Genomic DNA, 71005 nt, shown 5'->3' on the forward strand with positions numbered 1-71005 from the left:
CCTGAGCTGGAGTCCGAAGCTTAACCATCTGAGCCCCCCAGGCGCCCCCTGGTGGGTTTTTATGTAGAATGTCTCTCAGTGTGGGTGTATCGGATGCTTAATCATAATTAGACTCAAGATGCATAGTTTGGCCGGAACCACAGACATGTTGTGTCCTCCTTGGTGCATGGTTTCAGGAAGCACACAATGCTTTTTCTTTCTCCCTCTATGGGGACCTGGAGATCTCATGTTCAGACGTTTCTGGGGAGACCAAGGGAGGGGTGCCCTGAGGAAGAGCCAGCTAAGACTGCTTGGGCAAGGGCTTTTTTGGGCAGAGGGTGTGTGGGCTGCGATGGGCTGGGGCTGGAGAGGATTCAGTGCTTCCCCGGGTGTGAGGAGGGACATATTCTGGTTCAGGTCTCACATTCTCCTCTCGGTTTCTCTGGGTCGGTTCTTCTCACTTTCCAGCTTGCTTGCAGTGAGTTTCTGCCACTGTGAGGGCCTCAGGAAGGCTCAGAAGGTTAGAGGAAGGTCAGATCAGGGAGAGACAGGTGGCTGTCCTAATACAGAAGCATCAGCAGGTGGCTGGGGCTCCAGCGGCAGTGGGGGCACATCTTCTTCGGTTGGTATTGTCCAGACTTGGAAGAAACCCGCTCTGGCCCCATGAGCCCCTCCGCCTGCTGCCTATCTCTTTCCCCTTCCCAGTGAGTGTATATGCACAGCCCCCACTTCCTCATTCACTCATCTAGCACTGACTGAGCATCTCATTTTGGGCTACTCCTAAACCTATGACCAGACACTCAGATGACTAATGTAAGATTCCACTCTTACCTGCAGCAGAGACTTGAAGAAACAATATCACAGACAGGGGAACCCGAATGGTACATGAAAAAACACAAGGATGTTCATCAGTAATGAGGGGCTAGAAGCCCCTACAAGAAGCCATTTCATGCTCATTACCCAAGGTGGATGAAAAAGTCTGGCAACAACAAGATTTTTTGAGGATACGGGACAAAGAAATCCTTATCCACTGCTGGCGAGAGAGCAAATCGGCAAAATCGCTTTGGAGAACAACCTGACAATATCTAGAAAGGCTGAAAAATCCACTATTCGATGATTTAGTAATTCTTAGCTTTATACCCTGCAGAGATATAGGACATAGAGATGTGTCCCGTGGGCAGTGTAGAGTATATGTTTCTATGTGACCACATGGCAAGTTGTGATCATGAATGTACATCAGCACGGGGCGCCCGGGTGGCTCCTCCTCAAGTGAGGTAGGTTTTGGGTACAAAAAAAAGCAGTTTTTGCAAATCTCAGCTCTAAGCAAAATTCCTTTGATGATTCACATGTCTACCTGCAGGACTCATCAGAATTTTCTAAGCCACAGGTCGTAGCAGCAAGGGAAATAGGAGCAATATGGAGTCAGACATGCTAAGTTTCCCCTGGTTCCAACCTCACCTGCCTCCCTGCTGGCAACCTTGCAATGGCTCCTCCTACTAACAGGTCACCTGTACTGAGGGCTCACCATGTGAGTGATTCTGTGTGTATGGCTGTATCTGATTCTCCAAGGTGGCTACTGTTATTCCTATTCTCTAGAAGAAGACCTTGAGGCACAAGAAGGTCAAATGGCTCAGGCCTATTTGCTTCCAAAGCCCATTCCTATAACACATCGCAGCATAGAGTTAGCATGGCTTACACGCGTGAAGACTTTCTAGTCCCACTCATACCAATATGAAGACTAGTGAAGACTCAGAGAGGCAAAGTCACCTGTCCAAGTCACACAGTGGGTCTGGCTATCTCCAGACTCCTGCGTTTTCTTTCTGCTCCCACCTCTTCTACCTCTCTTCCTACTCACCTGGCAGGTGAGCTATGATGTCAGGCACTAAGCCCAGGGAGGTCCATATACTTCTGTCTTCTTTGATCTAAAGGTATCTGGTAAGTGGTGAGCTGGGGTGCATGGAGAATGGGGTCTGGGGCTTTGAGTGATGGGGAGGTAGGTCTGCGGTCCCCCAGGAAGGAGCTTTGGTGCTCATATCCCGTTGCCCTGGGCTGAGCCCCTGAGTGCCTTGTTAGGGACCAGACGCCGAATAATTGTCTGCCCTATAGAGGCCTCTTGGGGAAAACGAGTAACACTCTTCGTTTCTTTCTGTTTTCTTTTCCTCCACCTCTGTAGAGGCCCTGATCTCTGAGGCATTTTTTCCTGGGGAGAACTTTCTTCCAGGGCCCTAGAAGTGGCAGGATTCCCTTGACACCCTTGCGTCCTTGTGACAAATCCATGGTGCTCTTCTTCTGCTCAAAATCTTACCATGGTTCGTGTCTTTAGGCAGGACCTCCACACATTTTCCGACACAGCATTTTATAGGAAAAAGCTTGTGGGCATATATTCACGCTTATTTATAAATTAAGTACCTCTACTACAGAGAGAACACACAGTATTTTATAAACCACATCTTATAAATATTAATTTACAAAAAACGAGAATAAAATAAATCTTATTTAAGTAGATTTATAATTATGGGAGCTTCATAGTATTCTTAGCTTACACTTCAAGGCACATATCATGGTTAATATTAGTGCATACAAATCTGTATATATGATAGTCTTCTTGATGTTTTCAATTTTTTTTTTGCCAGGAGGCTGCCTTCTCTCCCTACTATTGCATTTATCAATTGCTTTAAAACAATTTTTTTAAAGTTTATTTATTTTTGAGAGATGGAGAGAGACAGAGTGTGAGAGGAGGAGGGACACAGAGAGAGGGAGACATAGAATCCAAAGCAGACTCCAGGCTCTGAGCTGTCAGCACAGAGCCCGACGTGGGGCTCGAACCCACAGACCATGAGATCATGACGTGAGCCAAAAGTCAGATGCTTAACTGACTGAGCCGCACAGGCACCCCTATCAATTGCTTTGTAACATGTAACCCCCAAATTAGTGGATTAAAACAGCAACATCAATAAGAACATTTATTTTGCTTATAAAGATTTTTTTTTTTAGATTGAATATTTTTCTTCCCCAGCTTTATTGAATCAAAATTGAGTATATATTTGGGGCATACAATGTGACAATTTGGTATGTGTATACCTTGTGAAATGATTGCCACAGTCGAGTTAACACATCCATAATCTCTTGCAGTTACCAAAGTTCTCTGTGTGATGAGAACACTTAAAACCCACCCTCTTAGCAAATTTCAAGTGTATGATACAGAGGTATTAGCTCTAGTCACCATACTGGGCATTAGATCCTTGGAACTTACTCATCTTATAACTGAAAGTTTGTACCTTTTGACCAACACCTCCCCATTCCTCTCCCTTCCAATCCCGGAAACCACCATTCTGCTCTGTTTCTGTAAGTTTGATTTTTTTCCCCTCCCAGATGCTGCATATAAGTGAAATCACTCAATGTTGGTCTTTCCCTGCCTGGCTTATTCCACTTAGCATAATGTCCTCCAGATTTGTTTATATTGTCACAAACAGCATTATTTCCCTCTTATCTATACCTATAAATCTTCATCTGTGTATCACATTTCTTTATCCACTTACGTGTTGATGGACACTTAGGTTGTTTCCGTATCTTAGCGATTGTGGATAACACTGCAATGAACTTCAGCACTCAGTTATCCCTTTGAAATACAAGACAATATCCCTGAGGAACACGGATGCAAAAGTCCTCAACAAAATATTAGCAAACCAAATTCAATAGCACATTAAAAGAACCATACATCACGATCGAGTAGGATTTATCTCTGAAATGGAAGGAAGGTTCAACGTATATCAGTCAGTAAATGTGATGTGGTGTTGTAGACTCTGGGTTTAGAGTTCTTTCTTGTCTAACCAGAGAGTGGGGATGTGGGACTAAAATGCGAGAGATGGTTGATGTCCGGGAGAAGACAAGAGCCCTAAATAAGGGTCCTTGCTCCATATTTATTAAAATCAGAAGACTTACAAATGTGATGGACAGAGATAATGAATCTGTGAACATTAACTCATGGGCTTGAGGGAAAGGGAGTTTTAAGATAGATGGTGTTAGGGGTTTAGGTCAATATAAAACAAAATCCTGGCGCTGGGCAGATGGATGTTAATGGCAGAACTGAGACACTCTGTCTGTTTATCTTGGCTAGCCTAGGGGATATGACAGAAAAAGCACAGCTCTGGGCAACTTCACCTCCTCTGCAGTCTATAGCCCTATTTACCTGTTTGTCTAATTTGGTTCTTCCTTCTGTGAAAACAGCTTTCTGCTATTGTACTAAACTGAGGGGCATTTACACCCTGAATACCTAATCTTGTTTACCTCATCTACCTTTGTTTTATATTGGGGCCTTTGCCACACCCAGCTATACTGAGCCCTTGACCCTGCCCTCTCTATACTGGGGCCTTGACCCCACCCTCTCTATACCTATTTACCTAATCTTGTTTACCCAAACTTGGACGTGAGCATCCTATGGCTTTGTAATTCTTTTTGCCTTGTTAACCCATCAGTGCAGGCTCAGGGAATTCCTAAGCTTATTCCCCACAATGCGGAACATTAACAGAGTGAAAGGTAAAAATCATATATGATCACATCATTGGATACTGAAGAAGCAACTGACAATACTTGACATCCTTTTGTGATAGAAACTTTCAACAAACTGGATATTGATGGAATGTACCTCCACATAATAAAGGCCACATATGACAAGCCTAGAGCTAACATCATACTCAACAGTGAAGGGTTGAAATCTTTTTCTCTAAGATCAAGAACAAGACAAGGATGTCCACTCTCACCTTTCTTATTCAAGATAGTACTTAGAAGTCCTAGCCAGAGCAATTAGGCAAGAAAAAGTATAAAGGGCATCCAGTTAGAAAGGAAGAAGTAAAATTGTGTTTGTTTGCTTATGAATTTTAAATTGAGAGGGGCTTGGCAAGGCCAGCTCCGCTCTCGCTTTGGAGAGCCCTCCAGCTGAGGGCTGGTATCACTGAAGATGGTGTATTCTGGTTGTTGGCTGGACTTCAGCTGGGGCTGGCTTGCAACGCCTATGGGTGGTGCCTCCGTGTCACCCCTTGGCTTCCTTACAAAGCACGAAGCTGGGATCCAAGAGTGAGCATTGTAACAGGACCAGGTGCAAACTGTATGACCTTTAAGATTCAGTTTTGGAAGTCACATAGGGCCACTCTGCCATAGTCCCAGTGTCCCCCAGATTTAAGGGGAGGGTGTATATGCCCCAGTTTTGATGGAAGAATATCAACATCACATGTAAGAACAGTATGTGGGATGGCAGATATTACTGTGGTCATCCTTGGGAAATGCAATCTACCAATGTCACTGACTACTATATTTTCCTCTCCCATTTTACCCAGTGAGGGATCCTAGCCTCAGTCACTTTCTTAGGCATGGTGCTTAGATTGTTGAAATTTATTTGGTTCTGTGGATTCATTTCAAGAAACATTCTTTAAGCCACTTGTCCAATACATGGAGGGTGGTTTAGCGAAATCTGGGTAAGTCAAGCCATTTGTTCACCTTACCACGTTTGCAACCCTCCTATAAGACAAATCAAGACAAATATAGACTTAAAAATGTATATAATTATCTGTAAAAATATGTCTTTTTCTCTGTGAAAAACAGGCGGGGTGCCTGAGTGAACTCAGTTGGTTCAGTATCCAAGTCTTAATCTCAGCTCAGGTCATGATCTCACAGTTTATGCGATTGAGCCCCATGTCAGCACAGAGCCTATTTGGGATTCTCCCTCTCCCTCTCTCTCTGCCTCTCCCCCTTCTCTCTTTGTCTTTCAAAATAAATAAATAAACTTTAAGAAAAAAGAACAGGAGGAAATGATTTCTGGAGGAAAATTTCTCTCTTGACATCATTTTGTTACCATCAGGATACTGGTTATTTAACCCTTAGCTGGATACTTTAAACATCAATGGACTTTCCAATTAGGTTAAAAAGCAAAAATATAAATGACTTCCACTGGAATATTTTTTAACCCAAGAATGAATCTTTATTACCAAAGTAATTTTTTTTTGTTTTTTCAATTATTTTGAAATAGTTATAGATGCACAGGAAGTTTCAAAAATAGTACATAGAGGGGCGCCTGGGTGGCTTAGTTGGTTGAGCGTCTGACTTTCGCTTGGGTCGTGATCTCGCGGTCCGTGGGTTCGGGCCCCGCGTCGGGCTCTGTGCTGACTGCCATCTCGGAGCCTGGAGCCTGTTTCGGCCTGTGACTCCCTCTCTCTCTGACCCTCCCCTGCTCACGCTGTCTCTCTCTCTCTCTCCTAAAAATAAATAAGACATTAAAAAAAAATTAAAAAAAAAATAGTACATAGAATTCTGCAAACCTCCCACTCAGTTTCACCCAGTAGTTACCTTGTATATAAGTATAGTACAAAATCAAAACCAAGGAATTCACACAAGTACAATGTGTCTTTATAGTTGTATGTGGTGCGTGGGTGACTCAGTTGGTTACCCATCTGACTTTGGTTCAGGTTATGATCCATCGGTTTGTGAGTTCAAGACCCACACTGGGCTCTGTGCTGACAGCTCAGAGCCTGGAGCCTGCTTTGGATTCTGTGTCTCCCTCTCTGCCCCTCCCCTGCTTGCACTCTCTCCCTCCCTCAAAAATAAATACACATTAAAAATTTAAAAAAAAAAAAGATCACAGGTGTGGATAAAATTGTCATTTTGAGAGTGTCCTAGAAATGGAATCACACAATATGTAACCTTTTGTGATTGGCTTTTTGCACTCAGCATAATGCCCTGGAGATCCGTCCAAGTTGTATGTATCATGGTGCTTTGTTCCTTTTTTTTTTTTTAATTACTGGGTATGTCATGGGATGAATTGTGCTCCCCACTCCAAATTCATATGTTGGTGTACTAACCTCTAGTACCTCACAATACGACCTTATTTTGAGATAAGTTCTTTACAGAGATAAGCAAGCTTAAAACGAGTTCTTCGGGGTGGGTTTTAATCCCATATGACTCATGTTCTTATCAGAAGAGGACAGTTGGACACAGAGATAAACACAGAGAAAAGATGATGTGAAGACATGAGAAGGTACCTATAAACCAAGGAGGGAGACCTGGGACAGACCTTTCCCTCATGGCCCTTGGAAGGAGCCGACCCTGCCAGCATTTTGATCTCAGACTTCTGGCCTCCAGAGCTGTGAGAAAATACATTTCTGATGTTTAAACCACCCAGTCTGAGGTACTTTGTTCAGTTAGCCCTAGACAACTAATACAGGGCAGGGTGCCATCATATGGTTGTCCTGGTGTTTGTTCAAGCATTCCCATGTTGAAGGATATTTGGGTCATTTCCAGTTTTTGGCTATTACAAATAATAGCTGCTGTGAATATTTGTGTATAGTTGGGGTTTTTTGGGGGGTTTGTTTTATTTTGTTTTATTTTTGTGGGCTGCACTGTCATTTTTTTATAAATGCTAAAGCCAACAATTAGCAAAATTGATAGAACATTTCACTTGCTAGTCATATCTTTAAACATTTATTGATTTCAGTTTTGTGGTTTTATCTTTGTGCTTTGGAGCAAAGCCCTGCTTTTCTCTTTTCTTATTTTGTTTTCATTCCTAGGTCTCAGTTATGTTCGGAAGTTCCTGGAATGCTGCAGAGTGACGGTGGGCAGTGCCCAGCTTTGAAGCTTGAGGAAAGAAATAAGGGCCTTGTTAGACCCTTAGGTTAGGTGAAATATGCCTCTGGAAGCCTTGGGAATGATCCACTTGATTTTGAAACACTAGCGTCCCCTAGCACTTGGTTTGGATTACACATCATGGAAGAGGGTATCACCGTGAATGGGAATGAGGAATGAATTCCTCCACAGCATCTATATTTATATCTTCTTGATGAATTGACCCTTTTATCATTATGATGTGTCCTTTTTGTAAATATATATTTTATTGTCAAGTTAGCTAACATACAGTGTATATGGTGTGCTCTTGGCTTCAGGGGTACATTCCCGTGATTCATGACTTAAATAAAACACCCAGTGCACATCCCAGCAAGTGCCCTCCTCAATGCCCATCACCCATTTTCCCCGTCCCCCACCCCCTTCCATCTTCGGTTTGTTTTCTGTATTTAAAAGTCTCCTATGGTTTACCTCCCTTTTTGTTTGTAACTGTATATATATTTTTCTTTCCCTTCCCCCATGGTCTTCTGTTAGGTTTCTCAACTTCCATATATGAATGAAATCATATGGTATCTGTCTTTCCCTGCCTGACTTATTTCATTTAGCATAATGCCCTCCGGTTCCATCCATGTTGTTATAAATGGCAAGATTTCATTCTTTTTCATTGCTGAGTAGTATTCCATCGTGTGTGTGTGTGTGTGTGTGTGTGTGTGTGTGTACCACATCTTCTTTATCCATTCATCAGTTAATGGACATTTGGGCTCTTTCCAAAAATTGGCTCTTGTTGATAGTGCTGCTATAAACATTGGGGTACATGTGCCCCTGAAATGTCCTTCTTTATCCTTGAGAAGTTTTGTTTTCAAGTCTGTTTTTCTCTGGTATTGATATAGACACTCCAACTTTCTTGTGAATAGTATTTTCATAATTTGCTTTCCATACTTTTATAAGAAATTTATAGCCAAGGAAACTTGAATGGCCAATAAATATGAAAAGATGCTCGCTCTCTCTAGAAATCAAGGAGATTGAAGGTACACCAACCAAGACATAGAATTTTCCTCCAAGAAACTGACAGAATTTTAAAGTTTAATAATTCAAAATGTTTGCTGACATAGTTGGGGAAATAACCACTCTCCTGTGTGGGTGATATTCTTTGCATGGTAATTTGGCAATATCTGTTAAAACAAAAATGTGTGTACTTTATGATGAAGCAACTCATCTTTTAGACGTAACAGTTGAGTGTGACAAGATGGGGAGGGAGTGAGAGACCCAGTTCTTCTGACAAGGTCAGCAGTGTAGGTGAAGGTGGAGGAAGAGCCCAAACCAGGCCTGCCATCATTTTCCCCACTGAACTTGCTTAAAGCCTCTCATGCTAACGTTCATGAAAGTCTAAGAAATAAAACTAATCAGCCTCACAAAACCTTACCCTTTTCTATATTCCCTTTGCTGTATGAACTATAATGGAATATTTCCTAATTTTTTAATGTTTAGTTATTTTTGAGAGAGAGAGAGAGAGAGAGAGAGAGTGTGTGTGTGTGTGTGTGTGTGTGTCAAGGAGAAAGACAGGGAGACACAGAATTGGAAGCAGGCTCCAGGCTCTGAGCTGTCAGCACAGAGCCTGACATGGGTCTTGAACTCATGAACCATGAGATCATGACCTGAGCTGAAGTCAGACACTTAACTGACTGAGCCACCCAAGTGCCTCTCCAATGGAATACTTTAAAAGTATCTCAGATTTGGGGAGAAATATATACACATCCAGTCTGTCTTTTGTAACTTCAGGGAAGTTTTAGCAGTTCTGGGAGGAGCAGGGGTAGAAATCAAATAGAACAGCAATAAAGACTCAAGATCCTGGCTGGCTTGTTCTTGCCAGCTTCAAAAACTGCATAAAACATGCCCTCCCTGCCCCACTCACCTGCCCAGTCCTTAGGGCAGCAAAACCATGATAAGGGGCTCCATTCATGTCTCCTGACCTTCATTTCACCTATGACCTCAGAATGACCAGCTCAAGGATGACTGGGGCCAGTAGGAGACCAGAGAATTCTCACCATCATACTATATTTTCTTGCCTTGATTTTTAAAATTTCCTTTCTAGTCTTCAGGAGCCGGGAGTCTAGTCTTGGGCAGCCTTGGTTAGAATCCCAGCTCCCTAAAGATAGAGAACAAACTGAGAGTTGCTGGAAGGGTTGTGGGTGGGGGCATGGGGTAAATGGGTATGGGTCATGAAGCAAGACACTTGGGATGAGCACTGGATGTTATACATAGGGGATGAATCACTGGAAACTACTCCTGAAATTATTATTGTACTATATGCTAACTAACTTGGATGTAAATTTAAAAAAAAAAAAAGAATCCTAGCTCTCCAACTTCCTAGCTGGGTGATCTTGGATATGTTACTTAAACTCCCGTGTTTCAGTTTCTTCATCTATGAATAAGATAATAGTATGGACTCACAGGGTTGTTGAGGGTATATGCTGTGACAATAGAAACCCTGTTGGTTTTATAAATAAAAGTTTATCACTCACATAAATTCCAGTATAGGTCATCTCTAATGCCATACGGTACTACCCTGATACTATGCTGTAGTCAAGTTGTGATATTATATTGCAATATTGTGTACTACAAGTAGTACAGTATTCTACAGGTATCATCCCTGATACCTATAGTGACTGGCCTAAGAAAGTTCTGAAAATGAAACTTGAGCTTACATGTGGACTTGATGACATAGTTAAAATATTTAAAAGCCTTCACTCAATAACTCATTTCCTCGACACACACAATACCTCCACACACATAGATTGACACCCTTCATTCAAAATGCTTAGGATAATGTGTCAACTCAGCCTTGGTATGCATAAGAACAGCTCTGATTCTTAATCCAAAGATACATTGTACATATCTCTGCAAAAACAAAGAATAGGGATGTGTCATTCCTCTGGAAATCTTTAATTGAGTAATCTGAAGTCTGTACCCAATGACGATGACAACAAAAGTTAATGTCAGCATCCAATCTTAGAGAGTCTTGATATTCAGGTTAAGAGTAGGCTTCACCATCTTACAACTCTGCTTCCTAATAATTGAGATAGTTAAAGTAACACATTCTTGGACTGTCCAACCAGGGTCATCTTGAGTGACAGTCTGCCACTTCTGTAAAATCTAAAAATATGACTCAAACAAAGATACTGCTGAGAACCAACACAGGCAGGGACTTTCAAAACATCACTGGCAGAGCACTAGCTCCTACATCTCCTTTCTTACTTGGATTTCAGAGATGGGATCCCAGACCCATCACTCATTCTGCAGAAATGTATAAGAATAGGGTGTAAGCCAGGACACTAACAAGTGACCAAAATATCCACAAGCTGTTAGATTAACATTATTTTAGTAAAATTTTCCTTCTATTTTTTTTTAAATTTTTAATGTTTTATTTATTTCTAGGAGAGAGAGAGAGACAGCATGAGCAGGGGAGGGCCAGAGAGAGAGGGAGTGAGAGACTCTGAAACCAGCTCCAGGCTCTGAGCTGGCAGTCAGCACAGAGCCCGACGCGGGGCTCGAACCCACGGACCGCGAGATCATGACCTGAGCGAAAGTCAGACGCTCAACCGACTAAGCCACCCAGGCGCCCCTTCCTTCTATTTAAGACTGAAAAAAAAAAAAAAAAACAACCCAACCAAACAACTTCTCCTCTTATTTAAGCGATTAGGTTCACTGTTTTTGTTTTCTATAAATCCCCAAGAAAAAGTAAGTCTGGGAGGAGAAAGAGAGTTGGATATAGTACACCTTGCACCACATGAATTGCAAATGAAAGATAGGCCTCAGTTGTAAGGGAGGGTCCCAGAAACAACCCAGAAGCCTCCATGAGGTCATCTCTTTGACCTAAAGCCAGTTCTGCCAAGGACCTTGGCCAAAGCCATTCGGACCTCTCGGTTTCGCAGGCTATAGATGAGGGGGTTGAGTGTGGGGATGACAAGGCTATAGAAGAGGGAGACCACATTGTCCTGCTGTGGGGCGTGGTAGGAGCCTGGAACCATGTACATGAACATGGCTGCCCCATAAAAGAGCCCCACCACAGTGATGTGAGAGGAGCAGGTGGTGAAGGCCTTGTGTCGGGCCTCTGCTGAGTGCATGCAGAGAACGGCCCTCAACACATGGCTGTAGGAGGTGGCAATGAGTGACAAGGGCAGCAGCAAGATCAGCACTCCTGAGATGGACAGCGACAGCTCATAAGCAGAGGTGTCTGCACAAGAGAGCTTGAGCAGAGCGGGTAGCTCACAGAAGAAGTGATCCACAGTGTGTGAGGCACAGTAGGGGAAGTGCAGGGTGATGGAGGTCTGGATGGAGGCCACAAGCACACCTGACAACCAGGAGGTGCCCATCATGAGCAGGCAGACCTGACGTCTCATGAGTACAGGATAATGCAGGGGGTGGCACACGGCAACATAGCGGTCATAAGACATGAGGGAGAGCAGGACACCCTCAGAGACACCCATCAGCATCAGGAAGAACATCTGAGCTGCACACCCCCCAAAGGTGATGGAACCCTCTCCCTGCAGGAAGTTGGCTGCCATCTTGGGGATAGTGACCAGTGGAAAGCCAACATCCAATAGGGAGAGTTGACTGAGCAGGAAGTACATGGGCGTGTGGAGCCTGGCGTCTGTGCGAATCAGGAAGAGCAGGATGGCATTGCCCAGAAGGCCTATCGTGAATATGACAACCACAAGGGAGAATAGGACCAGATGTGGCCCTGAGCGGCTGAAGAGCCCCATGAGAGTGAAGTCTGAGGTCACTGACTGATTTGATTTCCCCATCCTCCAGGAGGCTTCACCTATCTGAGGAAGAACAGGAAGGAGTCTTCTTTTTTTTTTTTTAATGTGTGTTTTTTTTCTAGGAGAGAGAGAGAGACAGCGTGAGCAGGGGAGGGTCAGAGAGAGAGGGAGACACAGACTCTGAAATAGGCTCCAGGCTCTGAGCTGTCAGCACAGAGCCCAACGCGGGGCTCGAACCCACGAACCGCGAGATCATGACCTGAGCGAAAGTCGGACGCTTAACCGACTAAGCCACCCAGGCGCCCCTAACAGGAAGGAGTCTTAGTAGGTAGTAGTTTTTTCTTACATGCCAAGTAGAATTGTTTGGTAGTGGTTGCTTTGGAGTCTCAAGAAGGATGATGAGCACACTCAGTCTCAGTAAGAAAAAAATCACTGATTCATTATATCTGCTTTAGTCAGGAGATAAGCAAAGTCTTGCCTTTACCCTCCAGGCAAGCACTGTCCACCAGTACTTTCAGTTAAACTCTCTACCCCCAAGCTGGGGAGTACAAGTCAGTCCCAGTGCAATATTGGAATATGCTTATCCCAGATGCCCTAGAGCCAAAGCAGAGGTTGTATTCCAAAAAGATTAGATATCAAGTAAGGAGACCTTGCCAAAGATAATAGGAGAGGATGAGTCTGGAGAAGGAATATAGTGTGTTTGGATTGTTTGGCATGTAGTTAAAAGAATACACTCTGGGCTAGAGCAAGATTTGAATGCCAACTCAGCTGTGTCCTAGCTTTAGACAAGTTATTTAACCTTTCTAGGAGTCAGTTTCCCCATATGCTTATGGAGATAAATAATACCTTCTTCATAGGAGTAGCTATGAGTGTTAAATGAGAGTGAATTAAAGAGCTTAGCACAATGACAACCATACGGTAATTTCTTGATTTAAGTTCACAACTATTATTTATATTGTAAAGGAAATGTAAACATTAAAAAAGTTCAGCTATATTCGGATAATGTATGCCTGGTGCTTAGCTCAGTGTCTGGGATATAGTAATACTATTCAATAAATATTAGCTCTTTTGTTGATGTTACTCAACATTATAATTCTTATCCAGTTGCATGGCAAAAACCAATCGAGTTTATTCTTAGTCATGATCTCTTGAAATGACAATTTCCCAGTTCTTACCCTAACTCAGTGATTCTCAACCAGAGGTAATTTGGCCCTCTTTCCTGTCCAGGGGACATTGGTAATGTCTGGAGATATTTTTGATTGTCATGACAAAGAGTGCTAATGGATCTAGTGGGTAGAGGTTAGAGACGCTACTGAATATCCTATAATGCACAGGATGACCCCTACCACAAAGAACTGTCTGGACCCAAATTTCAAGAGTGCCAAGGTTGAGAAACCCTTCAACTGATATCCATCAACTCTTCTCTGACTTGGAGCTGAGCCTCTGGGAGATCTCTTGAGTCCATTGTCTTGGTCTTCCAGCAGAGATGAGCTTCATGTCCCATGCATGCCTAGAGATTAATCTGTGAAGTTGAATTTCCAGATACATTTTAAAGGAAATATTAATAAGACTAGTCCCAACTGAAATCCCTGGAGAATTTTAATGTTTCCATGACTCTGTATAGAGAGGAGTTTGTTCTTTAATCATTATTCCTTGGGGGCAAATTCATACCCAACCAGTCCCTCTGGACCTTGCCAAAGGATTTCCAAGTAGACAGTGTACTTAGTTCTTCTCATTTCACCCATATCTCCCCCTCAACCCATCCAACAAAGGGAAGAAAAGTAAACTGATTCCTATTAAGCATTTACTATGTACCAGGCACTCTGCCAAGGTCAGAGAAAGACTGATGGGTTTCATGTGAGGATTTCTCAACATTGGCACTATTGACATTTTGGGCCTGATAATTTTGGATATGTTACAGGCTGGGTTTTTTTTTTTTTTTTTAGTTATTTTGCTGGTAGGTATTATCATCTGCCTTGTATACATGAAGAAGCAGAGATTCAAAGAGGTGCAATAGCTGAGTATATTGGGTTGAATAACGTCCCCATGGAACCTCAGAATATGTCCCTATTTAGAAAAGGGGTCTTTGCAGATATAATTATTAAGGATCTTGAGACTAAATCATCCCGGATTTAGGGTATCCTTTGGAGAGGACACAGGGAAGGTGGCCGTGTGAAAATGGATGCAGAGATTGGACTGCCCCAGATAAAAGACAAGGAACACCAAGGATTGCCAGAGCTGCCAGAATCTAGAAAAGAGCATGGGACAGATTCTCCCTCAGAACCTCCAGAAGGAATCAATCCCATCAATACCTTGAGTTGGAACATCTGGCCTCCAGAACTGTGGGAGAACAAATGTCTGTTGTTTTAAATGGCCTAGTTTGTGGTTCTTTGTTACAGTGGCCCCAGCACACTCATACACCAATCCAAGATCACCCAGCAAACAAGTGGTAGAATTAATTTTTAAACAACAGCTGGTGTGATTCCAGGGTTCCTATGTTTTTTCTTCACATCCTACTTTCTAACAAAAAATAATGGACCACTCAAGTCCTGCTTCTCTAAGTAAACCCTTGGCATTCCTGCTCTAGTCATGATATGTTTGTCTCTTCTGTTGGACAATTATCTACCTGCCTGGCCTGGGGCAGGAGCCACTTCACCAGCTGTAGATCCATGATCTTGAATACCCTTACCCTGGGGCTTCCCCACTCACTCACCTGGCTTTGGCATGGAGGTCCTTTCAGTGGATTGGTCAACAGTCCCCTATTCTCCACCTTGAGAAACCATGAAGATCAACTCTGGTTTACCTCCAAGAAGTGTCAAGTGGTCTGGAGCATGATGCGAACTCAGTACTACTTGCCCTGGTACCTTGAATCCTCTATCTCTGAAGACTATATGATTATCTCCCCGATGTCATACCCATTAAAAGCCCCCTTCCCTCACTCTCAACACTGTTTCCTTAACTGCACTTTCCCTTCCAGAATGGTTAGGTGGTCTCTTTGCTAATGATGCATCCACAGAGCAGCACATTCCCCCATCGCGGGCTTTTGGAAGCTCCTGTAAGCAGCTTCTTCAACAGGGCTGTGATCCTTTCTATGATGGTTTGTTTGCCTTGGGCTTTGCACGTATTCTTCCTTCAGGACAGGATACTTCCTTCCACTAAACCTCCTTCCCCAGCCAGGCAGTAGGGAGCACAGGACAGAGAACAGTTGTGGCTTTGGGTGTGTTGTCTCCTTGTTCTAAGTCAGCCAACTCCCTCCCATCTTAGGATGAAAGGTCTTTCCAACTCCAGCCAGTTGTTTTCTTTCTTCCTTTCTTTTTTAAGGTAAGCTCTACACTCAGTTTGGGGCTTGAACTCATGACCTCGAGATCAAGAGTTGCATGCTCTACCTATTGAGCCAGCCAGGCACCTCTCCAACCAATTTTTTGAGTTGACTTTTAAACTCCTTCCTTTCTACCTTTTCCTCATTACTGTTTGCATTTCAGATCGGATGCCCTTTGCTGAGATGAAAGATGAGAGAAGAGGCACTAGAGTTAGTGAACTCCCTGTTGCCAGTAAATCCTTCATACCATCTCCCACCTTTGAGGAAGTATGGCTGAGCCCTCCCCCATCAGACAGAGGGCATCTTCTATGGAAGTTTGTGTGTTAAAATATACACCCCACCTCCCCTTCCCAAATCTGGCATGCTCAGGCTCATGGCAGTGCTGATGGATTGAGATAAAACAGATGGTAAGATGCTCACCTGTGAGCCGAGGAAGATTAAGAGGCATATACAATCTCTCTGTCCCTGTAAATGTCTGCATATACTCAAATTCTGCACCATCATAAAAATTAATATAAAACTATCAACTTCTGAAGCTCTTTCTTGCCCTCAATATCTCTTTTCTAATCATGTTCACTCTCCAGAAAGCTTCATAAGTAGTGGAGTTCCAGGCTCTCACCTCTGCTTGCCAGGGTCTGAGAGATTCCCCGCCTAGGACCCCACACACTTTTCAATTCTTCTTATTCTGGGATGCTTTCTTGCTAAAATCTCCCCGGAATTCAGCACCTTTGGTTAATGAATCTTGCCGTGGTCTATGGGGTGACTGACAAAATTGTCTGAGGATCGAGGCTCTGGGGGACCATGTTGCATCAGAAAGCTTCTTTTTATCTCCTTTTGTCAGAGAGAGAAAATTAATAGCCATGGGAGCTAGAACCCTTGAGACTGAAATTATGCCAGGAAATAACATTCGTCCCGCCCTCCATCCCAGGAAGGTGGGAAGCACTGTGGTAGATAACTGAACTTTCCAAAGAGTCTAAAGGCAAACAGTAGTGTCTGATAACCCAGAAGTCTTTATTTGTCCTCTTCTAAAAGAAGGGGATGTGAGAATCCCCCTCCCTTTTTAAAAGCATGGATACACACAAACACACACAAAAATAACATTTCTAATTTTCAGAGAATCTCTTTTGAGCGAAATAATGAAGCTGTGATGTTGGAAGAATAACCAGGAAATCGCCCCCACTTATTCTACCTATTCTAGAGTAATTCCCTTCTCTAATCAGTACTCTCTGAGGGCACTCACAGAACGCCCAGGCACAAGAGAACTCAGTGACGATTGAAGGTACTGGTGGTCTTAATGACCTTGGCCAGGTAACTGAAGACATGAGAAAGGTTTTCGTGTGTTTAACCAAAACCAAGGGATGAATCAGGGAGTGCACAAGAGTAATGAACCAAGATATAGAACTGACTGGGCCCAGAGCTGTAAGTTCATAGGTCATAAAGGCAGGGAAGACCCATGGCTACAAATAAGTTGTGGTCAAGGAGAGAGTTGTTCATTCCAGCTAGAACCCAGCAGATGAGGCAGCTTGCCAAAGTGATTGCTTTGTGCCCTCTGGTTATTGTCTGGTATTCTGGGGACCACGGTGGAGATGCCATCTTGTGATGGCAAATAAAGGAGGAGTTGGAGAAGATGAAGCCCAAGGGAGTGTAGAGGTGGGAGTTGGAGATGACAGCAAGCGAGGACTCAGCCGGGAAGATCAAGTTCAGCCCAAAGAGAAGCTACTAATCCTCTGTCTCCTCCAAGAATTCCAGGAGGAATGATTCCTCAGTAATGATTACTTTTTCTTTTGATTCTATGAACCTGCACATGCCTCATGGGAAAGACCACCAAGTCGAGGAAAGAGATAAAGAGAGTCATATATCCAGCAAAGCCATCTTTCAAAAAGGAAAGTGAGAGATACTCTAAGATAGAAACTGGGAGAATTCGTTGCTAGCAGAGGATCTTACAAGAAACATTGAAGGAAGTTCTTCATGCTGAAAGCAACTGACCTCAGATAGTAATGTGAATCCACAGAGAAAGAAAGCAAGAAAGAAAGCAAGAAAGAAAGCAAGAAAGAAAGCAAGAAAGAAAGCAAGAAAGAAAGAAAGAAAGAAAGAAGGAAAGAGGAAGGGAGGGAGGAAGGAAGACAGGAAAGAAGGAAAGAAGGAATAAAGGAAGAAAATGGGAGGGAGATAGAACAAAGACAAGTAAAGCTAACTATATAAGTGTATAAATGCACTTTTCTGCACTTTTCTCCTCTGGACTTTTTTTTTTTTAATGTTTTATTTATTTCTAGGAGAGAGAGAGAGACAGCGTGAGCAGGGGAGGGTCAGAGAGAGAGGGAGTCACAGACTGAAACAGCTCCAGGCTCCGAGCTGGCAGTCAGCACAGAGCCCGACGCGGGGCTCGAACCCATGAACCGTGAGATCATGACCTAAGCGAAAGTCGGACCCTTAACCGACTAAGCCACCCGGGCGCCCCTCTCCTCTGGACTTTTAAACTGCACCACAAGCGGCCGTTCCTCTCCACTAACTGCTTGCTGGCCACCCTACTGTTGTCCACAATTCCCTGTGCGTAAATCCCTCTACAAAGGAATCCAATCAAATCTGGTCTCTTTTGAAGGACTAGTTCTGAGATCAGCTTTAGAGATTTGTTCTGACCTAAGTAGGGCTCCTCCCAGCTGTCTTTCCCAGAAAACAAGCAGGGCTGCAATTTAGCTTATATCTTGGAAGATTTTATGAATCTCCCCCCAGTCTCCTTCCACCGCAGCCTTCGCTGTTCAAGCTCTTAGGCTTGAACTTGTCCTTCCCCTGTAGTAAACTGAAGTCAGTTCCTCTGGGAGATTAGGAGTTTCCTGCTTCATAACCTGCTTCTCCACCTGGGGCAAGTCTCCCCACCAGCCTTGGGTCTGGAGTGGGGAGATGTCCCCACTCTCAGAGTTGCTCAGTCTGCAGTAGCTTCACGTCTTCATGGCTCACATCACCTTTTTTACAAAAATTTTTTATTCTTTATTTTTGAAAGAGAAGACAGAGCGTGAGTTGGGGAGGGGTAGAGAGAGTGCGAGACACAGAATCTGAAGCAGGCTCCAGGCGCTGAGCTGTGAGCACAGAGCTGGACATGGGGCTCGAACTCACAAACCATGAAATCATGACCTGAGCCAAAGACGGACGCTTAACCGACTAAGCCACCCAGGCACCTCTCATGGCTTGCATCTTCTGATATGGATCCACCAATTTAGTGGTTGAAACGATGGTGATCCAGGCCCCAATATTCTGAGAGGTGCTGTGCCCAAAGTTGTACCTGTGTCCCACCAGTGAGGCCTGGATGGAGGAAGGGAGCCCCCAACTCTTGGCCACAGTCTCCCAGATCTTAGCTTCAGCAGCAGGTAGCTGGGGGCAGGATGAAGCAATCCTGATGTCCCCCTCTTTCCAGGAAGGTGGCCTGGGAAGGTGGGGAGCTGGGGGCAGAAGGAATCCTATGGTGTCAGTGGCAGCAGCGTGGAATGGAGTTCCCGTCTCACAGAGCTGAGAATGGGGAAGGAAGCAGTGGGTCCTGGTTCAAATAACCAGGAATCTCACCTGTCTTACCAGACTCTACTTGACTCTCAAGTGTAAGTTTCTTCATTTGCTGAATGCCCCCAGGACCATTTCCAGAGGTTTTTTTTTTTTTTTTTTTTTTTTTTTAGACAGAGAGAGAACACATAAACAGGGAAAGGGCAGAGAGAGAGAGAGCAAGACAGACTCTGAAGCAGGTTCCAGGCTCTGAGCTGTCAGCACAGAGCCTGACATGTGGCTCAAACCCATGAACTATGAGATAATCACCTGAGCCAAAGTTGGACAGTTAACCAACTGAGCCACACAGCTGCCCCTCCAGAGACTGTTAATGGACGTCCATATATGATTTCACTAAGCTCACCAGAGAACAGGTGCGTGAGAGTTCTACCATGTGGGAGAGAGGTCTCCCTCTACAGCCGGTAGTTTTCAAAACCAAAGTTTTTTTTAATTGCTAATTAAAATAAGTATGAAATCTAAAATGATGGGAAAGTGGAAGGAGTTCGTTAAAATATAAACTGCATAAAACAAACGACCAGAAAGTAAGTAGATCGAAGTTATCAGGAAATGAAACAAAATTTAAGACCTGACAGTGTGGAGGAATAGGATTCCATGGGGCGCCTGGGTGGCTTAGTCGGTTAAGCGTCCGACTTTCACTTAGGTCATGATCTCGCGGCTCGTGGGTTCGAGCCCCGCGTCGGGCTCTGTGCTGACTGCCAGCTCAGAGCCTGGAGCCTGTTTCAGTCTGTGACTCCCTCTCTCTCTGACCCTTCCCTGCTCATGCTGTCTCTCTCTCTCTCTCTCCTAGAAATAAATAAAACATTAAAAAAAAAAAAAGGATTCCTGACGTCTCCATGCATCTGTGGTTTGGGGCAGAGCGGAGGCCTCCCGATTGTAAAAGCTGCCAGTGACGTCTCCAAATGCCCGTCTGGTGGGGATCTTGGGCTCAGTATGTCCAAACTAAACTCTTAACCTTCACCCCAGACCTGCCTTTCTGCTGATTCCAAACATAGTTTCATCCATCTAATTTCTAGTTGTATCCTTTTTTGAAGTTTGTCGTTATTTTATTTTTTTAAATATTTTTTATTTATTTCTGAGAGAGACAGTGTGAGCAGGGGAGGGTCAGAGAGAGAGGGAGACACAGAATCTGAAGCAGTCTCCAGGCTCTGAGCTGTCAGCACAGAGCCTGATGCAGGACTCGAAGCCATGAACCATGTGATCATGACCTGAGCCGAAGTCGGATGCTTAACTGGCTGAGCCACCCAGGCGCCCCTGTCGTTATTTTTTTTAATATTTTTTTTATGTTTTATTTATTTCTAGGAGAGAGAGAGAGAGAGAGAGAGACAGCGTGAGCAGAGGAGGGTCAGAGAGAGAGGGAGTCACAGACTGAAACAGGCTCCAGGCTCTGAGCTGGCAGTCAGCACAGAGTCCGACGCCGGGCTCGAACCCAAGAACCGCGAGATCATGACCTAAGCGAAAGTCGGACGCTTAACCGACTAAGCCACCCAGGCGCCCCAACCCCTGTCGTTATTTTTAAATGCTGCTGCATTGGGGAGCCTGCCTGGCTCAGTCAGAAGAGCATGCAGCTCTTGATCTCAGGGTCGTGAGTTCAAGCCCCATCTTGGGTGCAGAGATTACTTAAAAAATAAAACCTTAAAAAAAAAAAATATATATATATATATATAGCTGCATTGCCATCAAAAAGGACAGGTTCTGTTACCAAATGATCAATCATAGTCTATAATCCAGGAAACAGATAGGTGGGCCCTGGCACTGTCCACGCCAATAGCACCACCCCCCGCCCTCCCCCACTCCCTTCAGCTCTTCCTCCCCAGCCCTCCCCCGCCCCCTTCCTCCCCTTTCCAACCCCCCCCCACCTCCCCCTCCTGCCCCCAGTAATTCAAGAGAGGAGGATTTGGAAGAGAAGGGACTTATTTTGGGTGCTGGCTGCGGGGGCAAGTGGCTGGCTGAAGCCTTAACAACCGACCTCTGTGTCCGCAAGAGGGACACCTAGATTTTTATAAGGCGTGGTTGGGGGCTTGGTTTGCTGCACAGCAGGCAGAGAGCACGTGATCAGGCTGTGGCGGTGGGGGTGGGGCTGGGGCTGCGTTCAGCCTGGGATCTCGGTAAAGGGGCCATGTGGGTTGCGGTCTAGACGGTGGGTGCTAGCAGGGCTTTTCTGGTCTGGCAGTTGGAATGTTCCGGTCATTGCACAACACCTTCACCAACGTCTCCAGAAAGTGCGATAAGAAATAAGCATAGTGGATTTTAGTGTGTGAGTTAAGGGGTCTTGTCTCTTTCTGATTTTAACTGTTGGGGTTTGTTGGTTGAGCAAGAGGGATGAATATCAGGACGACGGGTTGCGAGGTTTGGAATATCTGCTGAGTGATTAAATTTTATTAATATTAAATATAAACACATGAATATAAATTAAAAGTGTACTTATAAATACTTTATACATATAAAGTATATGGACATTTATAAATAGTTACATAAAATTTATAGAAGTTACACAATTTGTATCTAGATAAAGGAGGTGATTGGGCGAATGGGCCTTGGACTGGCTGATGTTCATAGGAAAGATATGCTCCCAGATGCATTGTTCGCTATCTCTAGAAATTGCCGAGTTTCTCCAGGATCAGCAAGGCCCCAGTGTCAACACATCAGAAAAGAAAGAGGCATGACTAATACAAAATACCAGTGCAAATTCAGTAACTGCTGACTGCTTCCTAAAGGGTGATGGGTGTCAGCTGTGATTTTAATTCCTTATAAATAGAGCTGAACATTGGCATCTTTGTAGCCAATTACAGGCTGCACCCAGGCATCCTGGATCCTTTCTTTGTCCAGTAATAAACTGAGCTAATTCCGTATTTAGGAATTGGCATGTTCTTTGGGTTTTAATTCTTATATTTCTCCAACACTTTCAGGTTCCCAGATGGTGAATCCAGGGATATGAAGGCTCTGTCCTTACCTTTGACCTTCCTTGAATAATTTCTCTCCAGGACAGTGGAAATAGAATTTATGGGAATCATTTAGAAGGCAATATTACCCAACGTCAGACATAAAAAGGTTCTGAAATTAGTGGTTACATAGGAGCCAACTGTGTTGTGTAAGAGTAAGATGACATTATTGTTATGCTGACCTCTAAAATAGGTCCTTAGAAAATGCCTAGGATACTCTTAAATACAGAACAAACAGAGGGTTGCTGGAGGGGGTGTGGGAGGGGGGAGGGGCTAAATGAGTAAGGGGCATTAAGGAATCTACTCCTGAAATCATTGTTGCACTATATGCTAACTAACTTGGATGTAAATTTTAAAAAATAAATAAAGAAAAAAGAAAATGCTGTTTGGTAGTTGGATCTCAAGTAGGACATCCAAATGGAAAAACCCATCTTTTTTTTTTCTTTTTTACATTTGATCACAAAAAGCAAGAGGACTATAAAAGTCCATTAGCAACTACACAGCAGTTAAACTTTGTGAAGTATTTTTATATTCCTTTTTATGACATTTTAAAACCTCTATTATGAAATATAATGCATATACACAAAATATGTGAGCAAACAGGTATAATCAATGGATGGTTATGTGCTAAATGTTCCCACATTTACAACCCAAGGGCAGTAAAAGATGCCTGCCCGACCCAGATGGCCCCACATACTCCTCAATCACATGGGTTAATTCACCAGACTTAGCCAGTATCTTGGATTTCTGATCATCATTTGCTGATTTTCTTTATAATTTTCTACCCATGTGTGTATACACCCCTAAACAATATAGTTTAGTTTTATCATTAAAAAAAAAAAACACCACACAACAACTTTAGGGTTGCCTGGGCGGCTCAGTCAGTTGGGCGTCTGACTTCAGCTCAGGTCATGATCTGATGTTTGTAGGTTCAAGTCCCACATCGGGCTCTGTGCTGACAGCTTGAAGCCTGGAGCCTGCTTTGGATTCTGTGTCTCCCTTTTTCTCTGTCCTTCCCCCGCTCATGTTCTGTCTCTTTCTCTCTCTCAATAAATAAATAAAAACATTAAAAAAATAAAAAAATAACTCTATTGACAGTTTACATAAAATGACCTCATTATAAGTTATATATATATATTTTTTTTCATTTTTGAGAGAGAGAGAGTGTGAGCAAGGGAGAGGAGCAGAGGGAGAGATATAATCAACTCCATCTCATGACTGTGGGATCATGACCTGAGCCGAAATCAAGAGTTGGACATTAAACCCACTGAGCCACCCAGGTGCCCCTTAAGTTATCTCTTCTCATGAGTTTGGTATGGAATCCCCACCACAATCAAGATATAGAATATTTCCATTGTCAATCCCCACATCCACAACCTCAGACAACTATATTCTGCTTTCTGTCACTATAATTAGCTCTGTACAGGTGAGACCCTATAGTAAGCTGGTACTTTTGGTCTGGCGTCATTCAACATGCTTGTTTGTATGTATGTAAATATTTCAGAGAAAGAGAGAGTGCGAGAGGGAGAGGGGCAGAAGGAGAGAGAATCTTTTTTTTTTTTTTTTAATATTTTTTATTTATTTCTAGGAGAGAGAGAGAGAAACAGCGTGAGCAGGGGAGGGTCAGAGAGAGAGGGAGACACAGACTCCGAAATAGGCTCCAGGCTCTGAGCTGGCAGTCAGCACAGAGCCTGACGCGGGGCTCGAACCCATGAACTGCGAGATCATGACCTAAGCGAAAGTCGGACGCTCAACCGACTAAGCCACCCAGGCGCCCCAGAAGGAGAGAGAATCTTAAGCAGGCTTCATGCTCAGTGTGGAGCCTGACTCCAGGCTTCATTCCACGACTCTGGGACCATGACTTGAGCTGAAATCAAGAGTAAGATACTCAACCGGCTGAGCTACCCGGGTGCCCCTCAACATGCTTTAAAGAATCATACACGTTGTGGGGGTGCCTGGGTGGTTCAGTCGGTTAAGTGTGCGACTTCAGCTCAGGTCATGATCTTGTAGTTCGTGAGTAGAAGTTCCATGGCAGGCTCTGTACTGACACTTCAGAGCCTACAGCCTGCTTCAGATTCTGTGCCTCCCCCTCTCTCTGCCCCTCCCCTGCTCGTGCTCTCTCTCTCAAAAATAAATAAACGTTAAAAAAAAAAATCATTCATGTTGTTCCATAGATCAGGAAATCGTTCCTTTTACATTGCTCAGTGGTATTCCATTATGTGGATATTATGATTTGTTTATCCATTCACGAATTGATGGACATTTTAGTTATTTCAGCCTTAAGGCTATTAAAAGTAATACTATGAATATTAGTGTTTCACATTTTTTAATGTTTTCTCCACAAAATTCAAATTGAAAAAAATTTAGCTCTACAAAAAGATTGTAGGAATGGTCCAATGAACTTGTGTGCCTTTCATCTAGCTTCACCATTTATTAACTCAGTGATATATTTACTTTATTGAGTTATCTATCTATCTATCTATCTATCCAACTATCTATCTATCTAGATTGATATCTATCATCTATTCACCTATCTATCTACTCAACTATCTATCTATCTAGATTGATATCTATCTATCATCTACTCACCTACCTACCTACCTACCTATTTCACACACACTCTTCATTGCTGATCCATTTGAAAGTAGGTCACACAAATTGTTTTTGAATAATTGCTTTAGCTGCTGAAGAGAGAGTTTAGGTAATCTTGTGTAGAGTTTTTTTTTTCATCAGAGTAAAATATGTAAGACTCATCCAAGCTGCTGTATATAGCTCTTATTGGTTTATCTTTATTGATGTATGTTTTTTGGTTTTCCATCATATGGACATACAATGATTTATTCTTCTATTCTACTCAGATGGGTTTTTGATAATTCTCCATTATGACAATGACAAAAAATTGTGATGAGCATTCTTCTTCCCACCGCCTTACGCAAATATGCACACCCCGGTGTTGGGTATACACTTACACGTGCAACTCCACTTGAGTGTGTTCTCAGCTTTGTCGTATGTGCTCAACTGTTTTCTAGAATTACTGCACCAGTTTACACTCACATCAGCAACATAGGAATGTTCCAGTGGCTCCGTATCTCCAGCAACACTTAGTAACACGGACTTAAAGATTTGCCCCAATCTGATACACATGTAATAATATCTCCTTGCCATTTGATTTGTGTTTTCCTGATTACTAATAAGTGCATGCGCTTTTTCCTACTTAAAAATGATCAGGGTTGCCTAGAAGCATGAGGAAACTCTCTGACAGACACTACTATGGTCATAATTGTGTAAAATATGTATGTATGTGGTTAAGGATTGCAATGCAATACGCAGAAGAGGTGGTATGTCAGTTTCCTGGGGCTTTTGTAACAAAATGCGGCACACCGAGTGGCTCAAACCACAGAAACTTCCTGTCTCACAATTTGGGAGGATAGAAGTCCCAGATCAAGGCGTCAGCCGACCGCTTCCTTCTGGTGGGTGTGAGGGAAGGATTTGTTGCCAGCCTCTCTCCACGCTGGCAATCTTTGGTGTTCCTTGCCTTGTAGAAACATTACCTCGACCTCTGCCTTTATCCTCATGTGGCATTCTCCTTGTGGACTACTTACTATTTTTTATAAAGACACCAGTCAAGTTGGTGAGGGGGCCCACCCTACCCCAGTATGATTTCCTCTTAACTGATTACGTCCGCAATGACCCTATTTCCAAATAAGGACCTTTCTGAGGTCCCGGAGGTCCTTTCTGAGGTTAGGGCTCTAACACATACATTTGGGGGGGGGATAGGGGGTTACTATTCAACTCAGACAGTTAGGCAACTTCTCTTTCCTTTCAAGTGCATAGTACTGATGTTGGTAACACAGCAGAGAATAATGGGGAAAACTGCTTGGTGTCAGAAAGGACTGATTTACATCCTAGCTGTGCTTTTTATTAGTCTTGTGTTTTCACCACTCTGTGCTTTGCATCTGTTCTGTGTTGAAGGGTCGCCATTTTGGATAGTTTTTTGTGAAGATGAAATGGGATAAAATGTATAAAGGCATTTCATTGCATATGACAAACAGAGGGCAGTCAGTAAATGCCAACTGCTTCTTCCTTTGTCATTGCATTATATTTGGCATTTTAAAATTTTAAAATAATAATCAGCTAGCTAGAGGAATGCATGAATGAAGGCATGAATGAATGAATGAATTAATGGTGCTGGGAAATGGCACCTGCCTTTGTAGCCAAGAAAAAAGTCACACAAATGATTTCCTGAGGCCAAATGTCCATCACTTACTGTGCAAACCTGAGATGACTGTACCACGAAGCTGTTAGAAGCAGAGAGTAGTGATGGTGTGAGTACAGGGATTTGGATCCGGTTCTGGGTTGTTTTGTGTCTTAACCTCCTTGGGCAGATATCAAGTTTTCAGGGGAAGCTCGGTGCCCACTGCCTCTGCCCCAGGTGCCCAGGTCCCTTCCCCCATCAGATTACTTGATCACATGCCATCTAGAGATCTTGGGGCCCCACGCTGAGCCAGGAAGGAAGGCAAATGTGGGAGGGTTGGGGAGGGGGGGTGTTTCCTTCCAAGGGCTGGGTAGAGTCACCAGAGATGTAGGGGCATCTCAGAGGGGAGTGAATTGTGGCCATGGCTGAAGCCAGGAACTTCCCAAACCCCAATGAGATTACAGCACTGAAAGCCAAATCCACCCCACAGCAGGGAAGCACTGGTGAGTCAGGGAGCTGGGACCCTTTTCCTTGTCAGCAAGAGCTGGGTGCTGGATTTCCTGGACTCCCTCACAGGTTGGGGGAAGGGAATATCTGAGGTTTGAGTCTTCCTGAGGCCCTTTTCATCCAGTGGTTTTCACCCCCATGACTTATACTAGAGCAATAGGCATCCTTTCCCAACCTTCTCTGAGTCCTCCTGGCCGGGTGGGTCCAGTAGTGAACCCAGAACACCCTGGGGATACGGCAGTTTCCTGCAGACTGTTTGAGGCATCTCAGGGGGCGAGAGAATGATATCCTTGGGGAGAGAGAGGCTGACCTGGTTTTCCCCAGGACGATGGGGACAGACGCGCCCGGACAAGACTTGGAAGTATGTCTGCCTGGCCATGTTCCTGACACTGCTGCTCATGCTCATTATCCTCTGTGTGGTTCTGTCCAAAGGTAAGGGATCCGGGCCAATGGGGACAGGGTGACCACAGTCTGGGGCTGGTGCAGGGGTGGCTGGTCTGTGTCCCTAGTGAGATCATAATGGTAACAGAATAGAGCTCACCCCCCCCCACATCAGTCTAACAGGCATTTGGGGGGCCTGCATGGGCTCAAGTCAGTCTGAGTTATTGGTGAGTGTATCCCCAAAGCTCATCCCTGAATGGGACTCGAACTCCAGCCTCCCTGCTGAATAGTATACACCTGAATAAAAGTCCTGCCTTGCTGCTCACTAGCTGGCTGCCTTAGACAAGGGCGTTTACCTCTCTGGGCCTCTCAGTTTCCTTGACTGAAAAACGGGTGGGGCATTTCAGAGCTTCAGAAAGCTTTGCCCTGGGAAAGGGAGAAAGCCTTGGTTTCTTGGGGTTTGGGGAACAGGGAGAGACCCCAGGGAGGTTCTGGGGTCCAGAACACCTACTTGCGCCTCTCCCCAGTCTTGAAGAGGACAAAGCAGGTGCAGAGGGAAGTCATTCAACTGAACAAAAAAGGTGAGTAGGGTTCGACATGGTCGGGCTCCTGCCCCCCACCATATCTCTTCCCTCTGCCAAGATCTTCACCAGCCCTTTCTTTTTGGGCCTCCCAGTGACTCAGGGACTGGGGGACGCCAGGCATGACCTGGACTTCATCCGGGGTGAAATGTTCCGGCAAATGAAGGCTGTACTGGCGGGCAATGGTAAGGAGTGGGGGCGGGGAAGGGGGGAGGGAAGAGGCTGTGCTCTGGTCAGCACCTGTAACAGTGGGGCTTCGGGTGCGTGGCTCTCAGAGGGGCACCCCGATGCCAATGGCTCCTCGGAGCTTTCCAGAAAGTTGAGGTGACATAATCAGATCGTCCTTACAGTAGAGGGCTCCCAGGAAAACAAGACTTTTGAGACCACCAGATCTGGTCTGAGCTCATGGTTGTGCATGAACTTGGGTGGCCCATTTAAACTACTCTGAGCCTCAGTTTCCTCAACTGTAAAGTGGGGAGAAATTAACACTATCTTCTTTAAGACAGACTCTCAGGATCCAGAGCCCCCACTCTCAAAGCACACCAGTGTGCTACAAAATGTGGTCGGTCCTTAGGGGTACAAGTAACTGCAGAACTTGCCACAGTGTAGATTTCTGGGTCCCGAACAACAACACTACGGGATCAGATGCTACTGGAGGGAGTGTTCTTGGCGCGACACACTTTTTATGTAACTTTTGCGTGAGTGGATGAGATACACTATACATACATTCCGTCTTATTATTCATGTAGCTGTGTTTTATAGAGTCCCTGCAAATGGTGAATTGGTGAATACTGAATCATTGCTCTTAAGGGAAATAACAGCATTAGTTTTATTTGACCCTCTGGTCAACTGATCAATATATAACCTTGTTTTTGTGTGTTTATGTATACATATAAAGTTTATTTATTTTTATTTTTATTAAAATTTTTTAAATGTTTATTTATTTTTGAGAGAGACAGAGTGTAAGTAGGGAGGGGCAGAGAGAGAGGGAGACACAGAATCTGAAGCAGGCTCCAGGCTCTGAGTTTTCAGCACAGAGCCCAACATGGGGCTTGAACTTCTGAACTCCGAGATCATGACCTGAGCCAAAGTCAGACACTTAACTGACTGAGCCATCCAGGTGCCCCTAAAGTTTATTTATTTTGAGAGACAGGGAGAGAGAGAATCCCAAGCAGGCTCTGTGCTTTCAGCACAGAGTCTGACCCGTGGCTCGATCCCAAGAACCATGAGATCATGGCTTGAGTCAAAATCAAGAGACAGATGGGGCGCCTGGGTGGCTCAGTCAGTTAAGTGTTCGACTTCAGCTCAGGTCATGATCTCACGGTTTGTGGGTTCGAGCCCCGCGTCGGACTCTGTGCTGACAGCTCAGAGCCTGGAGCCTGCTTCAGATTCTGTGTCTCCCTCTCTCTCTGACCCTCCCCTGCTCATGCTGTCTCTCTCTCTCAGAAATAAATAAAACATTAAAAAAAAAAATCAAGAGATGGATGCTTACCTGACTGAGCCACCAGGTGCCCCTATTTAAATATATTTGATAGATACTGTGTCATTAACATTGAACTCATGGCCAACAGCATGAACGAAGGTTATCTAGTGCACACGCGTTTTCTCCCTAAGGCACACTGTAGCCCTCTGGCGCATTTAGCAACACTGACAGCACTTTAGCACAACACTTGAGGGCCTTTGCGAACAGCAAAATCGCCAACAGAAAGCATAAAAATGTGAAGAGCGTGGCACAAAATGGCCCACAGGAGACACACTTGCTTACAGTATGAGAAGTGAAGCAGGGAGGCAGAGCTTGCCTTACTCGTTTCAGACTCCAGCTTTTTGCCACTCTTCGCAGGTCTGTGAGTGACCAAGAAAACCTCACAAGCACTGATTTTGGGGTTACCAATCAATTTTAGCAAGTAGCTGAATTTGCAAATATGGAGTCTGCAAATACCAAAAAATCAACTGTGTGTGTGTGCGTGTGCGTGTGTGTGTGTGTGTGTATTCACTAACTGGATATAGATGAATGCAGTGAGAATTCTATCACCCCTGAGCCCTCACTGCCGGATTCCCACCTACCCCTCAGGAACCGCTATAATTATAGTGTATAGTTATATATGTTTTTCTTTAGAGCACAGTTTCTTAAACTATGCACCATTGACGTTTGGGGCTGAATGATGCTTTCCAGTGGGGGGAAACTGTCCTGTGCATTGTAGCATCCCTGGCCTTGACCCCCCTTGACAACCCTCTCTGAGTTATGACAACCAAAAAAGGTCTCCAGATGTTGCCCATTGTCCCCCGGGGACAGAATCACCTCTGGTTGAGGACACTGCTTTAGAGTTTCTTTAAGCAAGTAAAAAATATCAAAACATACATCCCTCTATTTACACAAAAGTAGGATATTATTCACACTGTTCCTTGAGTCCCTTTTTCCCATCTCATAAGCTATCTGTAGCATTTTCCTATTTCCATCTGATGAGTTTCAATAATGGGGAGCACCATCTTACCAGGTAGTGAGTTTCCAACTGTTGGGTGTGTTCAAGGGGGGCCATTGGGAATGTGGGGGTGAAGGGCGACACACTGCCTCACCGGATGGAAAACTGGACATGCCGGTTTGGCTAATGGCTCCGTTCTCACAGAATCCTCATGTGAGCCCTGCCCCCTGGACTGGAAGTTCTTTCAGGGCTCCTGCTACTTTTTCTCCCTGGACAACCTCACCTGGACGCAGGCTAATGATTCTTGTGCCCGGAAGCAAGCTCACCTGGTTATCATCAACAGCCGAGCAGAACAGGTGGGAAAGGGAAGGCAGAATCTTCGCGGGTGGGGAGAGGGATTATACAAGAATTTGGGGGTTCGTATTTCTGTCCCCTTTGGGATCTACCATGATAGTCCGAGTATGGTCTTCAAGACCTGCCTCATCTTGCTTCAACCCAAGCTCACTGCTATGACATGCAGGGAACGGACCCTGTGCACTGAGGTCCTACCTCCAAGCTCTGATTCATGTAGGTCCCTCTGTTGGGAGTGCCCTTCCTCTTGCTATCTGTGTGGAGAACTCCTACTCACCCGTCAAAACCCCAATACAAACATCCCTTCTCCGTATTCTCTCATAACCACCAGAGGCCTTCGTCACAGAACTTCACACTGCATCAGGTTGCCTGCTTGTAAATCTGGAGCTGGATCTAAATAATATCTGGCTCTCCTGGTCCAGGAAAAAAACTTGGCCCAAAGAAGGGAATCGAAAATGTCTTTTGAGTTGGGTTTCCAGCCACAGATATTCCTACAGCCTACAGATCAAACCCCTTGCTCTGATATGGATTGACCTTAGAAAACAGTCACAGCCAATATTTGTCCAGTCCTTCTTTCTAGGTGCACATGCCTCATACAGTCTGTTCTTTTGATCTTGAGAACATGCTGGGAGGTGGAGACTCTATTCTTTCCATTGTACAGATGGAGAAACCAAGAGGTAGATAATATGTCTGAGGCCATACAACACGCACATAGTGGGTCTGGAGGTCGCATCAGGATACAGAGTGCTGTGCATGGCAGCCTCTGTCTGCCAGCCCACCCGAAATCTCTGCACCTTAGCCCTCCTCCAGTCCCCGGACACTCCAACCTCTGTCCTCCGAGCTCTGATGGAATCTTACCTCTCAGTGTGCCTTCTCTCATCTAGGACTTCCTGACGTCAACTGAACAGGGGACATCCTGGATAGGCCTCTTCAAAGAGAGCCAGAAAGGAAACCACAGGTGGACAGATGGCTCAACCCCCACCTACACGTGAGTCTCCCTGTCTGTGATGCGGATGCCCCTAACAACCCAAGACAGTCTTCCCCTAAGAGACCAGCAGGGCTTTTAAAGAGCAATTTTATGACTCCTCTGGATATTCCCGTCATTTACCCACTGTTTACGTGCAGCAGCTCCCAGAACACAAGCCACCCTTTCTATCCTGCCAGCTATTGTTATTTTATTACTTGGGAAGAGTGTTCCCATTTAAATGCTCAAGAAACAGTGGATTCAACACCAACCTGGTTCTTTGTTGCAGGACTTCTCAGAGCCTTGAATGTGCCTATTCAGAAGTATAATAATGTAGCATTTGCCAACTGTATGGGTTTCTTGTAGCTGCTGTAACAAAGAGCCACAAACTGGGTGGTTAAAACAACAGAAAACTATTCTCTCACCGCTCTATAGGACAGAGTCCTAAACCAACCCGACAGCAAGACTATACTCCCTCCAAAGACTGTAGGGGACAGTCTTTTCCTGCCTCTTCCAGCTTCTGGTGCCTCCAGTTATTCCTTGGCTCATGGGCCCAGCACTCCAACCTCTGTCTTTGTGGTCACATACCCTCCTCCTCTCCCCTGTGCCTTCTGTCTTCTATCTCTTATAAGGACACTTATCATTGGATTAGGGACTCACTCAGTGAATCGAGGGTGATCCCATCTTTGCATCCTTCACTTAATTTAATATGCAAAGACCCCTTTCCCAAATAAGGTCACAGTCACAGACACCTGGGGTTAGGATGTGGGTGTACCTTTTCAGTTGGGACAACATTGAACCCACTATACCCTCCTGGCAGTTACCTGCCTTTTCACACTCTTTGCTTTTGGACATTTCCATCTGCCAGCATCGCCTTTCCCTGTATGATAAACTGCTCTGGATGGGGCCAGGCCCAGGGAAGAGTTCATCTCTTTGGCAAACTCATCTGCTGTCTGCACACCTACCATATATCTTACATGCGCGGGTCATCACATCCTCAGAATGTGCTCCCATTTTGCAAAAGAGAAAAACAAAGGCTCGGATATTAAGACTGTTGCCCTGGTCACATAGACAGCAGGTGGAAGAGCTAGAATTTGGACAGGGTAAATGTGGCTTCAAGGTGAGTGGACCTCGGGGAAAGGGAGAGGGTCTGGGAGATGAGGCAGTCAGAGATAGTGGCCCCAGAGCTTGGAGACCCCCAGCTTCTCTGAAGACTGTTGCCACTCCCATTTGAGCTCAGTGTCTCCACTTAGGGAAAAAAAAAAATGGGAAGGGGTTGACCAGATGACTACTGTAAGATGGGCTCAATAAGTGATTCCCACCGGGGACCTCAAGAACCTCAGGGCCAGGCCTTCTCTCAGAGATAGCAGGATGGGGGGCTCAGGCACTGGCCCATCTACTCAAGAATTTTGTGGGCATCTCTTTACAGCAACTGGGAGTCCAAGGAGCTACATGATAATGGAAGTTCCCCAGCCTGCATGATTATACACAACTATGGATACTGGAGGAACTTCTCTTGTGAATCAGACAGATTTGCCTTCATTTGTGAGAGGCGGCAAGACTGCTAAGCCTTATACTCCAACCCTGGGACTGATGTAGAACCCTTGATAAACAGCCTCAAGCCCCATTCCTGCCTTCTCTGGGTTCTGAGCTCACAGAGGCAACGAGAGAGGACATTTCTCCAAAGCCTAGGTCCTTTTCTTGGCATTGGGCTTGCTCACCTTTGATTTCCTTTCCCAATTTCTGCTGAGTGGAAGGAATGCCCCAGAAGCCGTCTGGGGCCCATCCCTGCAGGAGGATGATAATTCTTAACTTTGATTAAATCCAGACTTGGCCATGATCTTGCTTGGGCCAGTGAAATGTGGTGGGAATTGACATGTGCCACTGTTAAGCAGGAACCTCAAGAGCCTCGTGTGGGTCTGCCATCTTTGTTTTGTTCTTGTCACAAGACCAGCTTCTTCCCAGAGAGGGCAACTCCTTCATATATGGTCCTGCAGTGAAGAAGACCCCCTCAAGCAGAGCATCTACTGACCCATAAACATGACCAAGAAGTGAAGTTCTGTGGTTGTTGGCCACTAAGATTTTGAGGTCACCAGTTGTTACTGCAGCATATTTAACTTACGCTGACTGATACAGGGGACCAAGCTCTGTTTCATAAAATCCCCAGATCTGGGGCGTTCTTCCAACACAAGAAGCCTGAAGCTTGTGGCTACGGGGTGATTGGGTCCCTCACATTCATTCAACATTACCGTTACCTCAGCTAGTCTCTCCAGTTTCTCCTCAGCATCTCTTGCTGCTCCAGTCTCCTCTCTGGTTCCCAGTGATATTGTTCTAAGACAACCCCAAAGCCCCTTCACAGTCTGCCCACTTCCCTTTCTTCATGCCCTTCACACTTCCATGTGTTTGCTCTTGTAGATTTCTCTGCCTGGAATGCTCCCTGCCCCTGACTTCCTGTGAACCACTTCCTCATCCTCCTTTGGGCCCAAATCAACTGGTACCCTCTGCATGGGCTACTCAGGAGTCTGACTCTTGCTTTCCTCTCAGACAGCTTCATTACCTTCGTGATTATGATTTACGTTGTACAGAGCAGCGGGTCTGTATCCCATTAAAAAAAAATCCTTCAATCTGTTAATTGTGTCTGGCCATTTCTGTTAACCCTAAAACCTATGCCAGTTTCCTCCACATCTATAACCCTGGATTCTTTTTTTTGTTGTTTTAATGTTTATTTATTATTGAGACAGGGAGTAACATAGCATGAGTGGGGGAGGGGCAGAGAGAGAGGGAGACACAGAATCCAAAATGGGCTCCAGGCTCTGAGCTGTCAGCACAGAGTCTGATGCAGGGCTCGAACCCACGAACCGTGAGATCATGACCTGAGCCGAAGTCAGACGCTCAACCAACTGAGCCACCCAGGTGCCCCTGTGACCCTGGATTCTTGAGACCAAGGTCTCTGGGAAAGTGCAGGCATCAGGCATGGTCATTCCAGGCACCTGGCCCAAGCTCGCTTACATACGCATGTGTCACTCATGGCTAGATAGTCATGGCACAAGAAAGTTAAGGTCTTTCTGAATAATTGTTCTCCAACAAGTGTCATTTTGAATAAGGCAAAGTAGCAATTTGGTCTGGTCCTTGCTATCTCTTTCTTTAGAATCTGAAACTGTGTGGGGATGAGATGCATGCTTGTATCCCTGCGGCGGAGAAGAGAAAAATAAAACGTGATCCTCTTCCAGGACCATGGAGATGCGTCATCAGAAACTAGGAGTGGCTTCCTGCCCTTTGTTCGGAAAGTTTAGCTGAAGTCCAGCTATTAGAAAGATGCAGTTGCTGGGTTGACCAGATGTCTCACGATGACTTGGAGAAGTGGATCAAACCATGTGCTTTCTCTGGATGTATTTTGCGACTGATTTATTCAGTAAAAACTCACAGTATGGAAGAGACAGTGATGAAGAACCAGGGTGACACACCTGTCACCTGGGTGAACTTTGCAGTTCATGGCAGAGGGGAACTGATAGCACCGGCATAGAGAGCAAGATGGAGCCACTCATGTCAAGCAGTAGCTTACGTCAAGCGGGGACACACACAGCCAAAGGCATTGCTGTTCAGACCAGATATCACCGAAACCAGCTCAAGCTGATGGCGTCCAGAACTGGAAACCAGCAGAGCCAAAAGAGATCTGCTGAAGACCGAGGCTGATTAAACTCTGTTTAAAAAGGGAGAGCTGATGCATAGGTACACATGTGCCCCGATGTTCACAGCAGCACTTTCAACAACAGCCAAATCATGGAAAGAGCCTAAATGTCCATCAAGTGCCGAATGGATCAAGAAGATGTGGTTTATCTATACCATGGAATACTACATGGCAATGAGAAAGAATGAAATCTGGCCATGTGTAGCAACGTGGATGGAACTCAAGGGTGTTATGCTGAGTGAAATAAGTCAGGCAGAGAAAGACAGATACCATATGTTTTCACTCATATGTGGATCAGGAGAAACTTAGCAGAGGACCAAGGTGGAGGGGAAGGGGAAAAATAGTTGGGGAGAGGGAGGGAGGCAAACCATAAGAGACTCCTAAATACTGAGAACAAACCGAGGGGTGATGGGGGTGGGCAAGAGGAGAAAATGGGAGATGGGCATGGAGGAGGGCACTTGTTGGGATGAGCACTGGGTGTTATATGGAAACCAATATAAAAGAAAAAAATAAAATAAAAAGGGAGTATCTTTGCAGCAAACTGTCGGACTTTCCAGACGCTGTCCTTCACATCTGACTGCATCAGAAAGGCAACTGCTCACAAAAGTTCTGCCGGATTGATATCTGAATATAACAGAGATCCTTTAGTGCTTGAACATAATAAGCAGCGTGTGCAGGGAGCTGACCCAGACCAGACCGAAGCCTCTTCCCAGCTGTGAGCTCATAGACGGGCTTCGCATTTGGTTTGTTCACGTCTTACCCCTTGCGGTGCCTTGTCTGTTGCGTGACTTTGACTTGTGCTTTGCTTTGTGTGGCCCAAATGAAGCCAAGTTAAACGTGTATCAAACGTTGCTGAGTTTGGAATCCTGAACCTGCTTTACGATTATGTTAACCTTGCTTCATGACTGGATAAAGCTGACAAGGCCGAGACACACACGATGTGTGTACGCACCTCCATAGCATTCTTGTGACGGGAGGTTTGAACAAGCAACAGGGGGACCTGACCCTCGCTGGGGAAGGGTCCAAACCCAGGAAAATGGTTTCATCACAGCCCACCCTGACTCTGGTGTAATATCCGTTTATTGGTTGGCTCCAAGGCTACAGCTGGCCCAAAGAATGCACAAATCCGGTTCCTTGAAATTAGCATTTTGTTTGTGTGGCTCAGTAACTCACATTTCCACAAACTAGTTTCTCCTCCTGAGAAGGTAAACTCCAGAAAGAAGCTCATCTTGCTTGCTCTGTGTTTGAATTTCTAGAGCCTGGAACGCAGATATCCCTCAATAACATTTGATGAACAAACGGATGGAGAAGTTCCAAAGGCATGGGGTCAGGCAGGTGAACTTCCCCAGGCTTCATTCACTCTAGTCAAACTCCTACAGGGCTCTCCCGAGTGACAAAAAAATAGTATCTAGCACTTACCCAACATTTGCTAAGTGCCAGGCAGTTTATACATTAGGCAGATGCTATTATTAGCCTCCCCGTTTTCAGACAGAGCATCGGAGGATTCCCAGGATTTCCACCTGAGTCTGTTGACGGAGCCAGTGCCCTAAGGCACAAAATCTCTCTTTGCCTAAGAATCTGTTTGAGAACCCGAAGAGAACTGGAAGAATTCACTTTGCTGGCTACCGAGTCTTTGTTTAAAGAAGTAAATTACACGCCCCAGGGAATTCACTGGAAGCAATGTCCTGGGGTAGCAGGGATTAGTAGGATTGTCTGAACCCACCGTCTCCAGCCCCCCCCCCTCCCCGCATGTGTTCAGAGCTCATCAGACAAGGCCCCTGGGGAAACTTCCTGGAGGACGCAAGAGGTGAACACAGTCCGGCCCATCAGGAGTGAGTCAATGACATTAAAGAGCACATTGGGACCCATTCCCTGCACAACCTGATGGGGTTCATTACCGAACAAGTCATAGGACTTCAAGTGACAGCCGGGGACTCATTAAAAGTTGGCTCACAATTCCCCACCCTCCACTTCATTTGTGGAAATTAAGGAGTCCCTGCGGATCAGCCACAGAGCTGCAGGCAGAGGAGATCTGATGCACGGCTCAGCGCTAAGGTGGAGACAGAGCCACAGACTCACCCCACTCCGGAGACCTGGTCCCCAGATGGTTTTCTGACTTAGGTTCAAGCCCAAAGTTGGCCATGTGATTAGCACCTAGAGACATAAGTGGGAACTGGAGGTGACATTCTCTTCCCCCAAGCCACAAGGTTCCCGGAGCTGCAAACAGCCAAATGCTACAACATGCACACCGGCATCTGGGGCAGCAGAACTCAGGCATGTGAAGTCCCTGGTTCGGGGCGTGGCCGCTGTGACGGCTCCACACTGCTGACCACACGGGTGGAGGTCTCCAGGGCTCCGAGGGCCGCATGCTCACTGCACCGTTACAGATACTACCTGTCCAACACCGCCCCTCCTTGCCCCCCAGACTGGCAGCCCTGAGAGGGCAGGGCCAACCTGAACTAGCCAGCATTGTGCTCCCCCAGCCGGGCACCTTGTAGGTGTTCAATAAAACTGCCTGAGAAAACAAACTAGCCTCTCACTGCAACCCTATGGAAGGTCCATGTGCTACAAGATCCCACTGAAATGTGAATGGCTATTCCCCAATTTATCTGAAATTCACTGACATCACAGCCAGTGTTCTTCTTGTAAATGTGCATCATCTAGTGCCTGTTGGGGTTATGGGGCGATGTACTCTGCAGTCTGACCCCCATCTGCCATCTTAGGCCATTTTGAGCCACTCACCCCTCCTTGCTGCCCCAGACCCTGTCATGTTGGCCTCGCTCTGTTCCTTGGATGGGCAATTACCTTCCCACCTCAGGTCCTTTGCACATATTGTTCCCTCTGCCTGGTGTACCCTTTCTGCTCACTCTGTCCCTGGAACAAAATGTCTCAGCTGAAATGTCACTTTATCCGTGAATCCACCCCCTACGCCTACCCCCAGCCTCTCCACACTCTGTGGATTAGGTTTTTAGGCTCTTATAGCCAATCGTCTTCCTTTCCTCAAACTCCTCACCCTCTTGTCTAAATTCAGTTATTCATCATCCACCCTCACCCTTCTACTGTGATGTTCACAGGGGAAGGTATGCCAGTCCCGGTCACTGTGGGCTCCCCGGGAAAGGCTCAGGCGTTGCATACACAGCTGTTGGATACAGGCTGGCTGGGGCTGGACTTCCTCTGAGCTGGAGATAAGACTTATCTTGTGCACTGTCTTTGGGAACTGAAGCTGGACATGCTTATCACACTACCCAGCTGGCGTGCCCTGTTCCGACTTTACCCAATAATCAAAGGGCAGATCAAGCATGAGGCTTCCTCCCTCCATACGCCGTTAGACAGCCGCTTAGCAGAATGAGGGCGGACTTCTTAAGCAAGACGATGACCAAGGATTTGAAGAGTTCTTCAACTTGACTTAACTGTGCAATCCGCAGTGGGAATCTTGTCCTATAAACACTCACGGAGTTCCTACTTTGTGCTAGAGAACGGAAGTGACTGGACCCAAGTTCCACCTCTGAGTAACTGGGTGGGAGGTGGGCGAGTGCTGGGTCATTCAAATCTGGGAGATAAATGCCATCAAGATGCAGCAGACTCCCACGACGTTACAACTCCCCTGACTTCCCTGAAAGCCACGGAGGTATAAAGATCCAAGCAGGAAATCCACTGACTATTGACTTAACCACTAACACTAGCACCATTCTGTAGTTGCGTCTGGGATCAGATGGAAGACAGACACAGGGGTGGTATGCGGTGGAGGGAAGTAGGTGCAGGGCATTACTCTCAGGGACAGGCTGGGTCTGACCCACCTCTCTGTCTGCAGCTGTGAACAAAGACTCTGGCACCAGCAGAGGCTGATGAAAGTCTGGGAACAAAGCGACTTGAGCAATATTTCTTGGTCACCCCGGTCAGAGCCGGTGGGGAGCCCCAGAAATGCATGGTCCTGTCTGGGAGAACAGCTGAGCAAAGCTGCAACGCTGTGGTTCAAAAGGACTTTGGTTATTGGTGTTTTTATCTCCAGTGGCCACGCACTGACTGCCTGGCACACAGTAGGTGCACAGGCAATACCTGTGAGATGCAGTTCATAGTGCAAGAAAAAAATTGAAATCAGGGTTGAGCGGGGAGAGGGGTTCACCTCGACCAAGCACCTATTGTGTGCCAAGTTCTCTGCACACATTGTGTCTCTTACCATTATCTTTCAGCCCCTTTTCACAGAAGAGAAAGTGAGCCCCAGAGAGGCCAAACCACTTCCGAGGGTCACAGTGCCCTCTCCAGGCAGGGCTGCAAGATGCAGCTGAACTGAGACCTTGGCCTCCACTCCTCCTGGCTTGGTATTGAGCCCCATCTGTGGCATTCATTTGCCTTATATCCTGAACCTCTCTGGGCATCCAGAAGCGGCAATAAAAGATGTCTCTCCTTCATCCTGAGCTCGCTTCTTGGTTGAAAGCTCGTTTCTTGGAGAAACGCCTGTTTCACTGATGCTCTTGCCGACTTGAGTTGTGCCAGGAAGTCCCCCAGATTTCCCCCACATCAGGCTCTTCTGCTGTCCCCGCGGGATAGAGCTTACACGAGAGTGTTGGCTGGACCTCAGTCCAAGCTGACCCCTCTTGCCAGCCCACTCTCCCCCGGGCCCTAGAGGGTGGCCCTAAGGTGCCTCCAAGTTCCTTCACATTTTGGCTCCAGCCTGACTTCCCAGCCTCCTCTGACCCCACTCTGGACACCTCTTCATCCTTTGCTCATGCTGGTTCCTCTGCCTGCTGCCCGCTCCCTGACAACAGGAGACTGTTCATGCTTCGTTCCGCTCCAAGGGCACCTCCCTCCCTTCCCACCTGCACTGTGGGCTCTCGCAGCACTGGGCGTGCCTTCCCTCACCGTTTTCTTTAATGCATTTTTATTGAACATTTGCTATGTGCAAGAATCATTCTTGATGCTGGGAACACAGTGAGGCACGTCCCTGCCCTCAAGATGTCACAGTCCCGTGGGAGACACAAACCCATAACCAGGTAAGGTCAACGTTGCATGACAGGGGATCGCTGGGGAAGCGAGGAGTCAGAGAGGCACAAGACCCAGCCAGGGATGGGGTAATCACAAAAGGCTTCCTGGAGGAGGAGGTGGCACGTGATCTGAGACCACGTTAGTTGAGGCAGATGGGAGCGAGGCATGAGGGATGTGGTGGGACCTGGGGTCAATTCAGGAAATTGAAAATGCTCCCATCTCATTTTAGCCTTGAGAGGCAAAGTGGGTGTTGGAAGAGAGAGAGAGAGCTGAGCAGAAACTGGAGGGGCCTAACAAGGGGCAGACTTTTGGCTGCAGTGAGGCATCTGGGACTAGGGAGCCACAGATGGTTCTAAGCAAGAGGAAGGATGGAATCTGGTGTGTTTAGCAGGATCCGTCTGGTGTTGTGTAGGAAGCAGGTGCAGAGGTCACGGCCAAACCAGAGAAGTGAATCAGGAGGGAATCCGTAGGGGGTTTAAATAGCGTCACTCAGAAATGCATGTTCTACGCACCTGTGTGGCTCAGTCAGTTAAGCGTCCAACTCCTGATTTCGGCTCAGGTCATGATCTCACGGAATGAGATTGAACTCCAAGTTGGGCTCTGTGTTGACAGCGTGGGGCCTGCCTGGGATTCTCTCTTTCCTCCCCTCTCTCTGCCCCTCCCCTGCTTACACGCGCACTCTCTCCCAAAATAAAAAAGACAACAATAGAGAAAGCTCAATGACAATTTTTAAAAAAAAGAAAGAAACACATGTCCACTTGGAACCTCAGAATGTGACTTTGTTTGGAAGTAGGGTTTTTTTTTTTTAATTTTTAATGTTTAATTTATTTCTGAGAGGGAGAGACAGTGTGAGCAGGGGAGGGCCAGACAGAGAGGGAGACACAGAATCTGAAATGGGCTCCAGGCTCTGAGCTGTCAGCACAGAGCCCTACACGGGGCTCGAACCCACGAACCGTGAGATCATGACCTGAGCTGAGGTTGGATGCTCAACCAACTGAGCCACCCAGGCGCCCCTGGAAGTAAGGTTTTTACAGACGTAAATCAGTAAGGATCTCAAGATGAAGTCCTGGGTGCTGCTGCCTTCAATGGCTGGTGTCTACTGATTGGTGGCCTTATAAGGAGAGGGGAAGATATACAGACGTGAGAAGTTCATGGGAAGACACAGGCAGAGATTAGAGTGATGCGGTCAAGGGTACTGGTGGCCACCAGAAGCCGGAAGCGAGGCATAGGACTGGCCCTCCCTCGGAGCCTCGGGAAAGAGTTCACCTGCCCACGGCTGGCCTCCAGAACTGTGAGGGAGCACACCGCTGTTGTTTTGAGCTACCCAGTTTGTGGCCATTTGTCTCTTCAGCCCCAGGAAGCGAACACAGGGGCTGGTGCTGTCTTCCAGGTTATATGTGCCTGTCCCAGGCGGGGGTCTCGGCGGTGAGAACACGGGTGCAGAAGGAGAGTGGACTCTGAGCTGCAGTGAGACCCAAGGGTGAGCCAAGCCTGGCTGCTGGTGCCTGTGATGGCCTGACACCGTCTGCTCCCTCCCTCCTCACCCTTAACCCGGGGGGCAGCCTGGGGCCCGAGCAGGGCCGCGCTAAGAGATCCCATCTCTGGCCAGGCGTCTCTGCTTCTGCAGAGGCGGGACATCAGGCGCTCTTCTGGACCGCTCCCAGCGGCTGGGCCCAGGCCTTCCTCACCAAAGCTGCACAAGCCTGCTCCGGGAGGCAGGGGGTGCCTGTTGGGGAGAGCACTGACAATGGAGTGTCCACACTCCCCACTCCCTGAGAGGGGAGGGCTATGCCGAGAGAGCGGGGGGGGGGGGGGGGGGGGGCACCAGCCTCCTTTTGTGTTCCCTCCCCTGCCCAGTTAGAGACAGGGGTCTTGGCACCTCCATGTCCCTCCCTAACCCTCTCTGCGCACAGCCTGGCTCCCAACGGGGCGCGGAGGCCTCAGGGAAGGTTTGGGGGCCGCAGGTACCGCCGTGGGCTAATCTCAGGGAAGCCTCTGGAAGTCTCCCTGAGGCCCCCTCCTGACTCTGGGGCCCTGGGGACGGCCCCTCCCCTCCCGCCCCTGCCCCGCACAGGTCTCCTCTGGGGTGCCTTGGGAGAAGAGCTTGAAAAAGCGCAGGTGCAGCCTCCCGCCCCGCCCGCCACACTCTGGAGCTCCTGGTGCCGAGCGTGAGTGGGGAGACCCAGGGCTTCCTCTGCTACCGCAGCAGAGCGCTCCCCGCAGCCGCCAACAGAGTGTGCGCCCCTGGGCGTCTTCCTGGAGGAGGTGATGCAAGCGCAGAATGTGGGGAAGGACGGTGGGTAACGAGTGTTGGTTGGGGTGGATCTTGGGACCCAGAGCCCGGCCGCGCGAAGTTTGAGGCAAACAGGGCCCAAGCGGAGGCCGCGGGTGCCTGAATTGTTCACCCAGGCTGGCCGCGCACGCACAGTCCACGCACGTCCGGTGCGCACTCTGGGGGTCGCGGTAGATCTTGGGGTGAAGGCTGTCTGTCAGGGATGCGGGCGTCAGGCACCATCTTCCCTCTTCTGCTGTGTCGTACTGTGCGAGTGACGTCTGTGTGCACCTGCACGCCTGCCTGCGGCCGCCACCCGCAGGTGCGTGAGTCCTTCCCCGAGGCGGGGTCTCCGATCTGCGTACATGCGCGGGGCTGAGCGGTGCTGCAGGCGCCTGCGGGCCCCGCTGTGTGCGCATCTGGTGTGAGAGTTCACAGCAGCTGCGCCGGGTTGGCTCCAGGTGTGTGGAGGTGTGGGGGCACGCCCACCCACATGTAGGTGGGCACCCGGGTCCCAGTCTGTACGAACAAGAGGCCCCACCCACGCCGGAGCACGGCGGTTCTGAGATGCCTCCCCTTCCGCTCTCACACACACCTGGGCTGCGCTCAGGGCTCAGGGCTGCTGCCCGAAGGAGCCAGAAGGCTTAAGGGAGGTGGTGGGCTCTTCCTCTCTTTGCTGCCGGCTGGCCCTAGGCGCTCGGACCCTCCCTCTCCTGCCCTGGGGACGCGCTGGGCTGTGAACCAGGAGACTGACAGCGCAGAGGTAGAAGAAGGCCAAGGAAAGCCCATTTTACTTTCTATTATTATTATTAATTATTATTATTATTAATTAGTTTAGGGAGAGAAAGAGCACCCAAGGAGGGGGAAGGGGCAGAGGGAGAGAGAATCTTTTTTAATGTTATATTTATTTATTTTGAGAGAGAGAGAGAGCAGGGGAGGGGCAGAGAGAGAGGGAGAGAGTCCCAAGCAGACACCACACTCAGTGCAGAGCCCAACACAGGGCTCGATCCCACCACCCTGGGATCATGACCTGAGCCAGTATCAAGAGTCCGACGCTCAACCCACGGAGCCTCCCAGGCCCCCCAGGCCCATTTTGCTTTCTAAAACAATGGGGCAAAAATCACACAATAAAGAATCAACCGTTTCAGAAGTGGCTTTTTTTTTTTTTAAAGTGTATTTATTTATTTTGAGAGAGACAGAGACAGCTCGAGTGGGGGAGGGGCAGAGAGAGAGGGAGAGAGAGAATCCCAAGCAGGCTCAGGGCTGCCAGCACAGAGCCCGACGTGGGGCTCGAACCTACAAGCCTCGAGATCATGACCTGGGCTGAAACCAAGAGTGGAGTCTCAATGGACTATGCCACCCAGGGGCCCCAAGAGTGAACCATTTTAAAATGTACAGTCCATGGCATTTAGCATATTCACAGTGTTGTGCAATCACCATCTCTTTCTAGTTGCAAAATACTTTCCTCATTGTCAAAAACATTGTCTTTGTTAGAGTCAGTCCCCCATCCGCCCAGCCCTCCCCCCTTCCCTGGCCCCAGCTCCTGGCTACCCCTAATCTGCTTATGAATTTGTGTAATATTTCATAGTAGTGGAATCAGGCAACCTTTTGTTCAGACAGCATTTTGTGCCTGGCTTTTCTCAAACAGTGTAATGTGTTCAAGGTTCATTCATGTCGAAGTGTGTGATATAGTGCCTCAGTGTTGAGTATATTCACGTTGTTATGTAAAAGAGCTCCAGTATGCTTTTTTTTCTTTTTTACAGAGATGGAGGGAGAAAGAGAGAATCTTTATTTTATTTTATTTTATTTTATTTTATTTTATTTTATTTTATTTTATTTTATTTCTAGGAGAGAGAGAGAGACAGCGTGAGCAGGGGAGGGTCAGAGAGAGAGGGAGTCACAGACTGAAACAGGCTCCAGGCTCTGAGCTGGCAGTCAGCACAGAGGCCGACGCGGGGCTCGATCCCACGAACCGCGAGATCATGACCTAAGCGAAAGTCGGACGCTCAACCGACTAAGCCACGCAGGCGTCCCTTGAGAGAGAGAGAGAATCTTAAGCAGGCTCTGTGCCATCAGCGTGGAGCCCAACGTGGGGCAAGAACTCCCAAACCGTGACATCATGACCTGAGCCGAAATCCAGAGTCTGCTGCTCAGCTGATTGAGACCCCCCCCACCCAGGCGCCCTCATCGTTGCCATTTAAACATTCAGTGTCGTGCCACCCGCGTCTCTATTTAGTTCTAGACATTTCAACACCACAAAGGGAAATCTGCAACCCATTAATAGTCACTGTCCATTCCATCGTACTCCCATCCCCTGGCAACCACTGATCTGCTTTCTGTCTTGATGTGTTTCCTTCCTGTGGATCTTTCTAATATATGAAATCGCGCTATGTACAGTCTTTGTGGCTAGGCTCTCTCACTCAGCTTAATGTCTTTGAGGTTCATCTGTGTTGTGGCATGGGTCAGTGTGTCATGTTTTGGATGCCTAAATGACATTCTGTTATATGGATATGCCACTTTTCCTTTATACATTCATCTGTTGATCCATCCTGCGTTAAAAAAAAATGTTGCATTTTTGCATCAAGCCTGTTGGTGGCAGAGAGAGGAAGACAGAGAGACAGACAGGGAACACCAGATGGATCTGGTGCTTGGGAGGAGAGCTGCCCTCACAGGGAGCTGGGCCAGATGTGAGTCTGTGTCACTGGGGGAAAGGGAAGAACTTACAGCTGGGAGCCTCGGATGCTCCAGGAAGCAGGAGGTTGGGGATAGCAGAGTGGGTAGCGCTCAAGGAGGTGGGGGGATTCAGAGAATGGCACTGTGAAATGATGAGCGACAGAGCGGGGGTCAGAGAACACGGCGCTGCTGATGCCAGTCAGGCCATGTACTTGTGAGGGACTCATGCAAGTCGGGCCACGCAACAACCACAGCAGCTAAGAGCTGAACGCGCATCACGTCACCTAAGCACCATGCAGCCGTGTGGCATGAGCATTGTTATTCCGTGTCCCAGCTGAGCTAGTAAGGGAAAATGCTGAGACTCAGCCAGGGCCCACGTCCTCTCCATGACATGCAAGAGACGAGACCTCTAGCTGAACTGGCACTTAGGGAATCGCTCGCTCTTAAAATTCAGGAAGGATTTGGAATCACAAGATGGGGAGAAGCATGGAGTGGCCAGCATGCCAAAGACAGGAAAGCCAGGTGGTGGTGCATGGACTCAATAATAGTAATAACAGTAGTCATTATTATTACCAGTATTATATTTTACTGAGTTCTTACCATGCACCAGGGCCTGCGCAAAGCACTTGAGGCACACGATCTTCCGTGACCCCGGGCAGCTCCGAGGAGCACTGATCGTCCTCATGAGCAGCATGCGGCTGAAGGACCGGCCATGGCCTGCAGGGTTGGGGGGCGCCTCCTCCCGGAAGTTCTCCCAGGCCGGGCTCAGCACACACCCAGAGCTCGTGCACACCCGGGGCTCCCGCCCACCCGGCCACCCTCCCTCTCTCCCCATCCAGGGGTGGCCGCCACGCTGGGCCGAAACCACAGCTTCGTGACTGAATTCGTCCTCGTGGGCTTCTCCACCTTCCCGCGCCATCTCCTGCCCGCCTTCTTCCTGCTTTACCTGCTCATGTACCTGTTCACCCTCCTGGGCAACCTGCTCATCACGGCCACCGTGTGGAGCGAGCGCGGCCTGCACACGCCCATGTACCTCTTCCTGTGCTCCCTGTCCACCTCCGAGATCCTCTACACCTTGGCCATCACCCCGCGCCTGCTGGTCGACCTGCTCTCCGCCCGCCGCACCATCGCCTGGGCGGCCTGTGCCAGCCAGATGTTCTTCTCCTTCACATTTGGCTTCACACACTCCTGCCTGCTCACCGTCATGGGCTACGACCGCTACGTGGCCATCTGCCACCCTCTGCGCTACAATGTGCTCATGAGCCCCCGTGGCTGCGTCTGCCTGGTGGCCTGGTCCTGGGCAGGTGGCTCAGTCACGGGGCTGGTGGTGACCACGGCCGTTTTCCACCTCACCTTCTGTGGACCCAATGAGATCCACCATTTTTTATGTCATGTGCCCCCTGTCTTGAAGCTGGCCTGTGGAACCGATGTGCCCGCCGTGGCCCTGGGCGTGGGGCTGGTGTGCATCACCGCCCTGCTGGGCTGCTGTCTCCTCATCCTTCTCTCCTACGTCTTCATCGTGGCTGCCATCTTGAAGATCCCCTCAGCTGAGGGCCGGCACAAGGCCTTCTCCACCTGTGCGTCCCACCTCACTGTGGTCATTGTGCACTACGGCTTTGCCTCTGTCGTCTACCTCAAGCTCAAGGGTCCCCAGTCTCTGGAAGGAGACACCCTGATGGCCGTCACCTACACGGTCCTCACGCCCTTCCTCAGCCCCATCATCTTCAGCCTCAGGAACAAAGAGCTGAAGACCGCCATGAAGAAGACCTTCCTCAGCAAACTTCATCCCTCCATCATCTAAGTGGCCAGTGTGGATATGGTTTTAGAAGAGGGAGAAGGATGACCACCCCCTCATCTGTACAATGGGCTTAATAATGCTTACCTAGTAAGAATGGTATAACGATTTATGTGATGACACCCGTGACAGAGCAGGTGCTCAATAAATGTGAAATCATCTGCTTCTTCCTCTCTTGGTTTGTGTCTTGGATATTAGTTTTATTTTGTAATCAAACAGGATCACTGAGATAGAGTCCATGTACCAATCACCACCACAATCAATTTGAAACATTTTGTGTCACCCAAAAGAGAAATCCATACCCATTCAGTTGCTCCCCCATTTCCTCCCCAATCCCCTTAACCCCCAATCCTAAGAAACCACTTTTTTCCCCAAAAACATATTTTTTAAAATTTTAGTTGAAGTATAGTTGCCACACAGTATTACCTTAGTTCAATAATACAACATCTGGTCAGACAACTGCATACATCTGTCACCACACAACGCGATTCCAACACCACTGACACGTTCCCTATGCTGCACCTTCATCCCCACGACTCACTCATCTGCTTTGCCTCTTCTGGACATTTTCTACAAATGGAAGAAGTATACGTTAGGGAACCTTTTTGACTTTTTTTTCACTTAGCGTAATGTGTTCAAGTTTCCTCCATGTTGTAGAACGTATCAGTACCTCCTTCCTTTTTTTTTTTAATTTTTAATGTTTATTTTAGAGAGAGAGACAGAGTACAAGTCGGGGAGGGGCAGAGAGAGAGAGGGAGACACAGAATCTGAAGCAGGCTCCAGGCTCTGAGCTGTCAGCACAGAGCCTGACATGGGGCTTGAACTCATGGACTAGGAGATCAGGATCTGAGCTGAAGCTGGACCCTTAACCAACTGAGCCATCCAGATGCCCCAGAACCTCATTTCTTTTCATTGCCAGACACTATTCCCCTGTATGGACATACCGGACTTTATCTGTCTGTTCATCGCTTGGTGAAGATCTCAGTGCTTCTACTTTTGCTATTTTGAATATTGCCACCAGGAATGTTTGTGTACAAGGCTTTTGCTTGAATATATAGTTTCGTACTGTTCCATATATACCAAGTAGTGGATTTTCTGGATGCAATGGTAACTCTATGTTTAACTTTGAAGAACGTTGCAGACTCTTTTCCAAAGTGGCTGCACTGTTCTGTATTCCCACTAGCAGTGCAGAAGGGTTCCGATTTCTCCACATCTTCACCTGCATTGGTTATTAACTGTCCTTTTCATTGTAGCTATCTCTGTGGTGTGAAGTGGTATCTCATGGTGGTTCTGACTTACATTTCCCTGATGAGTAGTCACGTTGTGCATCTCATCACATGCTTGGTGCCCATTTCTGTGTGCTTTTGGAGAAATGCCCTTGACACTCCACTGAGTTTTAAAATTGAGCTGTTTGTCTCTGTTAAGTTGTGGTTAATTGTTTAGAGTTTCTGGTTTCAAGGCCCATAGCAGATCTGTGAGTTCTGAATATTGTCTCAGATTCCGACTTGTCTTTTCACGATCCTGTTGGTATTCTTTTCAGGACAGATTTTAATTTTGATGACATCCAATCTATGAATTGTTTTCTTTCATTGCTTTATGCTTCGTTGTCATGTCTATGAAACTATTGCTGAGTCCAAGGTCACAGAGATTCACAGCTATGTTGTACTCTAAGAACATTATACTTTTAGCTTTTACACCTAGGTCTTTGATCTGCTTGGAGTTAGTTTTTGTACATAGTGTGAAGTGGGGGTGAATCTTAGTTTTGGCTGGGTTTAGTGTGGTTGCAATCTGCTTGGAAATGGCCATGTCTGAACTTCCCCTGGTTCCCCGTTCCTGTGATTGTATAATGTTGTGGGAAAGGAGAGTCACCACACACATATGCGTGGGGTATACATTGTTCAGATCGAATTAGCAAACAGTAATATTACCTCTGGTTCTTGGGCTGCTGTCACTGACGCTGGTATAGCAATGGTGAAAGTTAGTGATGATCAGTATATGAATATATACTATGTGTTGAGCATTATACTATATTCATTACTTTTGTGGTTTTTTTCATTTTATTTATTTTTGAGAGAGAGAGTGACAGAGAGCGTGTCCGCGTGTGGGAGAGGGGCAGAAGGAATAGGGGACAGAGGATCCGAAGTGGGTTTTGTGCTGACAGCAGAGAGCTTTTTTCAGGGCTCGAACTCATGAAACCACGAAATCATGACCTGCACCGAAATTTATGCCTAACCGATGCCACCGTGGTGCCCATATATTCAGTACTTTTAATATAGCATTTCTTTATTCCTAAAAATCCATAAATGGAAAAAAAGGCAATTTATGGCATCAGAATTGGCTTGTTATTTATAATTTTCTATTGCCTTTTAAGTCATAGGAATAGACTTATTTCTGAGAGGAGCATTAGGTGTGAGGATGCAGAACAGGAGAGGGGAGAGGAGGGGAATGGAGGGGAGAAAGAGGGAGGTTTTTGTACATTAGCAGTGGAACAGAGAGAGGTAGCCAGGCAAGGCAAGGAAAGAGGTAGTGGCTTCACCTGATAGAGCTGTGGGCTCTGCTGGGTGGGGATAAAGTGGGAGAGAGGTGAAGACCCTATTGCTGGTAATGATCGTACCTTTGGGGAAAGAGAAAGCAATTGGCTTGAGCCTGGGCAAGAGCCTGGTGCAGAGAACACAGGTGTTACATTTTAGACAGTTTTCATATGACATCAATTATAAGGCTTTTTCCTTGGAAGCCCGTGAAACCTTCAGTAAGGTGTCATTGTCATGACCTTGCTGAGCTGCGCTGGTCTGCTGAATGCATTTCCGTCAGCTCTCACTGCAAAGTGGACACAGGAGGCAACAGTCTTCCTGCCTTGGGAGTCTATTCCTCTTCCCCCTGGGTCGCCCTGACGTGGAGTGAAAGAAACAAATGGGAGGGGGCATCACCCATGCGACAGGTGGAATTCCCTCTAGTGAGCTGGTGCTTTGGTACAGGCAATGAAACCAAGGAAGAGAGAAAATACGTAGATGGTATTTCCAACGTGCAGCTGCCACTACCTCTGATCCACCCACTCTTACTCAGGAAGCTTCAGAAGTAAGTCCTCACAACAATATCCTCTTCTCCGGTTCCCATTTCCTGAAATGAATCTTCTCTCAATTTCTGCTTTCTATCTGTATTTTGAACATTTTGTCTTCCTTTCATGCATAGTACCCATTTCTCCCTAATTACCCAACTTTTACTGGTGAAATGTCTATTTGGACTGGTAATTTGCCAAATGTTAGCAGCATGTGACCTCATTCAGAGCTCACACTCTTTATATCGATTCCGTTTGAATTTTCCACTACAGTTGACTGGGAAGCCCTTGAGGAGGAATTCAGACACGGAACTGGGATGTAGCCCCAGCATGGCAGCCATCCCTGCTGGGGAAGGAGGAAGAAGGCTCAGTGGACATGACTCAGACTCTCTGCTGAGCCCGGCCTGGGAGAGCTTCCTAGAGGGGCTCCTGCAACCCCCGGACGCCATGGCCGGTCCCTCGGCCACATGGGGTTCATGATAATGGTCTGTGCTTCACGGAGCTGCTCGGGGTTTATGTAAGATCATACCCCTCAAATGCTTAGTATACAGGTCCTGGTGCATAGTATTCAAGAATTCAAAATAATAATTATTATTACGGCTACTATTAAAACCCCAGTGGAAAGCTCAGGGTCTCTCTTTAGCCCCACCTGGGTTGAATCTCACTTCAGAGCTTGTCAGTGCCTGTAGTCATTTTTCTAAGTAGGAATGGAAAAAGATAGAAAGAAAATCTAGTCTATGAAAAATAATATAATTTATTAATATTAATAGCATGTAATAATATATTATATTAAAGATATACATATTAAATTATTTAATATATTGTTACATTATATATTTTTAAATTTTATATAATTATGTCATACAGTTATATTAATTATAATATTAATTATAGTTATATAGGGAAGTATAATATATACCATACAATATATGAAATATCCACTATGTATTATATATTATGTTAATATATGCCACATTAATATAGTATGTTATATTATGTTAATACATGCCATATTAATATAATATATTATATATTATATACAATATTATAGAATAAATATATAATTTATACATTACATTTTATAAAATGGGACAATACAACTAGAAGCATACTAAAATCTATAATATATGGTGATAACTCTAGAACATTATTATTTTTTTTCTTTCATAGTTTATTATCAAGTTGGTTTCCATATAACACCCTGTGCTCATCCCAACAATGGCCTCCTCCATGCCCATCACCCCCCTTCTCCTCTCCCCCACCCCCATTAGCCTTCAGTTTGTTCTCAGTATTTAAGAGTCTCTCATGGTTTGCCTCCCTCCCTCTCTCCAACTATTTTTTCCCCTTCTCCACCATTGTCCTCTGTTAAGTTCCTCCTGATCCACATATGAGTGAAAACAGACAGCATCTGTCTTTCTCTGCCTGACTTATTTCACTCAGCATAACACCCTTGAGTTCCATCCACGTTGCTACACGTGGCCAGATTTCATTCTTTCTCATTGCCATGTAGTATTCCATTGTATACATAAACCACATCTTCTTGATCCATTTGTCCGTTGATGGACACTTATGCTCTTTCCATGTTTTGGCTATTGTTGAGAGCGCTGCTATGAACACTGGGGTACATGTGCCCCTATGCATCAGCACTCCTGTGTCCCTTGGGTAAATTCCTAGCAGTGCTATTGCTGGGTCATAGGGGAGTTCTTTTGTTAATTTTTCGAGGAACCTCCACACTGTTTTCCAGAGGGGCTGCACCAGTTTACATTCCCCCAACAGTGTAGGAGGGTGCCCGATTCTCCACATCCTCGCCAGCATCTAGAGTCTCCTGATGTTCATTTTAGCCACTCTGACTGGTGTGAGGTGGTATCTCAGTGTGGTTTTGATCTGCATTTCCCTGATGATGAAGGATGCTGAGCATCATTTCATGTGTCTGTTGGCCATCTGGATGCCCTCTTTGGAGAAGTGTCTGTTCATGTCTTCTGCCCATTTCTTCACTGAATAATTTGTTTTTTTGGGTGTGGAGTTTGGTGAGTTCCTTATAGATTTTGGATACTAGCCCTTTATCTGGTATGTCATTTGCAACTATCTTTTTCCATTCCATCAGTTGCCTATTAGTTTTATTGATTGTTTCCTTTGTCGTGCATGAGAACATTATTTACTCACAACCTTCAGTTTCCAGTCAGCTAACAAATATTTATTAAGAACCTACTATGCGCCAAGCATGGTAGGGCTACAATGGTATCCAGACAGAGTCCCTGCCCCCAGGAGCTTCCATCCTAATGGGGAGATTAACAGGGGAAAAGAGTACCAATGTGTGCTGTGCTGTACGGCAATCATGCTGTGTACAAATAATTCATATAAACTACCCTGCAGTGCACACACAGGGTCTCCGTACCATGTGACAGCGCTAAGAGCATCAAGAGCTGAGGGTTGACCTGCCCCGCCCCCCCAGCCCTTTCCAACAAATTTATCGAAATCCCTCACATTCTGTGGAAGTAAATGACTCTGGCAAACAGAACAGCTGTAGCTGCACACGGAAGCCGGGCTCCCTCCATCCCAGGCCCCAAGGTCTGTGAGGACAGGGGCACACCGAGGTGTGAGCGGGGCTGTGTCCTTCGAGGGGTCAGGGAGAAACTGGCGCCTGCTTTCCCAGCTTCGAGGGCAGCATGCACCCCCGGCTCATGGTTCCTGCCTCAGTTACTCCAGGTCCTCCTTCCGGTGTCACACCCCCTACTTCTCCCTGTCTCTGGTCCCTGCCTCCCCCCCCCCCTTGTATAAGGACACTTGCAATTATAGCAGCCCTTCTGGGTGATCAGCGTAATCCCCCTGTCTCAGGTCCTTAACTGCATCTCATCTGCACATTCCCTTTTTCTGGACAAGGGAACACAGCCACAGGCTCTGGAGAAGCACATCTGAGCAATGGTGGGGGCATCAGTCAGCAACACCGATAATGAGTAAAATGATGAATGGAACCCCGAAACTTCTGTAGCCTGTTTTCTCAAGGTCTCATTGTCAGTGTTAATGAGGCAAGTGTGTCATGAAGTCCCCTGGAGTCAGTGTTTCCCTCTGGCTGTGTGAAAGGGGTGTGTGCCTAGGGCTGCACCTGCCCCCTTCCCTGAAAGGGGCCTGTTCCTTCTAATGACAGCCTTCTCCTCCCTGTCAGCACCACATTTCTCTCTGCAGACACCTGAGAGAGGCGGGTTCCTGATCACCAACTGCACACACATGCACATTGTAATCGATTCCTGCTTCCCATCTTCACGGTGCTGTGGTCTGGGACAAATGATCTATCAGATTTGCATTTTCTGCATTTCAAAAACGTGAATGGGAGTAGATGTGGGTCATATCTAAATGTGTAGAAACAATAATTTGAGACTCTGAAGAATGAATACATCAGAATTGCTTCACACAACATTGGGCAAACAGCAGTCACTCTTACGTGACAGCCATCCCTAGGTTTATTATTGTAAAAAAAGTTCTGCCTACAACTCAAATATCTTACCACAGTTTATGTAAGAATTTACACCAACAGAAGACCCCCCCTCCTGGATCCTCAGACATATGATTTCCCAAACCCCAGCATGGGAGTCAGACAGACCTCAAGTTGCATGTAGCCCCTTCCTTCACATGTTGTGTGACCCCCACCAACATTTCTCATCTGCATAAAGGGGGTACCCACACCCTTGACCTCACTTTGTGTCATCTTTAGATAACACTGTGCCTTCCTACACATCCCGCAGACAGATTCAAGTGAACATAGAAATGAGAAATTGATGTTTAATTGAAAGTAATGTGGGGAAAATGGAAAAGGATTTCCGTAAGATGTCAGATAGCGACACCCTTTTGATATTCTGTGTGTTCTCATCCAGGCACTGAACCCTCTCATCCCTTCACTCCTTCCCCTCCCTCAATTCCTTACCCCCTCTCTCCCTCTTTCCGTTCACTTCACATTCTGACATTCTTCACTCAACACAGATCAAGGTAGAAAAACTCCCTCAGACTCTATCCCCCACCAAAGACAGAAGCAACTATACACAGTCAACTAGCTTCTCAGAAAGAAATAGCTTATTTACTTTTTGTACATTTTTATGTGATAGGATACTTATAAAATACTGGATATGTGCCTGAAAGAAAACCCAAGTGCTGGTGGCATTTATTATTATGCTTATTTTTATTTATCCATAGAGTAGACAAAGGAAAGTCTTACCCTGATTTTCCATTCAAGAAGAACCATGGGCATCAGTGCCCAAACACATCCATGTGAAACTCCCTCCCCCCACCAAACCGTAGCTAGATAGTACATTCCTAAACAGAATGGGATGGAGTTCATCCCATGGAGTCTTAAACAAGAGATCATGATTGCTAGAACCTATGCAAAAGGGATGCAAACAGTTTGGAAAAAACAAATACCAACAAATATCCAACACCTATCGATGCATCCAATAATACTTACTCAGTATTTTCTTATACTGATGCCTAACGCAGTCTTATGGGGATGGACCTTCTTATTGGCAATCCTACTGTCATTTTCCTCACCAACAAACAGGCCATCAGGACCTTAAGGGACTGAATTTTCTCTGGAAGCTTTTCTTTATGGCGTTCTTGAGCTCCTTATTCCTGAGACTGAAAATGATTGGGCTGAGAAAGGGGGTGAAGACTATATAGGTCGTGGCCATCAGCGTGTTACTGTACATAGAATGGGAGCCCTTGGGCTTGAGGTAGATGATGGAGGCAAAGCTGTAGTGCACAATGACCACAGTGAGGTGGGACACACACGTGGAGAAGGTCTTGTGTCTGCCCTCAGCAGAGGGGATCCTCAATAAGGCGGCCACGATGAAGACATAGGAGAGGACGATGAGGAATAAACAGCCCATCAGAGCTGAGACGCACACCAGGATCACACCCAGAGTGACAGAAAAAATCTCATTCCCACAGGCCAACTTCAAGAGGGAAAACACATGGCATAGAAAATGGTGGATCACGTTAGACCCACAGAAGGTGAGGTGAAAAACTATCAGGGTCAACATCATACCAATGAATGAGCCACCAGCCCAGGACCAGGATACGAGGCGGGCACAGCCACGGGGGCTCATGAGCACGTGGTAGCGCAGAGGGTGGCAGATGGCCACGTAGCGGTCGTAGCCCATGATCATGAGCAGGAAGGAGTGTGTGAAGCCGAACGTGAAGGAGAAGAACATCTGGGTGGCACAGGCTGCCCAGGTGATGGTGTGGTGAGTGGAGAGTATGTCAACCAGCATGCGCGGGGTGATGACAACAGTGAACAGAATCTCAGAGGTGGACAGCGCGCACAGGAAGAGGTACATGGGCGTGTGCAGGCTGCGCTCGCTCCACACGGTGGCCATGATGAGGAGGTTGCCCAGCAGCGTGAACAGGTACATGAGCAGGTATAGCAGGAAGAAGGCGGGCAGAAGATGCCGCGGGAAGGTGGAGAAGCCCACAAGGATGAATTCAGTCACCAGGCTGTAGTTCTGACCAGCCATGGATGCTACATCTGGTGAGATCATAAAGGGAATGAAGGTGACCGGCAAGAAGATCATGAATCTAGACAACAGTACACCCCAGACAATATACAAAACAGGGAGACTATAGACGCAATATGTTAGGATTGGGAAAATGACAAGGATACTCACTGGTTCTGCTGTCCTTCAGCATGGAGCTGAAAGTCGTGAGCGGTGCTATAAAGTAAGAAAAAGAAAGAAGGTACGTAAGGATTGGAAGGAAAGAGACATGCTTGCTTGTTCACTCAGAAAAAGGAAAAGATTGAAGACATAACATACCACGGCAATAGAGAACACAGTATGAAGAAGACTAGATCTGCTCGCAACACTCAGTATTTCTCACAGAATTACCCCAGCGGTAACCAGTCAAAGTATGAACTTTAAGTAAAAAGTAGGATAACATTCCCAACACTGACACAAGCTGTAAAGAAACAGCTCTCCAGCACTGTGGTCTGGTGATTTCTTCACACTCAAGTAAATCTGAGACGCTGATGAGATCTTGTCTAGATGCAGTATAACTCTCCATTTTTACCATATTAGAAATTAACACAGAGATTCTCTGAAAATATATAGTTATGGATACATCCATGGGGCACCTGAAGCCTTAGTTGGTTGATGGTCCAACTCTTGATTTTGGCTCAGGTCCTGTTCTCACGGTTGTGAGATAAGCCCCACGTTGGGGTCAGTGCTGAGTGTTGAGTCTGTTTAAGATACTCTCTCTCTCTGCCCCTCCCCCATTGGCATGTGTTCATGTGTTCTCTCTTCTCTATTGAAAAGGAAGGAAAGAAGGAAGGAAGGAAGGAAGGAAGGAAGGAAGGAAGGAAGGAAGGAAGGAAGGAAGGTTGGAAGGAAACGAGGGAGGGAGATGGAAGGGAGGAAAGCCAACCTGTTCAATGTCAATATAAGTAACATATTTTTAGCAAAGTAACTACATTCACAAAAATAACATTTAGTGAGAAGAGTGGCTTTTTAAAAAACATTTTAACAAATTTGGATGGGAGACAAATTGATGCTTGTATCTGCTTATTCATTCAGCCTGTGGAATATGTTGTTTTCGTTGAAGCATATGATGAAAATACATCCCTACATCAATTGGAAAAGTAAGGACCTGATGATCCCCCAGAAAGGGTCTCCGGGACCCCAGGGTCCTCAAATCACACTTTGAAAACCTCTGTTATATGATATCTAGGAATTAATCAAACACACGCAATACTTCCATGTGCAGAAATGTTAACCATGAGAAAAAATGCAGATGATGGTCTGAATACGGGGAGGACAATCTACCCTCTCGGATGGGTGAGCGAGTGTGGTGATGGTTATGTCATCAGGACACCTGCAGTACGGACAGTGACTCCAACGTACATTTGATAAAAGTTTCCTCGAGTTCCAACTGAAAAATAAAGTCAGTGCAAAACTATGCCAATCCTCTGAAGATGGATGAAATAGGACAGAGATGCCCTGGCAGGGGTGGAGACCCAGGATAGACAGTACACACCACTGTCACGTTCAAGTGGGAACCTGGAACAGACAGACACCGATCAAGTTGGCTGCATACCTCAGAAAGTGTCCCAACACGATTCAAACCTTGATAAAGGCGGGAGCACACATCAAAGAGAGAAGATGGATTGTTTAGGAGTCTGTGGTGGGAAAACTGGTCCTTTTATGAAGTAAAGCAAATCTGGATTTCTGCCCAAGGTCATACACACAGGTGGAATCCAGGTGGATTCCGGACTTAAATATGAAACACAGCGCCCTGATGCTAATAAGAGAAGGTGCAGGAGAAGACTTTTGTTGATCTAAAAGTGGAGAAGGACTTCTTAAACAAACTTCAGAAGCACAGCCATTGGGAGATTTTGAAAGACATGAAAACATCAGCACAATGGGTTTCTGATCAACAAGATATCCTGGATCCAGGTAATGGGAGATGGAAAGGGGAGAAAAATCATTTTCATCGTACAGGGAGGACCAGGGAATATGATCTAGAATAAACGGTTATATCTACAAGAAGTAGAAAGCTTGATACAGAAATAAGCAAAGGGAAAAAGAAGAGAAATAAGCAAAGTCTGAGCAGAGAACTCACAGAGAGTGTAGCGCAGCCAAATAAAAAACATGCAACAAGAAGAAAAGAGAGAGGGACAGAGAGAGAAGGGAAGGAAAATGCAATTGAACTTCAGTGTGTATCTATTCAATGACCCAAGATGGAAACTCCCCGGTGTTGATCACTTTGGAGAGAAAGCAACCCTCATGCACAGCCTGTGAGAACACAAAATAGTGGGAATGAGGAGTTCACGTACTCTGTGCACCGGCACATGTGCTCCTCAGCATCTATTGTGAGTGCTCAAAGGTATTTACAGGGGAGCAGATCAGCTCCCTCTTTCCATAGCATTGCTTTCAGCGGGGAACTGGGTGGGAAGCCTGCTTGTCCATTCTTTGGAAGGGAGCAGGTCACATGGGCTGGATGCAAACCCCTGGAGCCCCAGCCAGGAGTCTGATGCACACACAGCAGCATAAAAGAACACGTAAAATGATACGGAGTGTGAAGCAAAAAGCAGATGAACACTCCAGCATAGTAACATTTCAGCATATTAAATATAGAGCACCTGACACTATTCTGCAGGGTTCTGTCGCAGTGGATACGTGTCATTATACTGTGTCAGAATCCACAGAATGTGGGACGCAGACAGGAACCCTGGTGTATCCTGCAGGTCTAGTTAATAAGAAGTAGTCGTATCGGCTCACCAACAGGAACAAATGCTCTATTGCAAGAGGTAAAAGAGGAAACGGTCTGAGGGAGAGAGGAGGTATGTATTTTTTTGTAAACCTATAAATTTACTATAAAATCAAAAAGTGAAAAAAGTTTTATAAAATTAAAAGGATACAAGTAATTTACAGCACATTTATGCACAGAGAAGACAGCACGTATGTACAAGTATCTGCCAATCAAAACGCATACCTTTCCTGTGGGAGATGGGTTGTTGACACTGGAGGGACAGGTGGTTGGCAGGGAACGTGAACAAAATAATAGAAGGACGTTGTGAAAACCAGGGACTGTCAAAAGCAGCGACTCAGAAAAGTCATTGACTCAAACCTCCGCACCTGAATCCACCATAATATAAAAAAAAAATACTTTTATGGATAACTTGAGCCTCGATTGTGCCCAGAGCGCCTGAAATCCTCTGCTCTGGGACAGGACCCAGCCACAATTGCACCCCCGGTCTTACTGGGGTGTTGTTCCGAAGGATCCCCCACAGTGGCGGTCAGCCTGGAGCCTAGAGGACAGGGAACCAGCAGAGCAGGGAGGGACGCCCCTGGAGAGAGGAAGGCTGGGCCGGTAGCTGGAAACAGTCCTCTGACCATGCAGGTATCCGCCCCCCAGGCCAGGAGCTGAGACGCCAGTGTCAGCCCCTTTCTGCGCCTCACCCCCCATCGCTCAGGACCCTTTCTCCCCCTAAACAGCTGTGTGCTCTGCTCCTCTCCATCTGCATGGCTCCACCTCCCTCCCTGCGCGGCTCACTGCCCCAGGCCCCTCCCCTCCTCCCACTCCACTCTGGCTTCCGGAGACGTCTGTCTGAAACACAACCCAGGTGTGCAGTCATCAGGGCCAGGGTTCAAGGCCCAGCTTCTGCTGTGTGTGTCTGAGAAGGAACATTCCAGCCCTGAACCTCATGTCCCAAGCTGAAAACTGGGAGTAAGCAGAGAACTCTCTCTAGAACTTCTATCTTCCACGAGGATTCACAGAAAAGGCTCTATGTGTACCTACTGTGGGTGGTTGTCACGGACTCTGGCATCTTCCCTGTCCTCTGAGCTGCTCTCTTGTCATCAGTCTGTACCAGATGCACCAGGTGGTCCCATTCTAAACTCATGGTCTCTGACCCATTGGGGCCCTTAGGGCCTCTGCTAACCTGACAACACAGCTCCATGAGTGTCTGGTCCAACCTCGCCCCTCCCCTCCCCCTGCCTCACCCTGCAGTCTGCCTTCCCACCCGCTGCTTGGTGGAGTGGCTGCAGTTCTCCGGGCTGGGCTCCCCCATCTCCTCTGACAGGTGCAGGAGAGAGTTCTGTCCACTCTGGTCTCACACAGGATGGCTCACACACAGGTGCTGAGCTCATGTCACACACCTGCATCCAGGAGCGCCTCCAGCTCAACCCCTCTGCCTACCCACAAGGCTCACCTCCAGGTTAGCAAAGGCCACCGTCACCCAACTCAGGACACAATAACACAAGCAAGATACACACACAGAGCTACATTTCTGAGCCTCAGTGTGCACGGGATTTGGGGCCAGATCATTCTCTGGGATGGTGTCTGTCCTGTGCATTATACAATATTTAACAGGATCTCTGTCCTCAGCCCACCAGGTGTCAGTCTCATACCCACCAGTCAGGAGTCATGTCGATGCGAAAGGCCTCCAGACATGCCCACCTGTGTCCAGACCCACCCTAGGCTGAAGACCACTGACCTAGAAGCTGCCAAAGGCATTAGGCTGGGTAAAAAATCCAAGACCCGGAACAGGTAACTTGAGAAGACTTTCAGCAGCTGCCCAAAGGTAAGAGCTGTCTTACAACCCTTCTCCCAGGACCTGTCCCCACCCTTTGTCTGGATCTTGCTCTCAACAAATGTTCCACTATTGCCACCTACCCTGTCCCTCCTGGTCCCCCTCAGCTTGGGATGCCTCTTCCAGGAAGCAGCCAGCAGGGGAGGGCAGAAGACGGTCTCCTGTGTTATTCTGACAGCAGCACACAGGGGCAGGTGTGGGCCAGACCTCTGGGCTCCCAGAACTGATGCTGTGTGCTTTATCCCTGCGGCAGCTCCCAGCACGCTGCTCCCCAGGGCCACCCCAGGATGCCAACTGGGAAGGGCTGCCCTCAGGGTCTGGAGAGGCCAAGAGGATCATCAGAAGGCCTCCAGGGACCTCCAGCCTCTACTCCTTCCTCCTCCAACTTTCTAACACAACCATGGCTCCCTGCTTTCTCTGTCTGCCCAGAGAGCCCCAGTCCCTGCTGAGGACTAGGAGTTCCCAGTCTTGGGGGAGACAGGGCTGGAGTAGATGCCCTCAACCCCTTGGGATCAGGGCAGGGTCAGAGAGGAGACAGGAGCTGGAGCAGCCCAGAGTGGGAATCCAGTGCTCCGCCCTGGGGTCAAGGCACCTGGAAAGCTTCCCAGAATAAGGGTTACTTAGAGCTGGGTCTAGAGGAGTGGTTTCTTTAGTCTATAGAAGTGTTCAGTGTTTCCTGGCCACACTGGATCACCCCACCTCCCCTCATGGTCAATTTCTACCCTATCCCTGTCACCCTGGTGATCTGAGCCAGAACATCTACATTAGAGTGTGCATCCTTGGGCTGTAACACATTTGGTCTTTGTCCAATTCCTGACACACAGCTCCTAAAGCCCTTGTCTCCTGAGTGATAATAGTACCTTTTAAATGCTAATGAGATCATGGTGGTTTTGGGCCCCTGGATAGTCTTAGGTAGGAGGCTGCTCCCCTGAGCAACCAAGGTGAGATTAGAGATGGGACTTCGAGGGTGGGGGGCTACGGATTGATATTCAACATCCAAGGCCCAATCATTTAATCAATCACGTCTGTGTAGTAAAACCTCCACAAAAACTCCCTAAACAATGGGACTCAGATACCTTCCTGGTTGGTGAACACGTGCAGGTGCTAGGAGGTGGCATGTCCAGAGAAGGCATGGAAGTTCCCTGGTCCTTCCTCCATACCTTGCTCGATGCATCTCTCCTACCTGGCTGTTCCTGACTTGTATCTTTTATATACACTGTGAAGAATGTGTTGCATCTTCCTGACTTCTGTGAGTCATTCTAGCAAAGCATCGAAAATGAAAGGAGGGAATGTGGAAACACCCAACTGTGCAGTCACGTCAGACAAGAGTGCATCTTCCCTGAACACCGAAAACTTGTGACTGGCATCTTCAGGTAGTTAGCGTCAGAGGTGAACTGAATTATGGGACAGCAAGTTGGTGTCTGGGGAGTTGAAGAATTGGTCATTGGTGTGGAAAGAACTCATACATTTGATCTTAAGTGTTAGGAGTAAAAACTGTTCACTTCCTGTCTCCCTGTGTCCAGTCAGCAACATTGTCCATTCTACCTCTGAAATCAATCTCCCGTCTGTCACTCGACCCAGTCGAGTGCCCCCGTGCACCTCTGCCCATCTCTTCCTGCGTCTGCCTACCCTGCTTCCTTCAGCAGCCTGCTTCCCTCACAGCAGCCAGAGGGGCTCCCTACAAACCAGAATCTGACCATCCTGCTTGGACTTTAAATGTACCTCTTGATATAACACTTTGGAAAACTGTGTGGCAGAATCTATTCAAGCTGAACATAGGTATCCCCTATGACTTGGCATTTACATTGCTAGCTTTACCAAATTTACCAAATTGCTAGATTTACCAGAAATTTACCATTGCTAGACCCAACGCAACATGTGTTAATCTACTAACAAACATGTAGTAGATATCATAAGAACCCCCAAATGGAAGCATCTATGAATATATTTATGTAATAGAATATCATACAGCTCTTTTCTGTATGTATTTTAAGAGTATTTAGAGTTCCCCATTGCCCTTGGAACAAATTCCTCAAGTGGACACCATGGTCTTGCATGTTCTTGCCTTACCCACCTGTCTGCCTTCACAATTCAGAATCCCCTAGCCACCTCCAACTGTCCAGGGTGCACTGGACAACAATTGTCCCCAAATGCACCATGCCTCTGTCACCCTGATCCTTTGCAGTTGCTACATCTTCTGTCTGGAAGCCCCTCTTCCACCTGCTTGTCTCATCTGAATCATACCTACTCTCCCTTCAGGTCTTGATGTAGCCATCACATATTGCCAAGTCTCTAAATTGCAGGCTGGGTTTCTGACCCACAGTTAACTTCTGCGGATCCCTAGAGTGCCCACATTACACCTCTGACCACTCTGTGCAGTCATCTTTCATTATATGACAACTTTCCTCAGTAGACCATGAAAAGGAGAGCGCAGAGACCTAGTCCTGGGTCAATGCTGGATCCTAGCACCTATAATATTTCTATGTAAAACAATCCTTGAATAACACTTTCTTTTTTTAATTGTTATTTATTAATTTATTTTGAGAAGGAGAGAGGGTACATGAGCAGGGGAAGGGAAGAAAGATAGGCAGAGAGAGAGAGAATCTCAAGCAGGCTCTGAGCTGTCCGCTGTGGTGCCCAATGTGGGACTCCATCTCAGAAACCGTGAGGTCATGACCTGAACCTAAGCCAATTCAGACACTTAACTGACTGAGGCACCTAGGGACCCCTTGAATAACATTTCTTGACTATTTATATATATATATAAACTATATATTATATATATATATATAGTTAACCTGGCTGTTCACATATATATGAATAAATCAGGGCCTAGTGCTATGAGGATATAGGGCACTTCTTTTTGCTCATCATCATGGGCTATGACCACTACCTGGCTATCTGCAACCCCATCTGCTACAATGTGTTCATGAGTTCTTGTGGCTGTACCCATCTTGTGTCTTGGCTCTGGGCTGGTGGCCTCTGGAAGAAGGGACTCAAGAACACCATAAGGAGGAGCTTCCAGAGAAAATTCATTCCCCTAACCTCTTGATGACCAGTTTGGTGGTTAGGAAATATGACAGGAGGGCTGGGGATAATGACATCTATCTCCAGGAGACTGTTGTAAGGATTCAGTATATGAAAATCTACATCGATAGCTATTGTATGCATACTGGGTATTTGTTTTTCCCCCATTTGTTTACCCCCTTCTTGCATGGACTCTAGTGATCATGATCTCTTGTTCTTGACCCTGTGTGATGAACTCCATCCCATTAGCTCTATCTAAGAATGTGTTATCTTCTTATGGACAGGTGGAGGGGGGGCATCACAAGGATTTCTCTGATCACTGATGTGTCTGAGCACAGTCTTCTTGACTGGACAAGCAAGAGAAAACTTTCCCCTCCGCTCACTCCACCATCAGATGGTTAAACAAAAATAAGAACAATACTAAATGTCACCAACCTTGGGCTTGTCTTACCAAGCACTGTATCCAGTGTTTGATAGTATTGTTTTTTAAATTTTAACAAATGAACAAAATAAATTATTTGTTTTCAAGATGATGATTCCTATTTATTATTCCTCACTGCCTCGAAGGAGTAGGCCCTAAGGGAGATTTTCTATGCTAAGCTGGTTCAGAAGATAAAGGGGGGAGAGAGAGACAGAGACAGAGAGAGACAGAGAACTAGTGGGAAGTTGGATAAAAGTGCATATGGGACAAATTCTGGGAATGGCAGGAAGAAGGAGGTTGGTTACAGGCTATTTTTGTATGAGGAAGGGAAAGGGAAAGGAGAGTGAGAGAGGAAGAGGGGGGAGGGGAATAGAGATGAAAAGAGAGAAAAAAAGGGGAGGGAGCTTAATGCTTGGGTAAGAACATAAAGTATGTTAAAAGCATGTTGCTCTCTGACAGCTTATGGAAAGTCTTTTCCCCTTTCCCCCATATTACTTTCCATAAACATCAATTTCTCATTCCTGAGTTTGGATGAATCTATCTGGGGGACATGTTGTAGGTCCACTGCTATCTCAAGATGGCACAAAGAGAGGTCAAGGATTGGGTACCTCTTTTATGCAGATGAGAAATGGTGGATGGAGGACACACAGCCCGTGGAGGAAGGGGTCACATGGAGATTGAGGTCTGTCTGACTCCCATGCTGGCATTTGGGAAACCATAGGTCTGAGGATCCAGAAAGGGGGCTTTCTGTGGATTTAAACTATTACTCAAAGGTGAGGCCAGAATGAGAAACAATGAAATCTGGCCATGTGTGGCAACATGGATGGACCTTGAGGGTGTTATGCGGAGCGAAATAAGTCAGGCAGAGAAGGACAAATATCATATGTTTGCACGTATAGGAGGATTAGGAGGAACTTAACTGAGGAACAAGGGGGAGAAGAAGGGGGGAAATGGTGGGGGAAAGGGAGAGGCAAACCATGAGAGACTCTTGAATGCTGACAAAAACTGAGGACTGAGGGATGTGGGGGGGAGGGGGGATGGGCATGGAGGAGGGCACTCGTGGGGATGAGCACTGGGTGTTATGTGGAAACTAATTTGACAATAAACTATTTGTAAAAAAAAAAACAACAAAAAAACAAAAAACAGAAAACAAAGGTGAGGCCAGAAGTTTCCACTGGAGGAAGAAGATGTGTTATAATGTTAAGCCCACAGCTACCAGTTATCACATGAGCATATCAAGACTGTCATCAGTGGTCAATAAACAAGGACAACACAGGAGGCCAAATATCTGTTTGGTGATATCACAGAGAGGCTTATGTTGATGTGGACTCTCAGGCTTGGATCACCAGGACAACAGGGATAGGGTAGAACTTGACCATGAGGGGAGGTGGGGTGATCCAGCGTGGCCAGGAGACACTGGACACTTCTGTTGACAAGGAGAAACAGTTCCCCAAGACTCAGCTCTAAATAACCCTTATTGTGGGAAACCCTCCAGTGCCTTGACCCCAGGGCAGAGCTCTGGATTCCCACTCTGGGCTGCTCCAGCTCCTGCCTCCCCTCTGACCCTGTCCTGACCCCAAGGGGTTGAGGGCATCTACTCCATCGCTGTCTCCCCCAAGACTGGGAGCTCCTAGTGCTCAGCAGGGACTGAGGTCTCTGGGCAGACAGAGACAGCAGGGAGCCGTGGTTGTGTTGGAGAGTTGGAGGAAGGAGTAGAGGCTGGAGGTCCCTGGAGACCTTCTGATGATGCTCTCGGCCACTCCAGACCCTGAGGGCAGCCTCCAGATTGGCGTTCCTGGGGTGGCCCTGGGGAGCAGCGTGCTGGGAGCTGCAGCAGGGATAAAGCACACAGCATCAGTTCCGGGAGCGCAGAGGTCTGGCCCCACACCTGCCCCTGTGTGCTGCTCACAGAATAACACATGAGAGCATCTTCTGTCTTCCACCACTGCCTGCTTCCTGGAAGAGGCAGCCCAGGCTGAGGGGGACCAGGAGGGACAAGGTAGGTGGCAATATTCAGACAGTTGTGGGGAGCAAGACCAAGACAGGGGATGAGAACAGGACCCGGGAGAAGGGTGGGGAGACAGGCTCTTGGCCTTAGGGAGCTGGTGGACTTTTCTCGGTTGCCCCTGTTGGGTCCTGGGTTCCTTTCTCAGCCTAGTGACCTTTGCAGCTTCTAGGTCACTATTGTTGTTTGGGGATGATTCTGCCCCCCCCCCCCCGAAATATTTGTACATGTCTGGAGACCCATTGGTTGGCACAGCTCATGGGAAGGGAGGGATGCTATTGGCATCTGGAGGCTTGTGGCCAGGGAAGCTGCCAAACGTTGTACAGTCTGGTAAGAGTGTGCGGCTCGTTCCAGGTGGTGAACCAATCAGGATATGTTATATTAGCTCAGCCCACACTTACATTAGGGCTCCCTGTCTGTGTTGCACTCTCTGTGGGTTTTGACAAGTGTATAGTGTCATGTATACGCCATTACAGCATCCTACAGAAGAGTGTCGGGTGCTCTATTTTTAATGTGCCCAAATGGAATATGCTGGAACGTTCAGCTGCCTTTTGCCTCATTCACTCAGCATCATTTTATGGGTCTATCTATGCTGCTGTATGTGCATCAAAGTCCTGGCTGGGCCTCCAGTGTTTTCATCCAGCCATGGGACCTGCCCCTGCCCAGTTATGGGTCCCAAGGAGGCTTGTCTTTTTCCGCACCACAGGCAGTGCTATGTCCGACGTGCTCCCTCCAGATAGGTCTGAGCCATCGAGGTAGATGCTCAGGGGCACATGTGCTGGTGCACAGAGCACGTGAAGGCTGCACTTCTCCATTCTCTGTTCTTGCCAGCAGGCCATGGGGACTGATTTCTCCCTGTATATCTATCAACATTGGGCACTTTCTAATCTGGGGAAATGAATGGGTGTACGGTGAAAATCCATGGTCGTTTTCCTCTTCCTTTCCTTGTCTTAAAACAATCTGTTTGCTTGCCTGTGTAACCCCTTCTGCGAGTTCTCTGCTCATGTCCTGGACTCATTTCTGATGTAGGTCTCTACTTCTTAATGTAACTGGTTTCTCATTTATTCTAGATAGTATTCCCTGGTCAATTTTAGTCAATGCATAGACTATATCCCCAATTTTCCATCTGCCTGTTTGCATATCCTGGATATCTTTGTTTAACAAAATCTTTGTGAAAGTTTTTATGTCTATTTCTTTTTCTAAGGAGTTAACGTTTGTCTACTAAGAATAGAATCGGGGCCCCTGCGTGATTCAGTTGGTTCAGTGTCCAACTTCGACTCAGGTCTTGATTTCACAGTTCATGAGTTTGAGCCCTATCTTGGGCTCTTGCTGTCAGCACAGAGCCTGCTTCAGATTCACTGCCCCCCCTCTCTGCCCCTCCCTGTTCATGCTCTCTTTCTTAAAAATAAACATTAAGAAAAAAAGAATGGCATCAGTACTCACAGAAGATGATTATGAAATTCAAATGCCACATATATATATATATATATGTATATCCACAGTTCATTTTTTAAAAGTTTTTCTTTAAAACTCCAGTTAACATACAGTGTAATATTAGTTTCAGGTGTAGAATATAGTGATTCAACCCATCCATACACGTTTGTCCCAGGGTCTCATCTTAAAAAATGATGCTGTATCAATAGAAGAATGGATAGACGGGGGGAAAAATAAAATTAAAAAACAAATGATTCTGACTCGGTAGTGAGTCTCCACACCGTGAGGGACATCTCTTTATTATCTCTCTTGTGGGCTCCATTCTTAGAAGATCTGTATGGTTTTTCACTGACTTTATTTTTGAGAAGTAGGCTTACGATTGTTCTTAAATTTAATGTCTTCAATTGTAAATGCAGCTGCACTGAGTATAATTTGGGGAAGAACCACCATAACTGCTGTAGAGCTCATCTCATCTGAGAGTACACATGGAGTTCCCGTTTCCTTGTAGCCAGACCATCTTCTAAATATCTACTCGTGGTTACGGTTTCTGTGCTCGGAGGTGTTGCATGTGTTTAGTTAATTACTAGATATTAAATTTTTTTTAAATTTTTATTTACTTCTAGGAGAGAGAGAGACAGCGTGAGCAGGGGAGGGTCAGAGAGAGAGTGAGATACAGACTCTGAAACAGGCTCCAGGCTCTGAGCTGGCAGTCAGCACAGAGCCCGACGCGGGGCTCGAACCCATGAACCGCGAGATCATGACCTAAGCGAAAGCCAGACGCTTAACCGACTAAGCCACCAAGGCACCCCTAGATATTAAAATTTTTTAATGTTTATTTATTTTTGAGAGAGATAAAATGTGAGCAGAGAAAGGGCAGAGAGAGAGAGGGAGACACAGAATCTGAAGCAGGCTCCAGGCTCTGAGCTGTCTGCACAGAGCCTGACTCAGGGCTCAAACTCACGAACTATGAATCATGACCTGAGCCGAAGTCGGAGGCTTAACTGACTCAGCCATCCAGGAGCCCCAGTTTCTAGATATTTTAAAACAAAGGATATCAAAGTGTGATATGACGGCCCTGGGGTCCCAGAGACTCTTTCTGGGGGACCAATCAGTCTTCACTTTTCCAGAGAAGGTGAGGATGTGCTTCTGTCATGTGCTTCAACTAAAACAACATGTTGCCACAGGCAGAATGAAGAGGCAGATACAAGCATGATTTTGTATGCCATCCAGTCAGTATTGGACAAATTTGCTAAAATGTAAAAGAAATCCACACTTCTTACTAAATGGGTTTTTAAAATGTTGGTTACTGTTCTAAAACATTACTTATACTAACATGATACCAATTGTTCCTTAAGTTGAATCAATGATCACATTGTTCTTTTAACTGGATTAAGAATTCAATATTTTCAAAGAATCTCAGTTTAAATTACTAAGATAGTAAGAATGGAGAGTTCCAACTCACTCAAACAAAAGCTCTCAAGAGGACTCAGTAGTTTTTTTAACCTAAAGAAATACTGCAACCAACTGGGGGTACCAGGGTGGCTCATAAGTGTCTGACATTGGCTCAGGTCAAGATCTCATGGTTTGGTTCCTGAGTTCAAGCCTCACGTTGAGCTCTCTGCTGTCAGTGTGGAGCCCGCTTCGGATCCTCTTTATGCCTATCTCTCTGCCCCTTCCCTATGGGCACACTCTCTATTTGAAACATAAATGAAAGTTAAAAAAAAAAAAAGAACTACTGCAATCAAAATGTTTGAGAGCTGTCTCCTTATAGTTTGTATCTTGCTTTTTCCTTGAATTCTGTCTTTCAAACGATTATTATGACTGCAATTCTCTGGGAAATATAATGAGTTTGGGAAGCTGATCTAGGCTTCCACAGCATGTGTTCTGTCTTTGCTCAAAAATATTCTGCCTTCGGCAGAGAAGGACAAATATCATATGTTTGCACGTATAGGAGGATTAGGAGGAACTTGACGGAGGAACAAGGGGGAGAAGAAGGGCGGAAATGGTGGGGGAAAGGGAGAGAGGCAAACCATGAGAGACTCTTGAATGCTGACAAAAACTGAGGACTGAGGGATGTGGGGGGGAGGGGAGGATGGGCATGGAGGAGGACACTTGTGGGGATGAGCACTGGGTGTTATGTGGAAACTAATTTGACAATAAACTATTTGTAAAAAAAAAAAAAAAAAGAAAAAAGAAACAAAAAAAAATATTCTGCCTTCATTCTTGTACGTTTCTAGGTAGATGATCACGTCTCTTTCCTTGCAATCCCGGTATTCCTTCTTTCTTTATCATTCCTCAAGCACCGCTCCTGGCTTTCAGTTCCCTGCTAATGAACAGCAGAGACAGTGAGTAACCTTGGCTTATTCCTGATTCTAAAATAGTCTGTCTTGGGGCACCCAGGCGGCTTAGTCGGTTAAGTGTCCCAATTCATCTCAGGTCATGATCTCACAGGTCTACGAGTTCAAGCCCTGTATTCAGCTCTGTGCTGACATCTCAGAGCCTGGAGCCTGCTACAGAATCTGTGTGTGTGTGTCTCTCTCTCTTTATTCCCTTCCTTTGCTCACACTTTGTATCTCTCTGTCTCTCAAAAAATGAATAAACATTTAAAAATTATAAAATAATGCATCTATTTGTCTCCCACATCTTGTACTATTTCCTAGTTTGCAGTACATATTCTTAGTTAGCTAAGAAAGTTTCAGTCAATTTGATGTTGAGAAGAGCTTTAAAAAAATTCTTGAAGATGTGTAAATATATTACCATTATGCTGTATATTAAAATAATATAATGTATGTCAATTACATATCAATTTTAGAAGTCAGGTAGGAATTGAGCTTTAGCAATCCAGGATTGCTTCCTAGATTGGTATAATTATATGACATTCCCTTTTTAGCTTATTCATGTGACTAACCATATGACAGGTTTATTTTGAATCATCCTTGTCATTCATGGGATAAACTACGTACCTTCATTCCCTTTCTGATCTCACCAGATGCAGCATCCATGGCTGGTCAGAACTATAGCCTGGTGTCTGAATTCATCCTCGTGGGCTTCTCCAACTTCCCGCGGCATCTCCTACCCGCCTTCTTCCTGCTATACCTGCTCATGTACCTGTTCACGCTGCTGGGCAACCTCCTCATCATGGCCACCGTGTGGAGCGAGCACAGCCTGCACACGCCCATGTACCTCTTCCTGTGCGCCCTGTCCACCTCCGAGATTCTGTTCACTGTTGTCATCACCCCGCGCATGCTGGTTGACATACTCTCCATTCACCACACCATCACCTGGGCAGCCTGCGCCACCCAGATGTTCTTCTCCTTCACGTTCGGCTTCACACACTCCTTCCTGCTCATGATCATGGGCTACGACCGCTACGTGGCCATCTGCCACCCTCTGCGCTACCACGTGCTCATGAGCCCCCGTGGCTGTGCCCGCCTCGTATCCTGGTCCTGGGCTGGTGGCTCAGTCATGGGAATGATGGTGACCCTGATAGTTTTTCACCTCACCTTCTGTGGGTCTAACGTGATCCACCATTTTGCCTGCCACGTGCTTTCCCTTCTAAAGTTGGCCTGTGGGAAGGAGACATTCCCCGTCACCCTGGGTGTGATCTTGGTGTGCGTCTCAGCTCTGATGGGCTGTTTATTCCTCATCGTCCTCTCCTATGTCTTCATCGTGACCGCCATATTGAGGATCCCCTCTGCCGAGGGCAGACACAAGACCTTCTCCACGTGTGTGTCCCACCTCACTGTGGTCATTGTGCACTACGGTTTTGCCTCCATCATCTACCTCAAGCCCAAGGGACCCCATTCTATGTACAGTAACACTCTGATGGCCACGACCTATATAGTCTTCACCCCCTTTCTCAGCCCAATCATTTTCAGTCTCAGGAATAAGGAGCTCAAGAATGCCATAAAGAAAAGCTTCCAGAGAAAATTCAGTCCCTTCAGCTCCTGACACTAGAGGAAACATGTGGTGAGGAAATAGGACAGAAGGGCTGAAAATAATAACATTATCTCCATAGGACTAT

General features: G+C 46.6%; 5 protein-coding genes across 5 annotated transcripts; 3 read left to right on the forward strand and 2 right to left on the reverse strand.

Annotated features, from left to right (window-relative positions):
* Positions 1 to 11447: 11447 nt before the first annotated feature.
* LOC120239165 (olfactory receptor 2Z1-like) lies at positions 11448 to 12392 on the reverse strand. Its single transcript, XM_039243288.1, has one exon. It carries the CDS (start codon positions 12390 to 12392, stop codon positions 11448 to 11450), a length of 945 nt encoding a protein of 314 aa, XP_039099219.1.
* Positions 12393 to 26744: 14352 nt separating this feature from the next.
* Positions 26745 to 34036, forward strand: LOC120239209 (C-type lectin domain family 4 member G-like). Its single transcript, XM_039243382.1, has 7 exons — positions 26745 to 26855; positions 27184 to 27291; positions 27768 to 27821; positions 27917 to 28006; positions 30446 to 30597; positions 31477 to 31580; positions 32986 to 34036. The coding sequence occupies exons 1-7, from the start codon at positions 26774 to 26776 to the stop codon at positions 33122 to 33124; spliced, it is 729 nt and encodes a 242-aa protein (XP_039099313.1). The 5' UTR covers positions 26745 to 26773; the 3' UTR covers positions 33125 to 34036.
* An 11983-nt stretch (positions 34037 to 46019) lies between these two features.
* Positions 46020 to 46973, forward strand: LOC120239232 (olfactory receptor 10H1-like). Its single transcript, XM_039243419.1, has one exon. The coding sequence runs from the start codon at positions 46125 to 46127 to the stop codon at positions 46971 to 46973; it is 849 nt and encodes a 282-aa protein (XP_039099350.1). The 5' UTR covers positions 46020 to 46124.
* A 7599-nt stretch (positions 46974 to 54572) lies between these two features.
* On the reverse strand, positions 54573 to 55526 carry LOC120239243 (olfactory receptor 10H3-like). The gene has a single exon (XM_039243430.1). The coding sequence runs from the start codon at positions 55521 to 55523 to the stop codon at positions 54573 to 54575; it is 951 nt and encodes a 316-aa protein (XP_039099361.1). The 5' UTR covers positions 55524 to 55526.
* A 14455-nt stretch (positions 55527 to 69981) lies between these two features.
* Positions 69982 to 70974, forward strand: LOC120239237 (olfactory receptor 10H4-like). Its single transcript, XM_039243424.1, has one exon. The coding sequence runs from the start codon at positions 69982 to 69984 to the stop codon at positions 70930 to 70932; it is 951 nt and encodes a 316-aa protein (XP_039099355.1). The 3' UTR covers positions 70933 to 70974.
* The last annotated feature ends 31 nt before the right edge of the window (positions 70975 to 71005 follow it).

This window comes from Hyaena hyaena, unplaced genomic scaffold, assembly GCF_003009895.1.
Source record: "Hyaena hyaena isolate Hyena2069 unplaced genomic scaffold, ASM300989v1 scaffold_227, whole genome shotgun sequence".
In the NCBI taxonomy this organism is placed as follows: Eukaryota; Metazoa; Chordata; class Mammalia; order Carnivora; family Hyaenidae; genus Hyaena; species Hyaena hyaena.

What these genes read in the sequence shown, in the direction of transcription:
- LOC120239165 (XM_039243288.1), bottom strand. Translation starts at nt 12,392, where the DNA reads ATGGGGAAATCAAATCAGTCAGTGACCTCAGACTTCACTCTCATGGGG.
- LOC120239209 (XM_039243382.1), top strand. Translation starts at nt 26,774, where the DNA reads ATGGCTGAAGCCAGGAACTTCCCAAACCCCAATGAGATTACAGCACTG. An exon ending in CATTCAACTGAACAAAAAAG is followed by an intron (nt 27,822 to 27,916) that starts GTGAGTAGGGTT and finishes TGGGCCTCCCAG; the next exon opens with TGACTCAGGGACTGGGGGAC. An exon ending in GGCTCAACCCCCACCTACAC is followed by an intron (nt 31,581 to 32,985) that starts GTGAGTCTCCCT and finishes ATCTCTTTACAG; the next exon opens with CAACTGGGAGTCCAAGGAGC.
- LOC120239232 (XM_039243419.1), top strand. Translation starts at nt 46,125, where the DNA reads ATGTACCTGTTCACCCTCCTGGGCAACCTGCTCATCACGGCCACCGTG.
- LOC120239243 (XM_039243430.1), bottom strand. Translation starts at nt 55,523, where the DNA reads ATGGCTGGTCAGAACTACAGCCTGGTGACTGAATTCATCCTTGTGGGC.
- LOC120239237 (XM_039243424.1), top strand. Translation starts at nt 69,982, where the DNA reads ATGGCTGGTCAGAACTATAGCCTGGTGTCTGAATTCATCCTCGTGGGC.